Here is a 72,089-nt window from a genome sequence, read left to right on the forward strand (position 1 = left end):
ACTGCTAAGAGCCATACTTTTGAAATCCTCGTTCTGGGTTCGTATGACCTGCAGCAGGGGCCTGTGCCCAGAGTTTCATCTTCAGTGTTTGGTTCGTGTTTTCAGGTTTCACATTCCAATGGGTTTCCTTACGACCTGCAGGAGGCACTTGCACCCATTAATGTTCCAGATGTCTTTTGCCTGGTCTTTCACCCCCGAAATCAGGAGGGGACCCCTTTGAGGAGAGGGTACTGTTACACTTATGCTCGCAGGCCAGCCGCGAGCAGGCATTTACCTTTGAGGCTGGAGCCGCAGGAGATCTCTCTTGCTGTTTCTGATGCGAAACGGAGGCCGCCAACTTCCTTCACTTCTCAGTGCAGCACGGAGCCGCTCTCATCGGGACCCTCTCGCGGCAGGGAGTGACGATGATGCCCTCTTCAGCCTCATGGCCAAAGGCCGCAGTCCCCGACTTCACTTGCGGCCAGGAGCCGCTCCCAGCTGTCCCTTGTGGCCTAGACGCCACTGCTCTAACTTCGGGCCTGGTTGTGACCTGCTCCGGCTTCTGCACTCACAGCAGCAGCATGGCTGCTCTCCACGGTGCTGAACTTCCTGCTTCCTGTTTCCTAAGACGCGGGCCATGCTTCCTTCACAGATTTAAAGGGCCCATGGCCGGATATGCCCCGGGCCCCACCCGGACTCCTCCCTGGGTGTTTCCTGATCTTCAGCCCTATATAGGGCCCAGCTTCCAGTCCTTAGTTGCCCTCACAAGGAGTTAGTTCCTCTCAAGGGCTTCTTGTCTTCGCTCCTGCTGGTATTTCCTGTTCTTCGTGGGATCCCTCACCGTTCTTCATGTTCCTGGTCTCTTCTGGTTATCCCTCGTCTTCCTGATGTTTCATGGTCTTCCTGATGTTCCTTCCTGATGCCTCATCTCTGCTTCTGCTTCCTGGACCTGTGTTTCTGATTGCTATCTCTTCTGGCATGCCATGTCGTGTCTCGTCACCTCGTGGCATAAGCCTGTCTTCTGGTCTGCAGCGCAAGTCTCCAGAGGGTCATCCTCACCTGAAGCCAAGTCTCGTCTTGGTCCCGTATCTCATGCCTGAAGCCAAGTCTCATCTTCGTCCCTTACCCTGAATCTCGTCTCGGCCCTCGGATGTTCTTGTGGCTGCTCCGTCCATGCCTAAGACTCTGACTGAATCTGCTCCATTCCAGCATGTTCCGTGACCAGCCATGGGTGGCTGTGTAGGGCGCGTCTCAGTGCAGGCTTCTACTGAATCTTTGCCATGTTCCGGCTTTATCTTCTACGTATTCGTCTGGAGTCTGCCTCGCACTCAAGAGTGGTCCGCGACCAGTCCCGTGGGTCCGCCCTGTGGTGGGCTGTGTAGGGCGCGCTGCGTCGCAACCTCAACCCTGTACTAGACTTTGTTCCTGAACCTTGATCTTGAGTCTTCGAGCTCAAGCCTCTCATCTGAGTCTTCACGTCTCAAGCTTCTCGTCTGTGACTTCACGTCTCCAAGCTCCTCGTCTCGAGCCTTCATGTTCCAGAACCTTCGTCTGCCCTCGTCTCCTGTCCGGCCTGCTGCCTTTGCCATTCCCAGCAGCAGGTCCGAAAGGGCTTGGAGTAGTCGGAGGACCACTCAGAGACCAACCTTGCATGGTTGGTCTCACTTAGGCTGTGCAGGTCGGCAGGGGCTTGGCTTCCTGGTCTCAGCCCAGGCTCGGACATGTCTCATCAGCTTTGGTTCTGCCTTGGAGTTCTCTGGGGTTGTGCCGAGGTCCAAGGGCACACAATCTCCTTGGAAATGGCACAGCTCTCCTAGCGCTCCTTAACAGATTGCGAAGGCCTTTGAGCTTTCCCATGCTCAAGGTCTCCATCTTCCCTAACAGATTGCGAAGGCCTCTGAGCTTTCCCATGCTCAAGGTCTCCATTTTCCCCAACAGTTATTTCTAGATCTGGTGCATGTTTACCATTTTCAAGAAGCATCAAGATAGTAATACAAGAACTTAGTAAAACATATAAGAATGACTCGGCCATGCTGGAGGAATTATAACCAAAAGTATTTTCACAGGTATGGAACTGACCACCAATGCAGAGATTTTGGCAGAAAGTTTTAGATTTTGTTGAACTCATAATAGGGCTTCAAATCCACAAGAAACCTAAAAAGGAATTGATTCAGAGAGAAGCAGGATAGGATCCAAGAAGAATATATGGAGTAGAATTGCATTGTTATTAGCAATATGGATTAACTGAAAAATTTCAAAGTAGTTCATAAGGATCTGTGTATGGAATGAACTGAATTACTGACTGTTACAGCAATGTATGAAGAAATGAAAGGAAACATTTAAAATAAGCCTGAAATTTTCAGAAAAGAATAGGGGAAGACTGGGGAAATGAAAGAAGTCCAGTTTCTAGAAGATAATTTAGAAGGTTATAGATAAGAATGATATGTAATCATTGTGTGCTATGGGGTAATGCCAAAACAGGACAATTCTGTCTCTCTTGAATATTGTGAAGCTGTTGAAAAGGATTTTTGACTGAGATGTTGGATGTTTACTTTTAATAAAAATATTTGATTGCAAAAAAAAAAAAAAAACAGAAAAAAAATAGGATAGAGACCGCTGGATGACTAAATCCTTAGAGGTTTTAAAGTCATTAGAGAAATGAAAAGCTGAATTGTTTTCTAAATTAACACACACAGAAGTCTTCACATGTCCCAGAAACCCGCCTTGGAAGGGAACCACTGGATGATAAGCTTTGAAGACAGTACAAGCTTTGGTGAGACAGCATGAAGTTGAAGGGCACAACTAGACTTCAGATTCTGCTGAAGAAGAGGAGGAGCAAATTCTTGAGAGAAATGGAACAATTTGATTCAAGAGGTTGAACAAGTTTTTGCTTCAAAAAGGAACAGGAAACGCAGTAGGGAACTGTGGATACTCAAGTATTATCTTGAACTGAATGGCAAGTTCTTTGAAGACACAAAGCAGAAAGAGTACTCTTTTTAGGGCAATAGGGAAAGTACTAGCCCTCCCTCTGTTACCGACATCCCATGTTATCTTGCACAATTACTTTGAGAACAATTTTCAAACTGATTTACGTGAGTAAAAAAACAAACTTTTGGGGGATAATTTTCAAAAGGATTTACAAGCATAAACTGAGTTTACGTGTACTGCACTTTTGCCATATGTGGGCTTTTGAAAATTGCTTCAACATATGCCATTGAATTGTCCATAGGATTTGCTCGCATAAGTGCACTTTACATGCATAAATGGCTTTTGAAAACTGCTGCAATAATACGTTATGTTACTTTGAAAATTACCTCCTAAATGTGCATTAATAGAGCATCTGAAAATTGCCATCCTTCATTGTGGCTAAAACTCCATGTCCTTTCCCACAGAGTGTGTCCTTTTAGCCACACTGAGAGGGGGAGTCCCTGGGAAAGGAAAAAAACCTGCACACTCGCCCATATTCATGTGTTTGGCCTTGCGTAGTTCTACCCCAGTATTTTATAACCCACGTGTATCGTTTATGCATAAGTTATAACATATGTGTAATGCTACCCTGCAACTTTGCGGAGCATTTAAAAACATTCATGATAGCCAGATAAGATCTTACTTAGCCAGATAAGTAGCACTTTTTAAGTGATATCTGTCATTTTAATTGTGAATGTATAATTGTTTCCTGGGAGAAAGACCGCATTGGAGGTGACAGTTATAACTTTTTATAAATAAATAATAAACAGGACATGATGAAAACAGGCTTCCAAAATAATCTATGTGGTTTCTCATTTTGTATAACAAAGTATTACTATTATGGACACAGGAGTAAGAGGCCTACTGAAGGGAAGAGTACAGTTCAGGCAGTGAAAAATCAGAAGATGTCATTTAAAGCAATCTGGAGTACAACAGCACAGTCGTCATCACTTTTTTTTTGCATGGCTTGAAGTAGCAAATGATTACTGATTTTAAATAGTCTTTTGTTTTTTAAAAACACCTGATGTTGGCTATAGAAAATGCAATTCAGAGTCCCTGACAGCGCTCGTTGGTAATTGTTGTGTGGGTGATGTATATTGTGAGCACTACATGCCGCTTCCCAGCTTACAAATAAGCTGCCGAGTGTTTAATACAGCATTTCAATGCATTAAAGCTCCCTGGGTTGGAGGCAGGGCCAGTGCGTCCATTAGGTGAACTAGGCGGTCACCTATGGTGCCGACCCTTAGGGGGCTTCGAAGAGCAGCCATGTGATGCCGCGAGTGGAATACTGCTCATGGAAAAGAGGAGTAGAGATTCATTGGGCCGCGAGCAATGCACGCTGCTTGTGGCCCTGAAAAGTGCGCGAACAAGGTAGCAGTCAGGGGCAAGGCGAGGGTGGCACAAGTCGACTGGGGGGGCGGTCATAAGGCAGAAGTTGCCTAGGGTGCCTACTACCCTTGCACCGGCCCTGGGTGGGGGAGGGCAGGGAAAGCAACCATATATCGTGAGCGACGGTACATAGCAGGACCCATTAGCTCTCTATGTTGAGCCTTCAGAAGTAAAAAATCAGAATGGATTTACATAGACCAATAAGGCTTCATTTAAGGGTTTCAATAATCATAGTTGATTTATGAATGTAACTATATCTGTGAATGTAACTATATCTGTGAAATGTCCCAAATTGCTGAGAAGAAAAATTCACTATGAAGTAGAAGACTCATATGCATACTGCTCCCAGCATCCCCCGGGAGGAGTCCAGAGCTCACTGCAAGCGATCCAGGAATAGAATTTCACAACCCCAGCTTCCAGAGGCCACCAATTCCACAGCCCCAGCTTCCAGAGGCCCCGCACCCTTTGCGGAAGCGTGTGCTTAATGGTGTGCGAATCTCAAACCCTTCAATTAACTAAGTGATGATAAATTTATTGGTGGTTAAAGAGGATTGGTAAGTATAGCTTTTGTAAATCTTTGGACTTATAAAAGTTTGGTGAGAGGTGAAATAGAGAGTTTGTGTGTGTGAGGTAATAAGCAAGCCAGAGATAGTTAATTCTAGTGTCTGTCTTTCCCACCCACTCAGCCCTTGGTTTTTAGGCAAGAGACACTTTCTCATTAAAAATAATCAGGGTCTTATCTAAATCATACTATTGTACCAGCCCTTATTGAAAGTTTTTGGGTTTTTTTTTTGCCCTACATGTGCGAGGCAGAAGCCTCTGCACGGACGCCCATGGGGAGTCCTTCAGCCCCTACCCATTCCTACCGAGCCCTGGACCCACCTGTCCACTGATTTTATTGTGGATCTACCTGTCTCCGAAGGCAAGACCGTAATCTAGGTCACAGTCAACAGATTCTCGAAGATGGCCCATTTTGTACCACTTGCTAAGTTACCCTCGGCGCCAAAGCTGGCAGGTCTTTTCACGCAACATGTCTTCCGCCTGCATGGGCTTCCTCTGCATATAGCCTCCGATTGGGGCCCTCAGTTTACGGCAAAATATGGAAAGTCCTCTGCAGGAAGTTTGGGGTGCAACTCAATCTGACCACAGCATTCCACCTCCAAGGCAATGGCCAGGCTGAACGTACTAACAGGTCCCTTAAGACCTTCCTTCGGGCCTTCGTGGGAGACCTCCAAAATGATTGGAATTTTCGTACAACCGCCATAAACACTCGGCTACCAAACTATCTCCATTCTAGGTGGTCTACGGGAAGACCCTTCGGCCTCCTCTGCCAATACCTCTGATGGTGCCATCGCCCGCAGTGCAGCTCACAGCCCAACAACTGTGCAACCTCTGGAGCTCTACCCAAGAAAAACTCCGGTTGGCATCTGCCATGGTGAAGAAGTACGCCGATAAACTACGGCGCCCAGCCCCAGTCCTTCTCCCGGGGAGCAAAGTCTGGCTGAGCACTAGGAATATCCGATTACAGGTTCCGTCCATGCACCTGGCCCCCAGGTATATTGGCCCATTTATGGTGGCGTAGCGAGTAGGGGCTGTATCCTATTGGCTACGACTACCATCCACTTTACGGATTCACAACATGTTCCAAGTGTCCTTGCTTAAGCCTGTGGTGCTCTCCACCTTTTATGACAAACCTCCGGAACCCACCGCCACTGAAGCTGAGACTGATGGCACCTATACGGTGAAGGATGTTCTGGACGTGCGATTCCACCGTCGCCGGTGGGAATACCTCCTCTCATGGGAGAGGTACGGCCCGGAGGAGAATTCCTGGGAGCTTTCGTCCAATATCCTGGATAAAAACCTCCTTCGTCAGTTCCATATGGATCACCCAAGTAAACCCAAGCCTCCAGGGAGGGGGAATAAGCCGGGGGGTACTGTTACAGTCCTGGGCCGTGCCCCAGGACCTGCACTTCCACTTACCGCGCGGCCAGTCCGGCCGCAGGAACGCCTTCCCCCTGGCCTCCAGGGCCAAAGATGCGGCCCTCCACGGCATTCTCCCTGCAAGGGAGATGCCGACGTCGATCCGCGGCTTGCCCCGCCCCCTAGGCACACGCGCGCACTAGGGCCTTCTCTTAAAGGGGCCAGCGCGGGAAAACCGGGGAACACCCCCTCATGATGTCAGATGCTGCCGGGCCATTTAAACCCGGCAGCTGCAGTAGCATCTCGCCTTGCAACGAGGTTCCTCAGTCTGTCTGAGTCTCTAGTTGCTGCTGAAGTCCCCGGATTGCTTCTTCTGTCTTCTGGATTCCGACCCAGCTTACCGAATTCCTTGAAGAGCACAACACCCTTCACCCGGCTCAATTTGGCTTTAGTAAAGCCCGTAACACTGAAAGCCTCCTTCTTACCCTTTCTGACACTATACTCAAGGGATTGGACCATGGTCAATCATACATACTGGCCCTACTTGATATATCTGCTGCCTTTGACACCGTCAATCATACCATTCTCCTCACTCGTCTAGCAGAAATCGGTGTCACAGGTTCTGCGCTGCAATGGTTCTCTTCTTATGTCGACAACAGAAATTACACCGTAAAAATAGCCAATTGCGAATCATCCCACATTCCCCTCTCTCAGGGTGTCCCGCAGGGCTCCTCCCTCTCTTCCACGCTCTTCAATATCTATCTCCTCCCCTTCTGCTATCTCCTCTCTGAGCTTGGCCTAAAGTTCTTCATGTATGCTGACGACGTTCAAATCCTCATCCCGCTTCAAGAATCCCTCCCCAAAACATTACAGTTTTGGGATTCCTGCCTTACTTCAATTAACACCCTCCTCTCAAACCTACATCTCGCTTTAAATGTAACAAAAACGGAGCTCCTCACAATCACCAATCCCCCAGCTCGCTCGCTCCCTGCCTTAAGCAACACCAACCCTCCACCTGATACATTCACCTGCAATGTGAGAGATCTCGGTGTCTATCTTGACCAACATTTAAATTTCAAATCTCACATCCACAATACCATAAAAACAGGCTTCTTCAAATTGCACATCCTAAAGAAACTTAAACCCCTGCTATATACCCAAGACCTCCGCACAGTCCTACAGGCAACTATTTTAACTAAACTGGACTATTGCAATTCTTTATTGCTGGGCCTCCCTCTCTCCACTATCAAACCCCTCCAACTTTTACAGAATGCCATGGCCAGAATCCTAACAAACGCACGTAAATCGGATCAGATTACCCCTATCCTAAAAGACCTCCACTGGTTACCCATAACCTCACGCATAAAATACAAAATACTCACCATCCTCCACAATTTATTGTACAATCAAAATCACACTTGGCTCGAGAATGCACCTCTTTTCCGATCATCTATCCACCCCTCCAGATCCAACCTTGCTGGTACCCTATACACCCCCTCCCTAAAAACTGCTCACCACACCTAACCAGAGAATGGGCTTTCTCTATTGCCGGTCCTTCCCTATGGAACACCCTGCCCACGGCCCTCCATCTAGAACCTAACCTGTCTAAATTTTAAAAAGGGCTCAAAACCTGGCTCTTTACATTAGCATACCCAGACATTGACCAAACTTAGCTTGCACTCTAACCCCACAGCCCACCCTTTCCCCTCTCCTCCTCTCTGCCTCTCCTTTTCTCCCCCCTTTCTTCACCCCAAGCAAAGACTCCAAAATATAGTGTTTCTCCCCCCTAAGCAATGACGCCTAAATTCTGTTATTAGTTTTCCCTCACCCTCCTTTAAGCCTACCCTACCATTCCCCCCCCCCCCCCACCTCTCCCTGTCACTGCCATCACTGGTCTGGTACCTACCAGCCCACCTGTACATATATTGTCTATTGTTAATTTTAATTTTTTTCAAATGTTCCTATCAAATTTCTCTCTTTTCCCTATACTTCCTATTGCTGTCCTCTCTCCTCTTTCATTACTGCTCTCCCTTCCCTGTTTATTGTATTTCTCTCTCTTGTAATTTTGTTACAATGTAAACCGGCATGATGTTCTGACGAATGTCGGTATATAAAAATCAACAAATAAATAAATAAATAAATAAATAAATAAAATCCTGACTTGTCTTCAGCTTCCGCCCTTTGGTTTTGGGACTCGGCTCCGTCCCACGACTTCGTCTCCAGCTTCCGTTCCTGGCTTGGTATTGTCTTCTGACCTCTGGCTCCTGACCCGGCTCTGTCCCATGACTCCGTCTTCTGCTTTCATCCCTGGCTTTGGTTTGGATCTCTGACTTCTGGCTTCTGACCCGGCTTTGCTCTTGGACTCCGACTTTGGCTTCTTCATCTCCTCAGGTATCCGGTACTCGTTAGCCCAGAGGACTCTCCTAAGTCCCAGCGGCTCGGGCTCTCACGGGCTCCTCCAGGGGGAGCCACAGGCTTCCGAGGGTGAAGACTCTTTAGCTACCTGGGCCCAGCTGTCCTTCGTCCATCTCTTCGGCCGCAGCCTGGATCCTTGGTCACATAGGATCCCACCTAAGACCAAGAGGTCAGGGTCACTGCAGGCTCCTCCTGGGGGGACCTCAGACTTCCAGCGGTGAAGCCTCATCCGAGTCTCTTCCGTACCGCCTCCCGGCTGTGATGCTCACTGTGGTCCTCCACAGCTTACCATCCACTCTCTCAGCCGGCCCAAGGGGCCACGATCGTATAAACACTAGCTGATTAATTAGTAAATTCACCTGTAAATTTAAAGTACTCTAATTCCAACTCCCTTAGTATCCTAAACTTAACTAGGAATTCAATAAAACTAAGATGAAGGCAGCAGTCCAGCAGCAAGAGGGGGGGGGGGGGGGGGCTTTCCAGTCTTTTGCATTGAGTGTCACATGTATGAATTTTTTACCTGCCGGTGAGAGATTGTATGTGTACACTCGGTGCACAGAGCTCCTGGCTCTCAGGGAACGAGTCCGATCTCTGGAGGCTAGAGTAGCAGACGCAGACAGAGAGGAACATTGATGAGACCTTCAGGGACATAGTAGCCAAGTCCCAAATCCAGTCTGGCAGCCCCAGTGCTGCCATGGATCAGAAAGGTCTCCCAGTAGGAAAACAGCACCCTGGTGTAGCAGGAAGTGATCCTGTAGCAAGGACCTGCCCTCCAGGTGATGTATTGTCCTCTCACACTGAGGGCAAGTCTCCCAGGGCTACTGCCCAGGAGGGAAGGGTTAGGCCGGCCAACATAGCTAGTGATTCAATTATTAGAAATGTAGATAGCAGGGTACCTGGTGGACGTGAGGACCGCCTGGTGACTTGCCTGCCTGGTGCGAAGGTGGCAGTCCTCACGCGTCACCGAGATAGGATTATAGACAGTGCTGGGGAGGAGCCAGCTGTCATGGTACACGTGGGCACCAACAACATAGGAAAATGTGGGAGAGTGGTTCTGGAAGCCAAATTTATGATTTTAGGTAGAAAGCTGAAATCCAGAACCTCCAGATTGGTATTCTCTGAAATTCTTTTTGTTCCACGTGCAGGTCCCCAGAGGCAGGCAAAGCTCCAGAGTTTCAAGAGACGATGAGACGAAGAGTGGATGAGGCGATGGTGCAGAGAAGAGGGATTCAGTTTTGTAAGGAACTGGGGAAACGTTTGGGGAAGGGGGAGACTTTTCCAATATTAGGGATGTGAATCGTTTTTTGACGATTTAAAATATCGTCCGATATATTTTAAATCATCAAAAAGCCGCGATACAATAACAATTCCCCTGATTTATCGTCAAAAAATCGTAAATCGGGGGAAGGGGGAGGGGGAAGGCGGGAAAACCGGCACACTAAAACAACCCTAAAACCCACCCCGACCCTTTAAAATAAATCCCCCACCCTCCCGAACCCCCCCAAAATGCCTTAAATTACCTGGGGTCCAGAGGAAGGGTCCCGGTGTGATCTTTTACTCTCGGACCTCCGTGCGTTGTAGAATGTTGACAAGTGTTACACATAGGGAAAAATAACTCTTGCTTTAGTTACATGATGTTAGGTTCCATATTAGGAACTACCACCCAGGAAAAAGATCTAGGCATCATAGTGGATAATTCTTTAAAATTGGCGGCTCAGTGTGCTGCAGCAGTCAAAAAAGCAAACAGAATGTTAGGAATTATTAGGAAGGGAATGGTTAATAAAACGGAAAATGTCATAATGCCTCTGCATCGCTCCATGGTGAGACTGCACCTTGAATACTGTGTACAATTCTGGTTGCCACATCTCAAAAAAGATATAGTTGTGATGAAGAAGGTACAGAGAAGGGCAACCAAAATTATATGAGGAAAGGCTTGGAAAAGAGACGGCTGAGGGAGGATATGATAGAGGTCTTTAAGATCATGAGAGATCTTGAACAAGTAGATGTAAATCAGTTATTTACACTTTCGGATAATAGGCCTAGGGGGCATTCCATGAAGTTAGCAAGTAGCACATTTAAGACTAATCGGAGAAAATTCTTTTTCACTCAACACCCAATTAAGCTCTGGAATTTGTTGCCAGAGGATGTGGTTAGCTAGGTTCAAAAAAGGTTTGGATAAGTTCTTGGAGGAGAAGTCCATTAACTGCTATTATAGAAACATAGAAACATAGAAATGACGGCAGAAGAAGACCAAATGGCCCATCTAGTCTGCCCAGCAAGCTTCACACATTTTTTTCTCTCATACTTATCATTTTCTCTTAACTCTTGGTTCTATTTCCCTTCCACCCCCACCATTAATGTAGAGAGCAGTGATGGAGCTGCATCCAAGTGAAATACCTAGCTTGATTAGTTAGGGGTAGTAGGGGTAGTAACTGCTGCAATAAGCAAGCTACACCCATGTTTATTCCCTTTACCCAGACTATGTCATACAGCCCCTATTGGTTGTTTTTCTTCTCTCCTGCCGTTGAAGCGGAGAGCCATGCTGGTTATGCATTGAAAGTGAAGTATCAGGCCCTTTTGGTTTAGGGTAGTAACCGCCGTAACAAGCCAGCTACTCCCTGCTCTGTGAGTGCGAATCCTTTTTTTTTTTTCTTCTCCCCTGCAGTTGAAGCTATTCTGGATATGCGTGAAGCCTCAGCTTTTCTTATTCCCCTGCTGTTGAAGCAGAGAGCTATGCTGGAAATGCTTGATGTATCAGCCTCTCCCATGCCATGAAGCAGAGAGCCATGCTGGATATGCATCGAAAGCGAAGTATCAGGCACATTTGGTTTGGGGTAGTAACCGCCGTAATAAGCCAGCTACTCCCCGCTTTGTGAGTGCGAACCCTCTTTTCTTCTCCCCTGCCGTTGAAGCAGAGAACTATGCTGTATATGCTTGGAAAGTGAAGTATTAGGCTTATTTGGTTTGGGGTAGTAACCGCCGTAACAAGCCAGCTACTCCCCTCTTTGTGATATCAAATCCTTTTTTCCACATTTCCTCTTGCCATTGAAGCTTAGAGCGATGTTGGAGTCACAGTAAGCATCTGTATGTTTATTTAATAAGGGTATTGTCTCCGGGCAGTAGCCATCGTTCTGGTGAGCCACCCACTCTACATTGGCGGTCTCTTGACTTTATGGATCCACAGTGTTTATCCCACGCCCCTTTGAAGTCCCTCACAGTTCTGGTCTTCACCACTTCCTCCGGAAGGGCATTCCAGGCATCCACCACCCTCTCCGTGAAGAAATACTTCCTGACATTGGTTCTGAATCTTCCTCCCTGGAGCTTCAAATCGTGACCCCTGGTTCTGCTGATTTTCTTCCTACGGAAAAGGTTTGTCGTTGTCTTTGGATCATTAAAACCTTTCAAGTATCTGAAAGTCTGTATCATATCACCTCTGCTCCTCCTCTCCTCCAGGGTGTACATATTTAGATTCTTCAATCTCTCCTCGTAAGTCATCCGATGAAGATACTCCACCTTCCTGGTCGCCCTTCTCTGTACCGCTTCCATCTTGTCTTTGTCTTTTTGAAGATACGGTCTCCAGAACTGAACACAGTACTCCAGGTGAGGCCTCACCAAGGACCTGTACAGGGGAATAATCACTTCCCTTTTCTTACTCGATATTCCTCTCTCTATGCAGCCCAGCATTCTTCTGGCTTTTGCTATCGCCTTGTCGCATTGTTTCGCAGACTTCATATCATTAGATACTATCACCCCAAGGTCCCTCTCCTGCTCCGTGCACATCAGCCTTCCCCCCCCCATCGAATACATTTCATTCGGATTTCCACTCCCCATATGCATGACTTTGCATTTCTTTGCATTGAATCTCAGCTGCCATGTCTTCGACCACTCTTCCAGTTTCCTTAGATCCCGTCTCATTCTCTCCACTCCTTCCGGCGTGTCCACTCTGTTGCAGATCTTAGTGTCATCCGCAAAAAGACAAACCTTACCTTCAATCCCGTCCGCAATGTCGCTCACAAAGATATTGAACAGGACCGGTCCCAACACCGATCCTTGCGGTACACCACTTATAACCGCTCTCTCCTCAGAGAAGGTTCCATTTACCATCACACATTGTCTTCTGTCCGTCAACCAATTTGCAATCCAGGTCACCACATCGGCACTCACTCCCAAGCTTCTTGTTTTATTCACCAGTCTCCTGTGCGGAACCGTATCAAAAGCTTTGCTGAAATCCAAGTATATGATATCGAGTGCTCTTCCTTGATCCAATTCCTTGGTTACCCAGTCAAAAAAGTCAATCAGATTTGTCTGACAGGATCTTCCCCTGGTGAATCCATGTTGCCTCTGGTCCATCGATTCTCCGGACTGTAGATTGTTCACTATTCTCTCTTTCAGCAGTGACTCCATTACTTTTCCCACCACCGAAGTGAGGCTAACTGGTCTGTAGTTTCCAGCCTCCTCCCTGTTGCCACTCTTGTGAAGCGGGACCACCACCGCTCTTCTCCAATCACTCGGCACCACTCCCGTTTCTAGGGATCTATTGAACAGGTCACACAGTGGAGCCGCCAGAACATCTCTGAGCTCCCTCAATATCCTTGGATGAATACCATCAGGCCCCATGGCTTTGTCCACTTTCAGGTTCTTTAGCTCTTCCCACACTTTTTCTACTGTGAAAGGATTTTCATCTATTCCCTCCAGTTTCTTGTTGTGTAGAGATGGTCCTTCTCCAGGGTCTTCTTTAGTGAACACAGAGCTGAAGTATTCGTTTAATATTTCTGCCATTTCTTCGTCACTCTCCACACATTGATCATTACCACCTTTCAATTTTGCTATACCACTTTGGACCTTTCTCTTTTCGCTGATGTATCTGAAAAATGTTTTGTCACCATTTTTTATCTCCTTGGCAATCCTCTCTTCCGCTTGACTTTTTGCCAACTTGATTAATTTCTTTGTCTCCCTCAGTTGATTCAAATATGCTTCTTTGTGCTCCTCCCTTTGGGATCTTTTATATATCTTGAATGCTGTTCTTTTAGCTTTAATTTTGTCAGCCACCTCCTTTGAGAACCAGATAGGTTTCAGTTTCCTTTTGCTTTTCTTTACATTTCTAACATATAGAGCAGTTGCCTTGGTGATTGCTCCTTTTAGATTGGTCCACTGCTGATCCACATCTCTCTCGTTCTCCCATCCTTTTAGTTCTTCCTCCAGGTACTTACCCATTTCCTCAAAGTCTGTGTTTTTGAACTGTAAAACTCGGGTCTTTGTGGTTCTTTTCCCTATTCTTTTATTGATATTAAACCATACCGTTTGATGGTCACTATATATTAATCAAGTTTACTTAGGGAATAGCCACTGCTATTAATTGCATCAGTAGCATGGGATCTTCTTGGTGTTTGGGTACTTGCCAGGTTCTTGTGGCTTGTTGGAAACAGGATGCTGGGCTTGATGGACCCTTGGTCTGACCCAGCATGACAATTTATTATGTTCTTATGTTCTTAAAGTGTTCAGATCTAAATTAATTCCTTCATTCTTGTAACTCCATTTTTATTCATCCAGGTCAAAACCATAGGTGCCAAAATAACAGCATAATGCGTCAGGCACCGAACAATGCAAAACGAAATACCAGGAGAGAAAAACTATTTTTAATTTCAAAAGTCAACAAAATTAGTTGTGCAATGATTTGACTTTCCACGCAATCCTCAAAGTTTGAATAGCAACCAAACAAAATGCTAATGAGCACTTAATTTAGGTGAAATATTAAGGTCAGTGCCATCACATTGCTTACCAGAGAATGTCTTATTGCACATTCATTAGTCAATCACTGCAATGACTGTGGCAGAAATTAGTAGAAATTCATATTCAGATGCCCCTGCGTTCAAACCTTTCTGTAGCTTTACAGTGGAAGAAATCTTGGGGTTAGTGTTCCTCTCTTTATATAATTTTTATCATCTGTTGGTCTCCTACATCCTATCTGTCATTTATTTTCAAACAACTGAGCTTGTATTTCCAACCTATTGTCCATTCCTTGTCAGTTATTATCCTATAGCATGGAGCCTGGGAAAGAATACTATTCTACACATGGACACAAGTAGCTCTTAGAAATATAGGGGTACGTTTTCTGTAAGATACCTAGTGTTAGGGAATACTAGGAGAGCAATCCCATCTTAAGGAGATTGTGTGCCCTTAGGCCTCGGCACGATCTCAGAAGACTCCAGAGTAGCACCGAGGTAGGCGAGGCGTGTCCAAGCATGGGTGAAGACTGAAGATCAAACCCTCTACTGGACCTGCATGCTTCTGGAAGGCCAACAAAACAATGTTGGTTATTGAATGGTCCTCCAACCATTCCCTGCCCTTTCGGACCTGCTGCTGGGTAAGGGCAAGAAGAAGCAGGCCGGACAGAGGATGAGGGCAGACGGAGACCTTGGAACATAGAAGGCTCAAGACATAGACGAGAAGACTCTGGATGTGGAAGAGGAACTCTAAAGACTCTGGACGTGGACGAGGAACTTGTAAGGTTCAGACATTGGCACTGTCTTTCAGGGCGCCCTATACAGTCCACGACAGGGCAGACCCAATGGGCTGGTCACGGACCACCCTGTCCCACTGCTCGCCTTACACAACCCATGAAGGCTGGTCACAGACCACGCGGAGAGCGGGACAAGCACAGGAAGGGAACCCAGCCACAACGAGACTCCAATGACGAGAACAGGAACCAACGAGACGGATTTACCCAACAGGATGTCATCTGGAGGAGTTGAGGAGCTGGAAGGACAAGAGACTTGAAGGAACTCTGAGCACTTGAGACTCAGACGAGGACTAGAAACTCAGGACTCAGAACAAGCGAAGGAGGAGCGGAACCTCGAAACATCAGAAAGTGGAACATCAGGAAGCAGAACATCAGGAAGCCTGGACTAGGAACCTCGGAACATGAAGCCATGGAACATCAGGAAGCCACGAAGACTCAGGAATCAAGACAGGACATGGAGCTCCAACAAAGAACGAAGACCTGACGGAGCGCTGGAAGATGAGACTTCCAGGGATGAAGAGCTCCGATGCAAGGCAAGGCAGGAGTGCTGGAGAATCCCTTTTATAGGGCTAGCAGGAAGACGCCCAGGAAGACATCATCAGGTGGGGCCCGGGGCATATCTGGCCACAGGCCCTTTAAATGCTGTGAAGAGGCATGGCCAAGCGCCTAGAGGCAGGCTGAAGCAGGAAGATACTGTTGGCGGCATCTGTGCCGCAAGGGATCATTCAGAGGCGGCCCTGGGCCGCAGGACAGACCTCAGACAGGCACTAACGGCTCACTGATGCTGAAGACGGAAGCAGGAAGACTCGCGGCTGTCCTGCCGCTGAAGAGCAGCTGACTGGTGGCTCCCTGCCATGAGTGATGGCCCCAAGGGCAGCGGTCCAGATTGCGATGGCACGGTGGCAGCGGCGATCTGCTGGCTGCTTGGGAAGAGCATGGGTGGCATGACCAAGGCCTCAAAGGCCAGCTCCATGCCGTGGAAGTCAGCGGCCTCAGCCGCGTAGGAGAAGGCAGTGCAGATAGGTAAGAGGCCTGCTCGCGTGGGGGGGCGACCCCGCGTGCAGGAACTGCAACACCTAGGGATCTTCATTTTTGATTGTTATCGTTCTTAATTTTTCCCCAGGAATTTATCAGGATTTATAATGACAAGAACAAAACCAGGAGACAAATTGGTTTAAAAAATGAATCATTATTTTTCCAGGTAAATTGAGTTTATTTTGGTGGACAGAAACCAGGATAATAAAACAATATTATCAGATTCTCCCACCCAACCACTCAGCATCATCCCCATCTGTACCTTTATCCCCTGACTAACATACCTCTCTTTTCCCGCCCCAGTGAGAATCTTCCTCCCCCTCCCCTCCCCTCCAACATTTACCCTCCGCACACACTGTAACAGCAATCATCCTTACCAGTGGTGGCTCCAGGCTTCTTCTCTCACCATCGACAGCAGCCTACTGAGGGTCTGGGGAACAGGACCTGCTTGAAATGCATTCATGGCACCAGCAGCAGGCACCTTGGCTACTTGGGATGAGGAGGAAAGACATTGCATGGGTGGCACTGGAGAATGAGTGCTTTCATTGGTGGAGGGTGGGACTTGAAACACAGCATGGGCTTTGGCCCATTGTGGCTTCCAGCAGTGGCTGGAGGCCTTGAAAATGCTGCATCTGCAACTCTGAAGCAGTTTTCTAATCATTCTAAAATTAGGGTGAATATAATTTTAAACCAAATGTCACCTTTGGATAAATCTGGGAATTTATGGGTAAAAATTATTTAAACTGAAAACAAAGGACTCTAAAATACCCAACTGCAAAGTCTGCACAGAGCAAGGACATCGTTTGACACAAGATCCTCTCCCGCCATGTACATTGAGTTTACATATCAGGCAGTTATGCAGGTAAATGTATGCATGTATGCATGTACAGCTAATGCACACCCTCTGGAATGCCTCTTTTCTTATGTGGACAAGTTTGTGCATGCTTTCCTGGAAGAACCAACAATCCTGCCCCCAAGAGACCAGATAGGTCCTTAGAACTAGAAAAGGGGTTGCAGGGAACAAAGTTATTCCCATCATTGTTGCAGAGCATGGATACAGAGATCAAAACAACTGAATATCTAATTGGATTTGACTGGATTATGTTTATCTGATTTTTTATATGAACTATATGGGATTAGAGCAAAAGATGGAACTATTTTTGGACTTACTGTACAAAGTGGGGCGGATTTTAAAAGCCATGCGCACGTAAATCCTTCCGGATTTACGCGCGCAGGGCCCTCACGCGCCGGCGCGCCTATTTTGCATAGGCAGCCGGCGTGCGTAAAGCCCCGGGACGTGCATAAGTCCCGGGGCTTTCGAAAAGGGGTGGGAGGGGGCGTGTCCGGGGCGTTCCCGAAACGACGTGGCGTTTTGGGGGCGTGCCACGGCGTTTCGGGGGTGGGCCCGGGGGCGTGGTCGAGGCCTTCGGACCAGCCCCCGGGACCGGAGGACGGAGCGGGGCTGCCGGCCGACGCACGCAAAGTTAGGGGGGGGGATTTAGATAGGGCCAGGGGGGTGGGTTAGGTAGGGAAAGGGAGGGGAAGGTGGGGGGAGGGCGAAGGAAAGTTCCCTCCGAGGCCGCGCCGAAATCGGAGCGACCTCGGAGGGAACAGGCAGTGTGCGCTGGGCTCGGCGCGTGCAAGTTGCACAAATGTGCACCCCCTTGCGCGTGCCGACCCCGGATTTTATAAGGTACGCGCGGCTACGCGTACCTTATAAAATCCAGCGTACTTTTGTTCGCACCTGGTGCGCGAACAAAAGTACGCGATCGCGCAAGTATTTAAAATCTACCCCAGTATGTGTTATAAGTCCTGCTTGAGTAAAACTTGTATCTAAGTTGAATCATTGTGGTAAAGATATTATTCCTGTATTTCAATAAAGTTAAGTTGGACTAAGTTTTTGTATACTCAGGCAGAGAACCTGACAGCTAGAGTTGTAAACTGTTGGATTCGTGGACCCTTAAGCCAGCTGAGACAGATGATAACGCACCGTCGGAAGACCCACAGTGGATGTCGAAGCTGGGAGGCGGCACAGGGCAAGAGACCGGAGGGATCTTCACCACTGGAAGTCCCCCCAGTAGGAGCCCGTGAGGACCCGAGCCGCTTGGACTTACATGCGGTCTCCTGTGGGTCGGTGTCTGAAGAGGAGTTCCAGAGGATAGAGAAGAGTAGAGCTGGAGCCAGGAGGCCAACTGGAACCACTACTGGAAGCCCGCGGTCCCCCCGAGAGGAGCCCATGAGGACCCGAGCCGCCTGGACTTAGGTGAGGCCTCCTGGATGAAAGCCGGAGTCAGGAACCAATGGATGAGAGCTGAAGTCGGAAGCCAGTGGACAAAAGCCGGGGTCAGAAGCCAGTGGACAAAACCCGGAGTCAGAAGCCAGTGGACGAAAGCCGGAGTCAGAAGCCAGAGGACAAAAGCCGGGGTCAGAAACCAGTGGATGAAAGCTGGAGTCAGAAGCCAGTGGACGAAAGCCGGGATCAGAAGCCAGTGGACAAAAGCCGGGGTCAGAAGCCAGTGGACGAAAGCCGGAGTCAGAAGCCAGTGGACGAAAGCCGGGGTCAGAAGCCAGTGGACAAAAGCCGGGGTCAGAAGCCAGTGGACGAAAGCCGGAGTCAGAAGCCAGTGGACAAAAGCCGGGGTCAGAAGCCAGTGGACGAAAGCCGGGATCAGAAGCCAGTGGACGAAAGCCGGGGTCAGAAGCCAGTGGATGAAAGTCGGAGTCCGAAGCAGCAACTAGCAACTCTTGGGAAGAGTGAACCTCGTTGCAAGGCCAGGCATAGGGCTAGATGCAGGATTTAAATAACCCTGCAGCATCTGACATCATCTCTGGGCTGTCCTCCATTTTCCCACGTTGGCCCCTTTAAATACTGAGCCCCTGCGTGCGCGTGTGCCTAGGGGTGGAGCCAGGCATGGAGGATCGGTGGCGTCTCCCTCTAGGAGGGTGCGCCGCGGCAGGATCCAGGCCGGGCCTTGCCGGCCGGAGATACGTTCCAGCGGCCCGAGCCACCCTGAGGTAGGTGGAGGGACCGAGGCAAGGCCTGGGACCGTAACAGTAAACAGGCTGATCTGTACAGTTTACTTCAGCCATCCTGGAAACCCAAAGGAGTTGTATCATCACTCTCTGTCCACTGGCTTGTATTTTCCCCTTTTTGGACTTTTAAACTTCCATATGACTGAGCAAACACTCAAGGCCCCTACCTCATGCATTCTCCCTGTTACCACCCTCATTTTATCTGCCCTTACTACTGCATTCTCTGTCTGTAGCAGGTACAATCAGTTTCATTGTGGAGGAGGTTCATAAGAGGGATTTGGTAACTGAAAAACTAAAATTAATCTGCCTTGCTAGCATGGCTTAGCACCTTGCATCAGGCTGCATAACAATGACAAAAATAGAATTTACACCTGGTCTCATCTATGTTGTATATTTCTGTCTTCTTTCTAGGGAATGCTACTTTTTTTTTTTTTTTATACCTAACAGAGATGATTACATGAAATTTAATTTATTTTGCTGTAAGGGCTCAAACCCAAATTTGTTAACCAGATTCTTCTTTGCTTTATCCCCTGTAGTTTTAAGATTAAGAACATAAGAACATGCAATATTGGATCAGACCAAGGGTCCATCAAGCCCAGCATCCTGTTTCCAACAGTGGCCAATCCAGGCCATAAGAACCTGGCAAGTACCAAAAACTAAGTCTATTCCATGCTCTTATTAGTAATAGCAGTAGCTATATTCTAAGTCAATTAATAGCAGGTAATGGACATCTCCTCCAAGAACTTATCCAATCCTTTTTTAAACTCAGCTATACTAACTGCACTAACCACATCCTCTGGCAACAAATTCCAGAGTTTAATTGTGCGTTGAGTAAAAAAGAACTTTCTCCTATTAGTTTTAAATGAGCCACATACTAACTTCATGGAGTGCCCCCTAGTCCTTCTATTATCCGAAAGAGTAAATAACCAATTCACATTTACCCATTCTAGACCTCTCATGATTTTAAACATCTCTATCATATCCCCCCTCAGTCGTCTCTTCTCCAAGCTGAAAAGTCCTAACCTCTTTAGTCTTTCCTCATAGGGGAGCTGTTCTATCCCTTTTATCAAATTGGTCGCCCTTCTCTGTACCTTCTACTTTGCAAAAATATATTTTTTGAGATGCGGTGACCAGAATTGTACACGGTATTCAAGGTGCGGTCTCACCATGGAGCGATACAGAGGCATTATGACATTTTCCGTTTTATTCATCATTCCCTTTCTAATAATTTGCAACATTCTGTTTGCTTTTTTGACTGCCGCAGCACACTGAACCAATTATTTCAATGTGTTATCCACTATGGCACCTAGATCTCTTTCTTGGGTGGTAGCTCCTGATATGGAACCTAACATTGTGTAACTATAGCATGGGTTATTTTTTCCTATATGCATCACCTTGCACTTTTCCACATTAAATTTCATCTGCCATTTGGATGCCCAATTTTCCAGTCTCAGAAGGTCTTCCTGCAATTTATCACAATCTGCTTGTGATTTAACTACTCTGAATAATTTTGTATCATCTGCAAATTTGATTACCTCACTTGTCGTATTTCTTTCCATTTATTTATTATTTATTTATTTATTTTTAATTTTTATATTCCGATGTTCCTGTAAAGAATACATATCGCACCGGTTTACAAGGAACTGAACAGTCACCTCCAGGGCGGAAATACATTAAAAACAGTCGCCTCAAGGCAGAATACATTAACACAAGTATACAGGAAAACTATTAAAAGAGAACTTTCATAAACTCAATTAAATGTAACTGTGAACCATAAATCAGGAACCATAAATCAGGAACATATGTACAGAGGTAGGTATATCGTCTGTCGCTTCACCAGATTTTAGCTCTCAGGGAAAGCTTGAGTGAATAGCCAAGTCTTTAGCTTCTTTTTGAATGTCGGAAGGCATGGTTCTTGGCGGAGGTCCGGTGGGAGCAGGTTCCAAAGCTGGGGACCTGCAGTGGACAGAGCTCGTTTCCTCAATGAGGTTTTTGTTGGCTGGGTGTGAAGCATGTTCTGGTATGCACTTCTGATCGGTCTATTGGAGACGTGTTGCTGTAGTTGGAAGGATAGGTTGAGGGGGGAGATGTTGTGAAGAGCCTTGTGAATCATCATGAGGGATTTAAATTGTATCCTAAATTTTATGGGCAGCCAGTGAAGATTTTGGAGGATAGGGGTGATGTGATCCCATTTTTTGGTGTTAGTGAGAATTCTGGCTGTCGTGTTCTGGACCATCTGAAGTGGTTTGATGGTGTTGGCTGGCAGGCCCAGGAGGAGTGAGTTGCAATAGTCCAGTTTAGGGAGAATGATAGATTGTAGTACCAAGCGGAAGTCTTGGAAGTGTAGAAGAGATTTTAATTTTTTTAAGACTTGCAATTTGAAGAAGCAGTCTTTGGTAGTATTGTTTATGAACTTGGTGAAGTTGAGTTGGTTGTCCAGAAGTACACCAAGATCTCTTACTTGTGGTGTGTGGTCGATTGATGTGAAGGAGAGTTGGGTGGAACTAGTTCGGTTGAATAGAGAGCACTTGTCTGGAGCTATTATGAGGATTTCAGTTTTGCTAGTATTTAGCACGAGGTTGAGTCTTGTTAGCATGTTTTTGATTTCCGAAAGGCAGCTGTTCCAGTAAGACCACGTTTTGTGGAGGGATTCCATTATCGGGATGAGGATCTGAATGTCATCCGCATATAGGAAGTGTGTTAGCTTGAGGTTAGATAGTAGATGGCAGAGTGGAAGGAGATAAATATTGAATAGTGTTGGTGAAAGGGATGATCCTTGAGGTACCCCCAGCTTTGATCTGATAGGGAGTGATTCTTTGTTGTTAATCCTGACCTTGTATTGTCTGTTTTCAAGGAAAGATTTGAACCAGTTGAGCGCTGAACCTGTTATACCAATATCTGCTAGACGCTGAATGAGGCAGGTATGGTTCACAGTGTCGAATGCTGAGGAGAGGTCCAGTAAGACGAGAAGGAAAGGTTGACCATTTTCCAGGTTGATGAGGATGTTATCAGAAAGCGAGGCTAGTAGAGATTCAGTGTTCAGTGACTTTCGAAATCCGAATTGATTGGAGGTTAGAATGACATTCTCTTCTAGGAATTTGGATAGTTGTCTGTTTACTACCTTCTCCATGATTTTTGCAATCATTGGGAGGTTGGCAATTGGTCTGAAGTTAGCTGGGTCAGTGGGTGGAAGGTTAGGTTTTTTAAGGAGAGGGTTGAGAATAGCAAGCTTGAGTTGGTCAGGGACTTGACCTTGGGAGAGCGAGCAGTTTATGATGTCTGCTATCGGTTTAGCGATGATGTTAGGAATGGAGAACAGTAGATTGGATGGGATGTGGTCAAGTGGGTGGGATGAGGGCTTCATCTTCCTAAGGATGTTTTCAATTTCTAAGGCGGACGTCTGCTCAAGGGAAGCCATCGAAGCTGTAGTTGCTTTATATTGCATGTGGGTTGGGTGAGAGTGTTGTGTGCTGGTAGTGGGAGGGTAGTTCGGTTGAGGAGAGGGCACCTTGAGAGGAGCGAGGAGGGTGTCTATTTTTTTCTCAAAGTAGACCGCCAGTTCGTTGGCTTTGTTGGATGCTTGTGTGTCTGGTATAAGAGGGGTAGTTGGTTTAGTGAGGGCTGACACATAGGAAAACAGAGCTCTAGAGTCGAAGATAAAGTGGTGGATCTTTTTTGAGAAGAATTCTTTCTTGGTTATATTGATGATGTTTCTGTAAGAGTTTAGGCAAGATTTATAAGCCAAGAGGGTAATAGTGGACGGGTTTTTTCGCCACCTGTGTTCCTTACATCTTAGCTCTTGTTTGAGCGACTTCAACTCCGGCGTGAACCAGGGTTTCCTGTTGTCCTTTTCAGGATGGAGCAATTTCGTGGTCATGGGGCATACTTGATCAGCCACCCTATTGGTGATGTTGATCCATGAGGTAGTGGCAGTGTTGACGTCTGAGAGGTTTAGTTGAGCTAGTTCTTTGGATAAATGAGAGCTGAGGATTTCTCCAGTACAGGGTTTTCTGATGGCGACTGAGGTTGCATGTGTAGTTTGGGGAGGGTGTTCCATGATCTCTAGAGCCGTGGAGATGATTCGGTGGTCCGTCCAAGGGACCTGTAGGCATGATGGATTGTTAACGGACGATATTCCTTCATTTAAGAAAATGAGGTCTAACGTGTGACCTGCCTTGTGGGTGGGTTCGTTGACAATTTGCCTGAACCCCATGTGGCCGAGGGAGGAGAGTAGGGTTTCGCAGTTGGTGGAGCGAGGTAGGACGTCCACGTGCAGGTTGAAGTCTCCCATGAGGATCGCTGGTTTTCCTGCATTAAGATGTTTGGCGGCTAGTTCAATGATGGGGGATGGGTCTGCCTCGAGAATTCCTGGGTGAGCGTAAATCAATCCGATTAGAAGGTATTTTGATTTGAAGAGGGCAAATTCGAGGTTGGCTGTTGTAATTGTGGCTTGTAGGGTCAGGCCTAATCCTTTTTTGGCAGCTAGGAGCAGCCCTCCTCCTCTTTTTTTGATCCTGGGAATAGAGAGTAGGTCATAAGCCTGGGTAGGTAGCTGATTTAGAAGTACTGTATCTCTAGTTTTTAACCAGGTTTCTGTGATAGCAGAGATGTCTGGTTTAGTATCGTTTAGGAGGTCGTTGAGGATGTGTGATTTTTTAGAGATGGACTAAGCATTGAATAAAGTCAGTGAGAAAAGTGCCAGGCCTAGTAGTTGTGTGCAAGGCGTTATAGAGATGGGGATGATCCTCTGTTGTCGGTTGTGTGAATGTGGGTAGGGCTTAGGGAGTCTCCTCAGACGGTTGTAGAAGATAGGAATGTTGAAGGATCGCATGTTGGCTACTGGAACTACGGGCAGTGCTGGTAGATCGAGTGGGGCTCGAAAGGGAGGAGCCTGTGGCTATGATAGCTGGTGGATCTCTGAGGCTTCTCAGAATGCTTGAACTACCAGGTTGTGGTAGAAGAGGGCAGAATAAGCAATAATGGAGGCGAAGCAAAAGTTGAGCCTTACTAGAGGCAGAGTCTCCACTTGGGTCTGCACGAAGGGACGAGTAGCACTGTTGTGGTGGGGTAGTGTAGCGAAAGGAGGGCCTTTCATCTGAATCCTCACAAAGGCTCACAAAGGAGCGCACTAAGGGGCAGGCCCCTTAGGTTGCGCTCCTTCGGGTGCGTGACGCCTGGTGCGCGACGCCCCAGGGAGCGTCTGCAATTTAAGGGCCTGAAAACAGTGCTGGGCTAGACGGCTGGGTTGGGGGTGGGAGCAGTATCACTTACCACGTGGTCCTGCTGCTTCTCTTTATTTTGCAGGTTTCTAAGCCCTCTTGTCCCTTTTTTTCTCTTAATTTCCCGGTTCACTGTTCACTGCTGGCTCACAGAAGGGAGGGGTGAGCGGGCTCTTGCCCCGACTGAGCTGTGCCGACCGCACGAGCCCCTGCAGTGGAGGAGGACAGAGACTGAGAAAGGATCCTGGCAGAAAGAGGGACGCCCAGGGAAGCGTCTGTAATTTAAACGCCTGAAAACAGTGCTGGGCTGGGGGTCGTATTTCTTTCCAGATCATTTATAAATATATTAAAAAGTACGGGTCCCAATACAGATCCCTGAGGCATTCCATTGTTCAACTGACTCCTTCACAGGCTTTCTGCTTTGGATATATTTTAAAAAGAATTTACTGTGAGTTTTTGCCTCTATGGCCAACTTCTTTTCAAATTCTCTCTTAGCCTGTCTTATCAATGTCTTACATTTAACTTGCCAATGTTTATGCATTATCCTATTTTCTTCTGTTGGATCCTTCTTCCAATTTTTGAATGAAGATCTTTTGGCTAAAAAAGCTTCTTTCACCTCCCCTTTTAACCATGCAGGTGATCATTTTGCCTTCTTTCCACCTTTCTTAATGTGTGGAATACATCTGGACTGTGCTTCTAGGATGGTATTTTTTAACAATGACCACACCTCTTGCATACTTTTTACCTTTGTAGCTGCTCCTTTCAGTTTTTTTCTATTTTTCTATTTTTCTCATTTTATCAAAGTTTCCCTTTTGAAAGTTTAGCACAAGAGCCATGGATTTACTTACTGTCCCCCTTCAAGTCATTAATTCAAAGTTGATCATTTTATGATCACTATTGCCAAGCGGCCCCACCACCGTAACCTTTCTCACCAAATCCTGTGCTCCACTGAGAATTAGATCTAAAATTGCTCCCTCTCTTGTCAGTTCCTGAACCAATTGCTCCATAAAACAGTCATTTATTCCATCCAGGAACTTTATCTCTCTAGAATGTCCTGATGATACATTTACCCAGTCAATATTGGGGTAATTGAAATCTCCCATTATTACCGCCCTACCAATTTGGTTAGTTTCCCTAATTTCTCTTAGCATTTCACTGTCCGTCACCTTCTTGACCAGGTGGACAGTAGTATACTCCTATCACTATAGTCTTCCCCAACACACAAGGGATTTCTACCCATAAAGATTTGATTGTGCATTTAGTCTCATGCAGGATGTTTATCCTGTTGGACTCTATGCCATCCCGGACATAAAGCATCACAGCGCCTCCTGGGTGCTCCTCTCTGTCATTACAATATAATTTGTACCCCGGTATAGCACTGTCCCATTGGTTATCCTCCTTCCACCATGTCTCTGAGATGCCAATTAAGTCTATGTCATCATTCACTGCTATACATTCTAATTCTCCCATCTTCTTAGACTTCTGGCATTAGCATACAAACATTTCAAAGTTTGTTTTTTGTTTGTATTTTCATTCTGCTTTTTAATCAATAGGGATAAGTTAGAATTTTTTAGCTCAGGTGAGTTTTCAGTTACAGGCATTTGTACTACTTTTCTTAATATTGGAAGCTCACTGTTGGGATGCCCTAATTCTAATGCATCAGTATCCTTTGAAGATACCTCCCTCTGAACCATGCGCTGCTGTCGGCTTTCCCCTTGGTTCTAGTTTAAAAGTTGCTCTATCTCCTTTTTAAAGGTTAGCGCCAGCAGTCTGGTTCCACCCTGGTTAAGGTGGAGTCCATCCCTTCGGAAGAGACTCCCCCTTCCCCAAAAGGTTCCCCAGTTGCTTACAAAACTGAATCCCTCTTTTTTCACCATTTGTCTCATCCATGCATTGAGACTCCGGAGCTCTGCCTGCTTCTGGGGACCTGCGCGTGGAACAGGGATCATTTCAGAGAATGCTACCCTGGAGGTTCTGGATTTAAGCTTTCTAAGAGCCTAAATTTGACTTCCAGAACCTCCCTCCCACATTTTCCTAGGTCGTTGATGCCCACATGTACCACGACAGCCAGCTCCTCCCCAGCACTGTCTAAAATCCTATCTAGGTGACGCGTGAGGTCTGTCACCTTCGCACCAGGTAGGCATATTACCAGGCGATCCTCATGCCCACCAGCCATCCAGCTGTCTACATTCCTAATAATCGAATCACCAACTATGATGGCCGACCTAACCCTTCCCTCCTGGGCAGTAGGCCTTGGAGACACATCCTTGTTGCTAAAGTACAATGCACCACCTGGAGAGCAGATCCTTGCAACAGGATGTTTCCTGCTGCACCAGGTTGATGCTCTCTGATCATGAGACCTTCTTCCTCCAAGGCAGCACCAGGGCTGCCAGTCTGAAGTTGGGACTTGGCTACTATGTCCCTTAAGGTCTCATCTATATACCTCTCTGTCTGCCTCAGCTCCTCCAGGTCTGCCACTCTAGCCTCCAGAGATCGGACTCATTCTCTGAGAGACAGGAGCTCTTTGCATTGCATGCACATGTACAATTTCTTACCAGTGGGTAAAAACTCATACATGTGATACTCGATGCAAAAGACTGGGAAGCCCCCCTCTTGCTGCTGGACTGCTGCCTTCATCTCAAATGTGTTCAGTTTCTAGTTAAGTTTTAGGTTGCTGTGGGAGTAGGAATGTGTCTAATTAACGTCCTTTAAATGTATTAGTGAATTCACTATGGGGCGGATTTTCAAAGGGTTTCGAGCGTAACCCCGAAAACCTGCTCCTGCGCTCGCTGAGCCTATTTTGCATAGGCCCGGCAACGCATGCAAGCCCCGGGACACGCGCATGTCCCGGGGCTTGAAATAATGGGCGGGGAGTGGGCGGGCCGTGGGTGGGACCGAGGCCTCCGGCACAGCGGTCATGCCGGCGCGCGCAACCTATGTCTGCACGGAGACAGGCGCAACTTCGTCATCAAAGGTCCGGGGGGGGGGGTGTTATATAGGGCTGGGGGCAGGCTAGGTAGGGGAAGGGAGGGGAAGGTGGGGGGGTGGAAGGAAAGTTCCCTCTGAGGCTGCTCCGAGGCCCCTCCAATTTTGGAGGGGCCTCGGAGGGAAAAGGGAAAGCCATTGGGGCTCCCCTAGGACTCAGCATGCACAAGTGTGCACCCCCTTGCACACGCCGACCTTGGATTAGGCACACAAATCTACGCCCGCGCATAGGTTTAAAAATCTGGCCCTATACGTCTGGTAGTGGCCTACAGGGAAATGATCAAACTCTCAATAAGGTGGGGGTTTTTTGTGAAAGTGCCACCTGCCTATAAATTAAAGGATGAGCTATGAGTGGGTGGGTGAGGGGTGGGAGGGTTGGGAAATACAGTCTAACTTCAGTTAGTCAGCAAGAGTGACTCACTGCTCTCTTGATTAACAAATGTTGGTACCTAATCAAACCAAATCACACTACCTTAACACCTTTCCAAGGTGAGTGCTGAACTTTTCAAACTTTTTACTTAGGTATACACTGCTCCTAGCTTATTTCTAGCTTCTGGCAACTTTTTTTTTTTTAATATACAAACACTCTAACTTCTGCTTATTAGCTGCCTTACAGACTATTTAAAAATACAGTCTAACTTCAGTTTATTCCCTGCATTACTGACTATTAAAAGCACAAACACACTAAATAATATTCCCAAATAGTCAACTTCATCCCAATACTTTAAAAACATTTTCTCAAGCAAAAACTTACTGATTCCTTTCAGCCACCAGCAAGGTGATCCTTTCCTCTCAGTGCTCCCACTGGATTGTCTTTCCTCATAGGGGAGCTGTTCATGATATTACAACTAACTCAGAATCAATAGGTATGACTGAAATGTTCGATGAAGGTAAAAAAGGAAGTTGGTGAAACATTAAAGAAAAACAATGAAAATCCTTTATCTAATGTAGAAAATAAGTTTATTTACAGTCCAGCTTACTGGGCCAAGAAAACAAAAATGGATTTTTCAAGGTTAAGAACTCATGAATATCAATGACAAACACTTATACTAGGAAACTTTTAAGTGACAAAGGACCCTGTGAAATAGCATTTATTGTAAATGCTAGAAAACCACGGTGAAAAGCAGTACGTAGGATATAAACAAAACTGCCCATCTCCCTTCAGATATTATTTAGTTATTTATTTATTTACATTCGAAGCAGATTACATTCGGGTACTGTAGGGGCTTCCCACAAGTAGCTATTTGGTGTCTCTCTGACTAACCCCATTTTGTTATGCTTCAATGCGCATATCATTCAGGGCATTCAGTTAATTTAGGAATATAAAATAAGGTGTCTTCCACAATTCCCATCTAAGAACTTTAAGCGTACAGAAACACATTGTTACCAGGTGAAATTAAGGATGGAATTTTTGTTGCCTAGCACCTGGGCCTCCCTACAGATGGAGAATTAATGACTGAAATCCCCTGAATGTTTGGATGCTAATTTCAGCGAGTGGCAGGAATGAGTGAAAATCTAGCCATAACATGAGGGGAAAGAAATAACAAGGAGAGGTGAGCTCAAATCTCAGGTTGAGAGACTGGTAATTGCAACACAAGATAGTGGCTAATGGACAAAGTAACTTCTGCAGCTAGTTATGTATCCATGGTCCCTTTTGCCCGGCAGGGACCATGGATACATAACTAACTGCAGAAGTTACATTCAGGAACAATAAGTTCATGCTCCCAAGGGGCTTACAGACTACAGAGATTTGTCCAAGGGAAGTCAGCATAAGAAGCACGGCTCAAATCCTGATCTCCTGGTTCTCAATCCACTAACAATTAGGCTCCCTGCCCTCCCTTTACTAGAAAATCTGTAGATCAGGTATCATTCTCAGGTTCTTTATAAGATCTATGCAAAAGGAATATCTGCAAGCAGAGTATCTGATATTTATTTTTCTGATATCTGATCTCTTAGCCACAATATGTTTTAACTGCATTGTTGATAGAGGGGCATAGACCTTATCAGGGTTGATTTAAACAGGGCAGTAGGCATTAGGTTGGCTGAAACTGATTACTGGAAAGCTATGAGCACAAATGCTCGTAGTTTGGGCAATAAAATCCCAAACCTGCAAGCCCTATTGGTGGAGGCAGACTTGAACATTTTTGCTGTTTCGGAGATATGGTTCATGGAATCTCAGGATTGGGATATGGCCATACTGGGCTATAACTTGTTAAGGAAGGACAGAGAGGACAGAAAACGAGGAGGAGTTGCTATGTCAAAAACAATATCCAGGCAACTGAACCGCAAGAAATAGGGGGTAGAGAAGAAGCATTATGGGCAGTCCTAAAAAAAGAGGATCGTGCATCCATTTTTACTGGAGTGGTTTACAGGCCTCCAACTCAAATGGAAGAACTAGACGGAGAGCTGATTGAAGACATCCAACAAGTAGGAAGGAAGGGAGATGTGTTGATTGTTGGAGATTTTAATCTGCCGGACGTAGACTGGAGGATCCCTTCTGCAGAATCTAACAGAAGTAGAGAGATAGTGGATGCCCTGCAAGGTAATGGTAATGGAACCCACAAGGGAGGGATTTATTCTTGACAATGCTCACAAATGGGGATAGGGTCTCAAATGTCCGGGTGGTGGCCCCCCTTAGCACCAGTGATCATCAAACAGTATGGTTTGATATTGCAAATAGGAACAGAAAAGTCACATGAAGATCCGAGTTCTAAACTTCAAAAATACGGACTTTCTGAAATGGCAAAATTCCAGGAGATGGAACTTGAAGATTGGGAGAAAATAGGAGAGATGGAACAATTATGGGCCAAACTAAAAGGAACAATTACAAAGGCAACTAATCTTTATGTTAGAAAATAAAAGCAAGAGAAATAAGAAACCTATTTAGTTCTCAAAGGAGGTAGCTGATAAAATTAAAATAAAAAGTACAGCATTTGAGAAATATAAAGAATCCCAAAAAGAGGAACACAGGGAAGAATATGTGGTTAAACTGAGAGAGATGAAGAAAGTGACAGAAAAGCAAAAAATGGAACAAAGAGGTGACAAAATGTTTTTCAGATATATCAGAGAAAGGAGAAAGCTCCAAAGTGGTACAGTGAAACAATGGTGAAATGAGTGGAGGAGTAGCCTAGTGGTTAGATCAATGTGTGGAAAGAGACAAAGAAAAGGCGTAAATATTAAACAAATACTTCAGTTTGGTGTTCACTAAGGAAGACCGTGGAGAAAGACCATTGCTGGTTAACAAGGCTGTGAAATGGAGAGAATTTGAAAAAACACCATTTATGGAAGAGAATGTATGGGAAGAGCTAGGAAAACTGAAAGTGGACAAAGCCATGGGGTCTGATGAGATTCATCCTAGGATACTGAGGGAGCTCAGAGATGTGCTGGTGGGTCCGCTGAGTGAACTGTTCAAAAGATCCCTGGAAATGGGAGTGGTGCCAAGCAACTGGAGAAAAGCAGCGGTGGTCCTGTTTCACAAGAGTAGGAGCAGAGAGGAGGCTGGAAATGACAGGCCGGTTAGCCTCATCTTGGTGGTGGGAAAATTAATGGAGACTCTGCTGAAGAAAGGATAGTGAACTACCTACAATCTGGTGGGTTGCTCAATCCGAGACAGCATGGATTCTTCAGGGGAAGGACCTGTTAGACGAAGCTGATTTCTTTGATTGGGTGACTAGAGAATTGGGTCAGGAAAGAGTGCTCAATGTGATTTACTTGCATTTTAGTAAAGCCTTTGATATGGTCCTGCATAGAAGACTCATGAACAAAATGAGAAGCTTGGGAGTGAGTGCCAAGGTAGTGGCATGGATTACAAACTGGTTGACAGCGAGTGATGGCAAATGGAACCTACTCTGAAGAGAGAACGGTGTTAAGTGGAGTGCTGCAAGGTTCGAAGTTGGGACTGGTTCTGTTCAACTTCTTTGTGAGCGACATTACAGAAGGTTTAGAAGGTAAAATGTTCTATTTGCAGATGATACTAAGATCTGCAACAGAGTGGACACGCCGGAAGGAGTGGAGAGAATGAGAAGTGATTTAAGGAAGCTTGGTCAAAGATATGGCAACTGGGATTTAATGCAAGAAGTGTAGAGTCATGCTTCTGGGATGTGGTAATCTGAAAGAACTATATGTAATGGGGGGTGAAGCACTGCTGTGCAAAGAACAGGAGAGGGACCTTGGGTTGATAGTGTCTAGTGATCTAAAGATGGCGAAGCAATGTGAAAAGGCGATAGCTAAAGCCAGAAGAATGCTGGGCTGCATAGAGAGAGGAATATCGAGTAAGAAAATGGAAGTGATAATCCCTTTGTACAGATCCATGGTGAGACCTCACCTGGAGTACTGTGTTCCGTTCTGGAGACCATATCTCAAAAGGGACAGAGACAGGATGGAGGTGGTCCAGAGAAGAGCAACCAAAATGGTGGGGGGGGGGGGGTCTCCATCAAATGACTTATGAAGAGAGGTTGAAGGACCTAAATATGTACACCCTGGAGGAGAGGAGGAGCAGAGGAGATATGATACAAACCTTCAGATATTTGAAAGGTTTTAATGATGCACGATCAACAACAAACCTTTTCCGCTGGAAAGAAACGAATAGAACTAGGGTTCATGAAATGAAACTATGGGGAAGATGACTTAGAACTAATGTCAGGAAATATTTTTATGGAGAGGGTGGTGGATGCCTGGAATGCCCTTGTAGAGGAGTTGGTGAAGACAAAAACGATGAAAGATTTAAAAAGGGCATGGGGAAGGGGAATGTAGTAAGAGGCATGGGGGTAACTTGCTGGTGTGGTGAATACTACCCTGAACAAATAAGCCTTATACTGTTTATGCAACTCCATCATTGCTTGCTGCTTCAATGGCAGGGGTAAAGAGGAAAAGAGGAATTAGATTCAGACAACGCCAGCAAGGACATTGAACTGTACAGTCTGGGAAAACAAATAAGCATGGGGGTAACTTGCTTAATGCAGCGGTTACTACCCTTAACCAAAAAGCCTGATACTACACTTCTGATGCAACCCTAACATTGCTCTCTGCTTCAACAGCAGGGGGTGAAAGGAAATTGGACTCAAACAGAAATCAACAAGAGCCCTGACCTTGGCGGTCTGAGTAACTGATAAGTATGGGAAACTGATAACTATGGGAGTTTGCTGGGCAGACTGGATGGGCCATTAGGTCCTTTTCTGCCGTCATGTCTATGTTTCTATGATTCTATATGTTTCTATGTCCGTATGTGTAAAATTAGGTACACGAAACTAACAAAGAGGTTGGACATAGATGATATAATACAAGGCAAGTGATTGTAAATTCTTACATTCTGGCACAAATGTGCAAGTCCAAGTAGAGCACATGTAGACGGCTCATTTCAAGGTATTGAGGTATAGATTGTATGTCCTCTGTTTCAAAATGCAATTGACTCTATAAAGACTGGAAATGGTATTACAAAAGCTATCACTTCTTAAGGATGGAGAGCCTATCACCCTGCCACTACTTTGGAAATGAACAATCATTTACTAGCACTGATATTGGCAAGCCCATGCTCCCATTACTCGTTATAAGTTTCAGAAACTAATTAAAAGGCAGAGATTCCTAGCTGATACTGAATGTTAGTGAGCTACTTGGCTAATATATCATTAAATCAGCAGATTTGGACTTCTAAAATACTTTTTTATGCATGGCTGTGCAACTGCAGTACTCAGTAGAAAACACTACCATATGTCTGCTTGCACTGCCATTACAGTCCTAGATTTGAGCAGTCTCCTTAGAAGTTATAAATTAAACTAACTCCGATTAACATTCATTTTTTCCCATTTCATTTTTCCTTTTCTGGGCTGGGTGTAGACAACTGCAAAATATCCAAGAAAATAAGATTTGATTAATTCACTGTTTGCTATGCAAGACTATCTTGCACTTATGGAAATACCTATCTCTGCCTGGCCTGAAGCAGCAATAACACCATAAGAACCTGTACCTGTGATTTAGAGGAAGAAAATTGAAAATCCTTAAAGAAACATGAGCCTTACTTATGTCAGTTATACTTACTTGAATTGAGCACTTGCATTTCTTGCATAAGATGCATTTATTTTGCTGCTATATAAGGTACAATTATGTTTAATTTAGAGGTAAAATTATCTGCATCCTGTTTCTTGCACCCTGTTTCTTATATTGGGATATACGTTTCTGTCTCTGTTTTATCTGCAAACCATTGTCTTACCTAGTTTTTGGCTTTTAGTTATATCTGTATTTTTCCCTGTTAAGGATGGTCATATTAAAAACATTTTAAAGAGATTTTACAAAACACACCATCTAAACTGTTTCTGTTAAACCAAAAGTCACCATACCTGCACCAGACTTAGTGCATCAGCCTCTCAGTACCCAGGCTCATTCCATACAAGATGACTAGAAAACATGTTATTTTATGTGTATGTTTATATTCTGTTGGCAAATGTACATGTAAACCAACAAATAAAGAGTGCAATAAAAAATCACTGGTAGCACAAAAGATTGCACTACTGTCCAAAACTCATCCGTTTTTAAGACATATCATAAATGCCTGAGAAGACACAATTTATAAAAATCTGCCCCCAGAATATGATGAATTTGAGGTTGAAATGATAGTTGAGAATTGAATATGAATCCCAAATTTGGAAATATAGTGTTGCGGGTTGAGGTGGACCCTTGGGCCGACCTGGTAGAACCAGGGGTTCCGTAGTGGACAGGCCAGGAGGCGGAACCAAAGCTGAAGCACCGGAGACGCCTTCGCCCTGGAGATCCTAGATCCCCCCAGGAGGAGCCTGTAGGGATCTGGACCGCTGGGACTTAGATCACAGCGAGACGAGACGAGAAGAGGATAAGAGGGTCGAGGCAGGCGGCAGGCAAGGCACGTCAGGAGCAAACCGGAGTCAGGAGCCAGGAGTACACCAAAAGAGAGGAACAGCCAGAGCTGGAGCCGAGGCAGGAACCGTAGAGACGGATGGTAGGCTCAACAGGACTGGACAGCTGGGGCAGCCGGAACAGACAGCAGGATCAGCAGGACTGGACAGCAAGATCAGCAAGAACGGACAGTAGGATCAGCAGGAACGGACAGCAGGATCAGCAGGAATGGACAGCAGGATCAAGGACAGCAACTAGACACTCCAAGGAGAGACCTCGTTGCAAGGCGATGTTCGGGAGTCAGACACTGGCTTAAGTACTCTGCCGGCGTCTGACGTCATCCAGGGGGCTGTCCAGCACTTCTGGATGCTGGACCTTTAAATCCTCTGCCTTCGTGCGCACGTAGCAGTGTGGGGGCGGAGCCGGCATCGGGCCTCGGCGGCGTCTCCCTCGTGGAGACGCCGCAGCCATGCAGCCTAGCAGGCCTGAGACCCGGCAATTTCGGCCGCGAACCAGAGTGGAGGTAAGTGGCCACGGTCCCGATCGCAAGAGAGGCAACCGGGGCCGCAACAGTACCCCCTCCCTTACGCCCCCTCTTCAAAGGGCCTGGTTTACCGGGATGGTCCAGATGGAACTGTCGTGTAAGAGGGATTTATCTAAGATGTTGCAAGCAGGTTCCCAAGTGTTGTCTTCATCTCCTCAACCCTACCAGGATAACAGGTACTCCCATCGACAATTGAAGAAGCGCACATCAAGGACCTCGCGCACTTGGTATGTGGGGTCCTCAGCCGTAGGAGTCATTGCTGCCTCTGGCGGTTTGTGGTGAAACCGAGAGAGAATCACTGGTTTAAGGAGGGAAACATGGAAGACATTGTGAATACGTAATGTGGAAGGCAATCATAGTCGATAAGACACCAACCCAATTCGCTCTGCCACCCGAAACGGGCCACAGAACGTGGGTGCTAATCTTTTAGAAGGTAGTCTCAGATGGATGTTCTTCGTGCTGAGCCAGACGCGGTCTCCCGGAAGGAACACTGGAGCTGGTCGACGGTGCCGGTCAGCAAACCTCTTTGCAGCCCTGCCAGCAGAAGTGAGTTTGCTTTGTATGGAATTCCAAAGTCCTTGAAGTTGCTGAGCTGATAACTGTGCTGCAGGTGAGGAAGCCGGTATAAAGGCAGAGGTGGCTTAAGTTGTTTCCCATAAACAGTCTGAAAAGGGGACCTGCCGGTCACAGAATGGATCTGGTTATAGGAGAACTTAGCCCAGGGAAGTAATTCCACCCAATTGTCTTGCTTCTCATTCACAAATGCTCGGAAGAATGTCTTCAGAGTGCGATTCATACGCTCCGTTTGGCCATTGCTCTGAGGATGAAATGCCGTGGAAAAGCTGAGCTGTACCCCAAAGCTTCTACATAAGGCCTTCCAATACCGGGCCGTAAACTGTGGCCCCCGATCCAACACTATGTCTTGTGGAAGTCCGTGAATACGGAAGATGTGTTGCGCAAACAGTAGTGCTAGTTCTGGAGCGGATGGCAGTTTGGGTAATGGCACAATGTGGGCCATTTTAGAGAAGCAATCTACCGTGACCCAAATCACAGTCTTCCCTAGAGATGCCGGTAGATCCACCACAAAGTCTGTGGCTATATGGGTCCAGGGCTCCGTGGTAACTGGAAGTGGCTGTAATAGGCCCCAGGGGAGCCCGACTTTCGATTTCTATCTAGCACATGTGGGACAGGAACTCACATAGGTTCGAACATCCCGTCTTAAGTTGGGCCACCAGTAGTAACGATTCAGTAACTCTAATGTACTGTCTTGTCCAGCATGCCCGCCGGTCAGGGAATAATGGGCCCAGCTTAGCACTTTCTTTCGTAGGCATTTAGGAACTACAGTCCTTTCTTGGGACTCGACAGTAACAGCTGCCAAACGAACCTTGGCGGGGTCTAGGATGTATTGAGGGTTCTCCTCCTCCTCCTCCAAGACCGAGGTCTGAGATAAAGCATCAGCCCGGACGTTTTTTGAAGCTGGACGATAGCGAAGAGTGAAGTCAAAACTGTTAAAAAAGAGCGACCATCTGGCTTGTCTAGGATTCAATCGCTGAGCATGAGACAGGAACTCGAGGTTCTTGTCGTCTGTGTAAACCGTAACTGGGTGGATTGCCCCTTCCAGCCACTGCCTCCACGCCTCGAAAGCCAACTTGATTGCCAGGAGCTCCTTATCACCTATGCTGTAATTGCATTCGGCGGGCGAGAACTTCTTTGAGTAATAAGAGCATGGGAGCAATTGACCTGATTTCGAATGCTGGCTGAGTATGGCTCCTACTGCGAGACTAGAGGCATCAACCTCTACAACAAAGGGGCGCTGAGGATCAGGGTGGTACAGGCAAGTGTCCGTCAGAAAGGCTTGTTTTAAATCCTCGAAGGCCCGACAGGCTGCTTCCGGCCACACCTTAGCGCCCGCTCCTTTGCGGGTCAATGCAGTAAGGGGTGCCACTCTACGTGAATAGTGAGGAATGAAATGTCTGTAAAAGTTGGCAAATCCCAGGAACCGCTGTAATGCCTTTAATCCCGTGGGGCGAGGCCATTTGGTGATTGCCGATACTTTTTCTGGATCCATCTGAAATCTGGTAGATGACACTATGTATCCCAGGAACGAGAGTGATTCGCACTCCAACATACACTTTTCGAGTTTCGCGTATAAATGATTATCCTTCAGGACTTGCAGCACTTGTTTGACATGCTGTCGGTGGGATTCCAGATCTTTAGAGTAGATTAGGACCTCGTCCAGATATACTATGACGTACGAATTCAGCATCTCCTTCAGTACTTCGTTCATGAGATTCTGGAAGACTGCCGGGGCATTGCACAACCCGAAGGGCATTACCAGGTATTCATAAAGCCCGTCTCTGGTGTTAAAGGCAGTCTTCCATTCATCTCCCGGGCGGATGCGAACTAAATTATAAGCCCCCCCGTAGGTCGAGTTTCTTAAAGAGTTTGGCTCCCTGTAGTCTATCTAGGAGCTCGGGGATCAACGGAAGCTGGTAGCGGTCCCGTTTGGTGATGGCATTTAAGCCTTGGTAATCGATGCACGGTCTAAGTGACCAATCCTTTTTTCCCATGAAGAAAAAGCCTGCTCCAGCAGGCGACCGAGAGGGGCGGATGAACCCTTTAGCAAGATTCTCCGTGATATACTCTGACATGGCACGAGTCTCTGGTAGAGATAGTGGGTACACCCTGCCAAGAGGAGGAGTGGTTCCAGGTAGCAGGTCTATAGCACAGTCAAAGGGTCGGTGTTGTGGAAGAATCTCTGCTTTCTTTTTAGAAAATACCTCTGCGAAGTCTCTGTACGGTGCGGGAGGTAGTACCGAGGTGCTTAACACGGATATCCTGGGTGGTCTTGGAAACTTGATGCAGTGAGAAAGGCAAAAGGGGCTCCACTGCGCCAGTTGTAGAGTGTTCCACTTAATCACTGGAGAATGTTGCTGCAGCCATGGCAGGCCCAGCACCACTGGGTACACTGCTTTCTCCAGCACCAAGAAGGATATTTCTTCGGAGTGCAGTACTCCTGTCTGGAGCATTAGTGGTTTTGTGGATTCAGAGATGCTTCCAGGAAGCATAGTGCCTCGAATAGACGTGACATGTAGCGGAGGGCTCCATGGTACGGTAGGCAGACATAATTGCTGTACCAAATCTGCTATGATGAAGTTCCCCTCCGCTCCCGAGTCTATGAAAGCCAAGGTGTGAAAATACCCTCCAGGGTATTCTATTGACACAGGGACTGTACATTGAGGAGCAGAGCCTGCGCAGCCTAGGAATAGTTCCCCCGTACCTCCTAGGCTCTGGCGTTTTCCGGATGTTCCTTGCACTGTGCTAGGAAATGACCTTTACCGCCACAGTAAAGGCATAACCCCAGTATGCGACGTCTCCTCCTCTCCTCAGCAGTCAACATGGTACGACCTATCTGCATAGGCTCCTCTGAGGAGGAAACTGCATGGGGCGCTCTTGGAACGCTGGATGGTGCCATGGGTCTAGAAAACGCTGGAGCTAGAGATATGGGACAGCATGGCGGACGCCCCTCTTTAGCCCGCTGCTGAAGCCGTCGGTCAATCCGGCTGGCCATGTCGATAAGATCATTAAGGTCATCTGGGATGTCCCTGACGGCCAATTCATCTTTGATATGGCCTGCCAGGCCCTCCAGAAAGACTCCACTTAATCGTCGCGCCAACCTACTTCCATGGCAAGGGTGCGAAATTCGCTGGCAAAGTCTGCCAGAGTTCGGGATCCCTGTCTTAACTGTAACAGCTCTGACGTTGCCGTGGACAGACATGCGGGTTCGTCGAAGACTTGCTGGAAGTTGAGGACAAATTGCTGGAGGTTCTGCAGTAAGGGATCCTGGAGTTCCCACATCGGTGAGGCCCAATCTAACGCCCTCCCATCAAGCAGTGAAAAGATGTAGGCTACTTTCATCGAGTCAGATGGGAATTGGGCTGGAAGCAAGGAGAACCGGACATAACATTGGTTTAAAAAACCTCGGCAAGCCTTGGCATTACCGGCATACCGTGTTGGAGCTGGAAGCTGAGTGCAGGCCACTACATTCATGGCAGGAGCTGGAGGTGGCACTGGAGGTGGTTCTGGTGGAGCTGCATCCAGCCAATTGGCCAGGCGCTCGACGGTGGCAGCCAGGACATTGAGGCAGTGTTGCTGCTGCTGCAGTCATTGAGCCATCCCGGGAATGGCTTACAGACCGGGCATATCCGCCGGGTCCATGGCCTTGCAAACTGTTGCGGGTTGAGGTGGACCCTTGGGCCGACCTGGTGGAACTGGGGGTTCCGTAGTAGACAGGCCGGGAGGCGGAACCAAAGCTGAAGCACCGGAGACGCCTTCGCCCTGGAGATCCTAGATCCCCCCAGGAGGAGCCGTAGGGATCTGGACCGCTGGGACAGGAGATCACAGCAGATGAGAGGAGGAAGTGGGACTCTCCGGTTCCCCTCCCATTTGAGGACAGCTCTGGTACACCCCAGGAGTCTGGACTGATTCGGGTACGTACAAGGAAAAGAAAATTAGGTCTTACCTCTGATAATTTTCGTTCCTGTAGTACCATGGATCAGTCCAGAGTCCCGCCCATTTGTTCTGCAAGGAGAATCCACACTGATTGTCTTTTTCTCTTATTCTAAACTCAGTATCTGTATGTCCTGCCATCGGTGGCTCGAGTTCTGTTTCCAGTGGGGAGTTAGTGATCCGGTTGCTGTTGTTCGGTTACTGTACATAGTTAATTTGGTGTTTTATTTGGGATCCATTTTGCTTTGACATTAAGTAATACTGCCAGACTGTAGGTGGCCCCAGCCTAGATAAGGCGGAGTTTTGTTTGTGAACTTCTGTCTCCATCTGCTAGAGGGGGGGCAAAACCCAGGAGTCTGGACTGATCCGTGGTACTACAGGAACGAAAATTATCAGAGGTCAATTTTCTTGTGTTGCATATAAGGAAAAATAACCCTTGCTGTAGTTACACGATGTTAGTTTCCATATTAGGAGCTACCACCCAGGAAAAAGATCTAGGCATCATTGTGGATAACACTTTAAAATCGTCGGCTGAGTATGCTGCAGCAGTCAGGAAAGAGAATGGAATGTTGGGGATTGATGGGAGGGGAGTGGTGAATGGAACGGAGAGTGTCATGAGCCTCTGTGTCGCTCCATGGTAAAACCGCACCTGGAATACTGTGTAGAATTCTGGTCGCCACATCTCAAAAAAGATATAGTTGCGATGGAGAAGGTACAAAGAAGAGCAACCAAAATGAAAAAGGGGATGGAACAGCTCCCCTATGAGGAAAGGCTGAAAAGGTTAGGGCTGTTCAGCTTGGAGAAGAGATGGCTGAGGGGGGATATGATAGAGGTTTTTAAGATCATGAGAGGTCTTGAACGAGTAGATGTGACTAGGGGGCATTCCTTGAAGTTAGCAAGTAGCACATTTAAGACTAATCGGAGAAAATTCTTTTTCACTTAATGCACAATAAAGCTCTGGAATTTGTTGCCAGAGGATGTGGTTAGTGCACTTAGTGTAGCTGGGTTCAAAAAAGGTTTGGATAAGTTCTTGGAGGGGGGTCCATTAACGGCTATTAATCAAATTTACTTAGGGAATAGCCACTGCTATTAATTGCATCAGTGGCAAGGGATCTTCTTAGTGTTTGTGGCCTGGTTTGGCCTCTGTTGGAAACAGGATGCTGGGCTTGATGGACCCTTGGTCTGACCCAGCATGGCATGTTCTTATGTTCTTATTCACCCTGGAAGTCCTAGATCCCCCCAGGAGGAGCCCGTAGGGATCTGAACCGCTGGGACTTAGATCACAGAGAGATGAGACGAGAAGAGGATCCGAGGGTCGAGGCAGGCGGCAGGCAAGGCACGTCAGGAGCAAACCGGAGTCAGGAGCCAGGAGTACACCAAGAGAGAGGAACAGCCGGACCTGGAGCCGAGGCAGGAACCCTAGAGACGGATGGTAGGCTCAGCAGGACTGGACAGCTGGGGCAGCCGGAACGGACAGCAGGAACAGCAGGAATGGACAACAGGATCAAGGACGGCAACTAGACACTCCAAGGAGAGACCTCGTTGCAAGGCGATGTTCAAGAGTCAGACACCGGCTTAAGTACTCTGCTGGCATCTGATGTCATCCAGGGGCTGTCCAGCACTTCCGGGTGCTGGACCTTTAAGTACTCTGCCTTCGCGCGCGTAGCAGTGTGGGGGCGGAGCCGGCATCGGGCCTTGGCGGTGTCTCCCTCGTGGAGAAGCCGCAGCCATGCGGCCTAGCAGGCCTGAGACCTGGCAATTTTGACCACGAACTGCAGTGGAGGTAAGCAGCCATGGCCCTGATCGAGAGAGAGGCAACCGGAGCCGCAACATATAGGTTTAAAACATATTTCCTTTCCGAAAGTGGTAAGGGAACTGATATTATATTTCTGCAAATAATCTGAGTCCTTCAAAACACAAATGATTTCAGTTTTTTCAACATTTAACTTAAGATGATTTTTGAACATCCAATTATTGATGATTTTATGCATCTCTACAATCAACATCAAAGTTATTTGTGGGGAAACATCCACAGGGAAGTACAGTTGTATGTCATCTGCATACATTGTAAACATAATTGAATGCTGATCTAATCTAGTACACAATGAACACATATATATACGTTGTATAAGGCAGCAGACAACACCCTCCCCTGTAGAACCTCAGATGGAACTATAAATCAAATGGAAGAAGACTCCCCAATCATGACTTCTTGTTCTTTTTTTGTGAAGATAGGATTCAAAGCAATTATATACTGTCCCCCCACCCCAAGACTCTTTAAATGGTCTGTTAAAATAACATGGGAAACAGTATTGAATGTCGATGATACATTAAGGAATACACCAATGACAGCCCTACATTAATCAAATTCACATAGGGCCTGATTTTAAAAAGATTTACTTGCTTCTACTTGAGTAAATGCATTTTATTCGAGTAAGTGGGCTTTTGAAAATTGCTACAATATATGCCATTGAATTGTCCATAGGATTTACGTAAGTTTATGAGTTTACTTGAGTAAATGACTTTTGAAAATCAATACAATAGTATGTTACATTTACATACGTTAACTCCTTTGAAAATTCACCCTATAATAAATAGTTCATGACAGAGACCAACAAGGTGTCAGTACTATGTTTCTGCCTGAAACCACATTGAAATTAGTGAAGAATATTGTTTTTATTCAAAAAATCCACAAACTGACAATACACTAAATTCTCCAATATTTTCCCTAATGTGCTGAGATTAGAGATCGGTCAAAAACAAGAGAGAGATTCTCTAAGACACTGTTTAGGGACTGGATGAATGATAGCTCTTTTTAATTAGTTGGGAACAGATTCTTCCAATAATGAACAATTATACATAAGAACTAAAATATCTAAAAAATCATCCCTAAGTTTATAAACTATAGAGGGGGGATAGGGATCCAGAGGGCAAAGGGAAGTCTTAAGCTGAACAAATAATTTTCTACTTCTGATTTGCCTACTTCTTGAAATGTTTCCTATAATATGGGAGCCTGTACCAATGAAGCAGAACTTGCCACTAACTCATTGTACATTTTTTCAGAACTAGGTGAATACAAGGTAGTCTGCAGATTTAGGGACAGATTTTAAAAAGGTTACGTGCGTAAATCCAGAGGCGCACCGGGCCTATTTTAAAAAGGCCTGGTGGCGTGCGTGTAAAGTCCTGGGACGCTGTGCTTGGGATCGCATGCCGGCAGTCATCCAGCACGTGCAACTTACTTCAGCCCCAGGGACTGTGGCCCAAGAGGAGCTCAGATTACATAGGGATAGAGGGAAGATTAGAAACCACATTTAATGTATGCATAGTTCACCATTTATGGTTCATTAACAGAACTCTCTTTACACCCCTCATTCTGATTCTCCCCTCCATGCAGACAATATTGTTCTGTCAAGTCACAAATCAAAACATAAAAAGCAATGGCAAAATAAAACAAGAAAATGAATCTTACTTCTTCAGGCATGAGCATGATTTCAAGGCACCATCTTTAGGAAGGCGTATTCCTAATTACTTTAGATTTCACTAAATAAAAACTGGCACTAAGACTTCATAGTTATTTAGAAGATTGCTTATTGTGGTAAAGAGAAGTTTCAACTCCCAGAATACAACCCCATAATCTTCCTCTTAAATGTCTGCGCTGTACAGGTTAATGATAAGTGGTATCTCTCATAAAGCTATCGCACAGAGAAGACCCCTAAAACAGCACAGTCTCATGCTCTATGGTATCACTTTATATTTATTTCCTGCCTTATCTTCTTTCCAGCTTGTTGCAAGCTTCCAAGTTCTCTTACCCTGTTGATTGTAACTTCGACTCATTCCTACCTATTGTTTACCTTTCGTTTACTTGAATTGTTACCCCAGTTATATTCTTGTTAATTGTAAACCGATCCGATATGGTTATTTACTATGAAGGTCGGTATATAAAACTGTTAAATAAATTAAGAAATATCCATCAAGCTAAATTTGCAGCTGCGCCGATTAAACATATCAAACACGTGACCACAAGAGACCGCGCTTTCTCCATAGCGGGAATCAACCTATGGAACAAGATGCCCACTGACTTGCGTCTGGAACCCTGCCATAAGAAATTCAAACAAGGCCTCAAAACGTGGTTATTTGAACTAGCTTTCACACAATGATATCCAATTAAACTGAAATGCCATTCAATTTGCAACCCCCTCTTTATCCCCTGCTCCTTGTCCCTCCTACCCACTATCCCTCCCTAAATTCTTCCCCTCCCATTTGCCCGCTCTTTCCCCGATTATGATATTTTAATTGATTTTATATAATAGAATTATCCTCTGTTCAATCTAGAACTTGTATTCCCTCTCAGCACCGTTATTGTATTATATGCTCTACGGTTTTAGTGTTGGTTCGTAAATATTTTTAGTTACTTCAATTTTATTTTTGTATGTTAAACACTAATGGATGGTCCACGGTCTGTACAGCCTGTTTTTCCGTCAATCCCGTTATTTGTAATTAATTCTAATTAATACTTATTAATAATGTCAATTGTAAAGCCTGTTGCTAAGTTATTGTTAAATGTAAACCGCGGTGATGTATATCCTTACGTACTGCAGTATATAAAAATCTCTAAATAAATAAATAAATAAATAAATAAACTTTCTATTCACAGAGCTGAATAAATGCTAGATCCACAGGCTGAACTTTTTCTTGTGAACAGATCACTTTTGAGCTACTCTTTTCTAAGTTGTTTGTTTATGAATGATAAGGCAACCCCTATGTCAGTTGCTCTTTAGATATACATTGTATTCTCTATGATCAGAAGAGACATCTGTTATTCATGCATTGCAAAGTAATGGACTCTCCAGGGAAATGTCAATAAACCTTATATCTGCAGTAATAAACAGGATTATGTGCCTTGTTTATGCCATTGCCAGAGTATGTCCATTTGCTAGCAAATGATGTTAGGAAGAGACATATTTGAAGAGCTGGATAGCCTGATGAAAGTTGAGTCAAAGTTGGTATAAATCAAGCCTAGCTTAGGAGGTGTCTAGACATGGAGCTGTGGCATTGGAGCAATACAGCAGGGCTAGATATAGAGCACAAACAGTGGAGCAGACTGAATGTTACATAGGAATGAGTCCAGAGGATGTATCCCAACAGTCTATTGTACCAGCAAAGGTGTGTCTCTGTTGCTCTCATTACATACTATCAACAATGGGACTTTCCAAGAGTACATTTACCTATCTGGCAACCAGAGGGGTAAATGTCCCCTAGCCTTTCCCAGAATCTATCTCCCATGGCTTCTTTGCAGCTTCCTGAGCTCTGCTTTCTAGGGGTCCCCTGACATCCATACATATACATTTTGTTGAATGAATTTTTTTTAAACAAATGTTAATTATTTGTAAATATAGAAACAGAAATGACGGCAGAAGAAGACCAAAACGGCCCATCCAGTAAATGTAACTATTTAAGCATGGTGGGGAGAGGAGAGTTACCTTGCTGGGAACTGAAACATCAACAGCTATAGGGTAAAACCAACAGAGACTGTGGTCTTGGAGATATGACCAGTCAGAGATGATCTGTGACCTTAATGGCATGTCAGAGAGATTGCCTGAAGCCTTGGTGATATCTGACAGGATGGAGATACTTTGTGACCTCAGCAATATGTGACATGTCAGAGATGGTGCCTGATTTTAGTGATGTGACTGATCAGAGATGGTCGTAGAATCAATGAATTCCCAGTCCAGTGCTGTGCATACAAGTATTGAAAAAAAATAAAATAAAAAAGTTGTTTGCTACAGAATATGACTTAAAATTAAGAGTATTCATAATATAACAACAAATACTTATTATTTAAAGATAGATAATATAAATTGCACAGAAGAGAAATTTCAAATATGAACAACAAGTGACTCGATTATTTACAGTTTAATAGTCAGTTATTGCTTATATGCTAGTCAAATTAATATTACAATAGTGGGATAAAAAGTTTATAAAATATTATAGGGAATCCAAATCAAAATATCAATAATACAAAACCCAATAAAATACATGGGAAATACAGATTTAAATTGGGTTTAGAAATGCAAAGCTATCCTCTGCAGCCCCATAAAACATGGAAAGTTTTAGTCTCCTATGCCAAAGGTCCAGATAAGTCCAAATTTCAAATGGTTTGTTGATCTTGTAAGCATGCAATATGAAACTCATCTGAAAACGTGCCCGATTTCTTTACAGCAAGCTTTTCACTACTTCAGATTTTGCAAAATGACAAAACAACAAAGTCTATAACATATTATTTTTCTAGTGAAATGTTTATATCTGCCTTCAGAAGCAAAACACCAAACTGAATATAGACAATGAGTGTATGTTTCTGTGTCACTATATCATTATTCCTTGGCCTTCATGTTTGACTCATTTGCTTCAAGAACCTCAAACTGAGGTCAAAGAATAATGTGCTAATTCCATGTGCTGAAAAAGATAACTCTTTCTAACCTTTGATCAGAGCACTGTCATGACTGCCTTTGCTGCAGGTCTGTATCCTGCAATCTCAGTGTCGCTTTGTTCTTTGTCATTTGGAAAATGCTTCTGAAAAGGTTTTCCCATGGATAACCTGAATGAAATCTTTCAGATTTTCAGAGCCATCTACACCAGGGGACAGAGATCAGCTCTTATTATATAATTTTCTAGGGAATTGCTTTTATGGTCTTTCACAGATGCCAGGCAGAAAAATATTTCAGAGCAATCTGTGTTAAGGGTTGTTTTACAGTTCAGAAATGTTAAGTCACCTTTTTTGTTGTTGTGGTTCCAAATGTTATGAAGACTTATGGTTATAATAATAATACTCAGCTATCACATGTTTGTTCTACTCAAAAATATACTTAATATCATGTACTATTTAGTAAATTGTATATTACCTTTTTCTCACAGTCAACCATGGGTGTCTAATTTTTATTAACACCCTCAGATTAATAAGGGTGTATGCATGATAAGGTTTTTGAGATACCAAGAAATTAGTAATCTCAGTTTTGCAAATTATTAGAGATAGGCCAATTCACACTATCAATTAGAGCCTTCCTTCAAATAAATAGCAGAGTCAGCAAAACATCCAAATCACATCTTGGGTCACTAGTTGGGAGATAGCAGCTGACAAATTTGGTTCTTATTTCTTGAATGGTCAAGATGCCACTTAGTGAGACTGAGGGCCATTTTGACCCTTTGCTTTGTATTCTCTGCATATCTATTGTAAATAAATTCAAATTAGTCACATAAAAACAGCCAAAAAATGACTGGAGAAACACAAACAGTAATACACAAATCATACACAATATTTTGTGACTCAGGAAATATGACATGTAATCCACTTTGAATGAGGGGTAAAAGTGAAATGTCAAAGAATCTCTCTGTAAAAGTGGGGGATTTCAGTCCCTGGAACACAAGTTCTCAATCAGCTCATCCCTAATAGCTATTGTACCCCTTGATGACAACTCTATATAATGACCCATTTTTAGAGCAAGACTTCTGTATCTTCCATGGCTGGATTTAGGATGCTAGTTGTATGCATTCCATTTAATTTCAGTAGATGTAAAAGACAAAACTTTCATGGACTGATGAAAGCTACTCAGACAGCTAAATAATTAAAAAAATGGAGTTAAGACAACTGAAAAAAGTAAGTTTTGATCTTAACAACAATGTTCTCTAATAGGGGTATGCACACATTTTTTGGTTTGATTTTTCATTTCCTCTGTACGATTAAGTATTTTATACCATATTTGAGATGTACTGTAATGAAGTTTTGTCATCTTACTTCATATATAAATGTGACAATGTTTTATTTACTGATTTGATGTTAATTTAAATTTTTGTTGAGTTTTAGTTTTTGTTAAATGTTTATTGTAATGTTGTGTATGTAATTATGTACATCGCTTAGGCCAATTGTGTAAAGCGATTAATAAATTTTTAAAAACAAACAACAAAAAACAAAAAAAATGATGCTGGCCTGAGCCACTCATCAATTTGTATTTTTGCTTTGGTTTTTATTTTCTTTTATAGTGGAATACTCCATTTTTAAAACAAAATTAATGAAAACAAATGAAATAAGAACACAAGAAATGCAATGCTGGGTCAGATCAAGATCACTGAGACCAGCATCCTGTCTCTGTCAGTGGCCAATTCAGGTACCAATTACAAATTTGTTTTTTTTATTAAAACAGAATGAAACAAAATGGGACATTTTAAAATATCCCATTTTGTTTCATATGAATGCACATCCCTATTATCTAACAGCAGCAAGATAAGTGAGTGCAAAAACTAGAAAATTCACAATTATATCAGGTGCATAACCGAGGCCTGGTCATTTTCCAGTTTCTGATGCAGATTAGTAGAGAAGCTGCTTCCTTTTGATCCAGCGAATTTTTCATGAACTTAAGGAATCTTCCATGGTATCTCTATAATTTTTGACATCTTTATAGTAATATTGAGATATGATATCGAACTATCACTAGTATAAATCAAACATTCATTTAGGAGCACATTTCCCTAATGTAAATCAAATGATACTATTTAGCAATCCAGTCCATGAAGCCCTATCAAAATATAAATCAATCTGACAGTAAATTCAAAGTTGGATGCAGATCGCTCACACAGTATAAATCATGTCATTAAATGCAAATCCACCCAACGTCTGCAGATATTGACTAGCTGGGAATAGAAGAATTCTAGGTAGAACTAGCAAGATTCATAGGAACATTACAAAAACGTAGCATAAAATGCGGCTCATTAAATATACTTGGTGTTCATGAATCCTAGGGGAAATGTGATACAACTGCCTGCTGATGCCTAACCTCTTGTAACGAGCCTCACTGTTAGGGGTGTGCATAGATATTTTTCTGTTTCATCTTGTTTTTTATTTCCTTGTTTGCTTCATATCTTTTCATTAATTTTTCATGATGCTGAACAGGCGGGTGCCACAGCTAATTTTGCCATGCAAAAGGAAAAATATAATAGTGTCGGTCTCAGCCCAACGGTGCCATTTTTAATTGCAATACCTGTGAGGCAGGAGTGTCCAGGGACTGTAACTGTGTTTTGAAGAGCATCAACTTGGTAAGAAGATTCAGGGGTAGAGGAAGAAATCAGGAGGGTGGCCCGGAATGCTTTTGGCGGCATGTATTTTTAAAACAAGACAAATTAAAATAAACAAAATGCCATTTGTTTTCTTTTGTTACTTTTAAATAAATTGAAAAGAAACAGGAAATTTTGTTAAAATTTCCAATTTTGTTTCAAAGAAATGCACATCTTTAATCACTAAGCACAACATTCTCATTAGATCTACATACAGCAAAACAAATTTAAATTAATTAACAAAATATATTCTGGAGATTTTAGCCAATTGATTACACAATAAATAAATATTTGAATGCCAGTTTGAATAGTTTAGGGGTAGTGGGGTTTTCTAGTGGAATATAGTTACCTAACCAGTTGCTGGTACTCCTTCACAAGTGATTAGCGTGAACAGCATCAGTCTTACCTTTTACATAATTCTTCTAAAAATTAGTTTAGCATAAAATAGAACACCAAAGGATACTTATATTAAGAACAATTTTTAAAAGATCAAGTTGGGCAACTAAAAGGTTACTGGTTAGACCCCTCTAGGGTAAAACTGTATACCCAGTGTGGCTAAATGTAGTTATCTGGGACTTATGCAGTGGCTAGATTTAATCACATCAATTATGGATCATTCTAGGGGTGGGAAAACGTATGTGTAGATTTGATTTCAAATCTAAATGCATATTTTCAAGGGTACAACAGAAATGGTGCCAGCCTCAGGGCCAGCTAGCATCATTTTGAAATACTGACCTGATAATGCAGACGTAACCAGAGTTTGTTCCTGCTCTATTTGGACTTTAAAGAACAATGACAGGGTTTGAGGCATCTCAGGGGGAGGGGAGGACCTGAGAAGGGTGGGGACAGAGCTGAGAGGCCTTTCATTTTTTTAATTTTGAGGTATTGGGGGGAGGGAGGGTTGAAAGTTGGAGGGGAATCCCAATTAATATTTTTTTTTCATATTGTTTCATTTCAAATAAAACAAAATAAACCACAAAGAAAACAAAAACAAGTAAAAAAGGAACAAAAGCCAAAAAGAAAAAATATAAGTACACGCCCCTAGTAAAAAGAAAAAAATATGTGCAAGCCCCTAGCACAACAACCATCTTTGGAAGACCCCCTGAAATACCTCTTTCGTACAGGAGTTTGTGCATGGTATAAAAGCACATACACAGGAGGAGGTGGAGAGAGAAGCCATTATTCGAATTGCATCTTACCTACTGGGATCAGTGAAGGGTGAGGAGGGAGCTCCCGGCCCTAAACGAGTAACCAGGGAGCCTATTTCCTATATCTGACGTCATTGGGACTGCGACTTCTGCACGCATAAAAACTGAACCCCTGGCGGCGCTCCGTCGAGGAGGTGGACAGAGAAGCCATTATTCGAATTGCATCTTACCTACTGGGATCAGTGAAGGGTGAGGAGGGAGCTCCCGGCCCTAAACGAGTAACCAGGGAGCCTATTTCCTATATCTGACGTCATTGGGACTGCGACTTCTGCACGCATAAAAACTGAACCCCTGGCGGTGCTCCGTCGACGCCGGCGCTCCGCCCAAGCCGCGCGCGCCTAAGGGGCGCGCGGCTTTGTCCCGAACTGTGAGTAGAAAAGTTTACTTATGTTTGCTCTCTTGTCCACTAACCTCCACCCAGGAAAGATATAAGTGTGTATCTAAGAGACCTGGTGAAATAAGTAATCTGTGGGTTAATTATTTACTTAAAATATGCCTCATACAAAACGTAAGGCGAAGGTTAGGGAGATCACATCTTCTTCTCCCATACCAGACCCGTTACAATCACTGACACAGATTTCAACTTTTTTCACCCCTACAACAGGAGTTAACCTGGGAGAATTAGCTGCTGAAGGATTAGGAGCAGAGCGAGCTCCAACCTTCCTAGCTGAAACAACTCTAAGCCCAGGTGCCCCGTCTACTCCGCCACCTCCCCAGTTTATATCGCAAGATGTTGTGCAAACTCAAACAAATTCTAACGAAGTAGGAGAAAGGAGATCGGTTGCAACGGGGGGAACAGAAGCTGGATTATTAAGGGATTCAATAATACCTGAAAAACCAGTCGAAATTACTCTAGATTCTGTGTGGCAAGCAATGAAGGCAATGGAGCAAGCGATCCTCGATTTAACAAAAGTTACTAAAGAGTCCAATGCCCGCTTTCAGAATATTGAGACAGCTATAATCAAAGCCGAGGAGAAATTTGGAAATATGGAGAAGAGATTGACCAACTGTGAAAGTTGGCAACAAAGACTTACCAGGATGGAAATAGTATATGATAAAAAAATAGAGGTTTTAGAAAATACTTCTAAATATTTAAACCTCAGGTTTATAAATTTTCCCAGACACCATTTGATTTCACCTCAAGATATGTTATGGGAATATATACAGCATATACTGAAAATGTCAATACAGTCTTTGCCTCCCATATCAAAACTATATTATACTCCTTCAAAATTAAATAAAGATGAAGTATTAAGATCAGTAGGAGAAGAATCTTTAAATTTAACAGCAGTCATTGAAGCTACTTTAGATACGGTAATTTCTACTAGGGCCACACTTAATGTCACTTTTATTAATGCCATGGATAGAGATACAATTTTTAGATTTTTTATGAGAAATCGGTTAACACTATTTCATGGTGAAAAAGTGTGGCTATATCCAGATTTATCTAGGCAAACACAAGAAAAAAGGAAAAAATTCCTAGTGTTAAGACCAGAAGTGGCAAAGTTAGGAGGTAAAATGACATTAAAATATCCCTGTAAATGTGAGATCATGTGGCAAAATAAGAAATACATGTTTTTTGAAGTATCACAACTACAGAGTTTTCTAGTTTCTAACCCCCAAGAAGGTGTAACCGAGATTGTCGAGGCTGTTGAAAAGTGACTGTTGTATATCTCTTAGTTTCAATTGTTTTCAGAAGGGACTGTATTGTCTTTTCCTTCTGTTTTCCTTTTACATCGCTCCATTTTTGTTAAATCTTTTCCTGGATATTACTTTAAACATTTTTTTTGAGACGGATAGATGAATTACAGTGTAAAGTATTTGTATTATTGTATTGTATTACATTTCGTCTGGTTATAACTTGTAATAAATGAAAATGCAATAAATAAAAAATTAAAAAAAAAGCACATACACACAACTTTAAGAACATAAGAACATAAGAAAATGCCATACTAGGTCAGACCAAGGGTCCATCAAGCCCAGCATCCTGTTTCCAACAGTGGCCAAACCAGGCCACAAGAACCTGGCAAGTACCCAAAAACTAAGTCTATTCCATGTTACCATTGCTAATGGCAGTGGCTATTCTCTAAGTGAACTTAATAGCAGGTAATGGACTTCTCCTCCAAGAACTTATCCAATCCTTTTTTAAACACAGCTATACTAACTGCACTAACCACATCCTCTGGCAACAAATTCCAGAGTTTAATTGTGCATTGAGTAAAAAAGAACTTTCTCCAATTAGTTTTAAATGTGCCCCATGCTAACTTCATGGAGTGCCCCCTAGTCTTTCTACTATCCGAAAGAGTAAATAACCGATTCACATCTACCCGTTCTAGACCTCTCATGATTTTAAACACCTCTATCAAATCCCCCCTCAGCCGTCTCTTCTCCAAGCTGAAAAGTCCTAACCTCTTTAGTCTTTCCTCATAGGGGAGTTGTTCCATTCCCCTTATCATTTTGGTAGCCCTTCTCTGTACCTTCTCCATTGCAATTATATCTTTTTTGAGATGCAGCGACCAGAAAGGTGCGGTCTCAACATGGAGAGATACAGAGACATTATAACATTTTCCATTTTATTCACCATTCCCTTTCTAATAATTCCCAACATTCTGTTTGCTTTTTTGACTGCTGCAGCACACTGAACTGATGATTTCAATGTGTTATCCACTATGACACCTAGATCTCTTTCTTGGATTGTAGCACCTAATATGGAACCCAACATTGTGTAATTATAGCATGGGTTATTTTTCCCTATATGCATCACCGTGCACTTGTCCACATTAAATTTCATCTGCCATTTGGATGCCCAATTTTCCAGTCTCACAAGGTCTTCCTGCAATTTATCACAATCTGCTTGTGATTTAACTACTCTGAACAATTTTGTGTCATCTGCAAATTTGATTATCTCACTCGTCGTATTTCTTTCCAGATCATTTATAAATATATTGAAAAGTAAGGGTCCCAATACAGATCCCTGAGGCACTCCACTGTCCATTCCCTTCCACTAAGAAAATTGTCCATTTAATCCTACTCTCTGTTTCCTGTCTTTTAGCCAGTTTGCAATCCACGAAAGGACATCGCCACCTATCCCATGATTTTTTACTTTTCCTAGAAGCCTCTCATGAGGAACTTTGTCAACACCTTCTGAAAATCCAAGTATACTATATCTACCGGTTCACCTTTATCCACATGTTTATTAACTCCTTCAAAAAAGTGAAGCAGATTTGTGAGGCAAGACTTGCCCTGGCTAAAGCCATGCTGACTTTGGGCCTCATTTTCCAATATCGCAGTGGTAACGCATTGTTACCGCGTGCAATAAAAAACGGGGGCGTGCCCCATGCAAATAGGTGTTTTTTCGTGCTTCGCGAAACTTTCGCCGCACGCGCTAACGTCGCGTGCGGCGATCCTGTTTCGCGTGCGGCGAAGCTGGTTCGCGTGCGGCGAAACAAATATCGCAGTACGCGAAGAAAAGTACAAAATATTATTGTGGTACGCGCCGTTACCGCGGTACGCGATACAAAATGAAACCAAGTACCGCGTCCCGCGATAATGTGTCTGGTATAAGAACTGACTTCCTGCCCCTCCTCCTTTGAGGGTTTGGAAGGAGTTTTGGAGAGAGAGGTAGGTGCTGGTGGTTTAGAGTTGTTAGGAGGTTAGAGATTTGATTACTGAGTGCGGTGTCCTGTGTTTTTGTTCTCATTTGTTTCCCTTTACCTGTGTCTTTTGTAATCTGTGTTGGAGTGCAAGTGTGTCAGTCAACTGTTTGTCTATCTGTGTGGAGGAGGAGGAGGAGGAGGAGGAGGAGTGTGTTGTTGGTGGTGGTGGTGGTGAGGAGGAGGATGAGGAGAGAGGAGTGTGTTGGTGGTGGTGTTGGTGGTGGTGAGGAGGAGGAGGAGAGAGTGTGTTGGTGGTGGTGGTGGTGTTGGTGGTGGTGAGGAGGAGGAGAGAGGAGTGTGTTGTTGTTGGTGTTGATGGCGGTGAGGAGGAGGAGGATGGAGCGTGAGAGGAGTGGTAGGAGAGGAGAGAAGAGGGGTGTTGAGAGTAGGGGGAGGGGGATGGAGAGGGGGAGGGAGGAGGAGGAGGAAGGGGGACGTAGGGGAATGAGGAGTAGGAGCAGGGTCAGGGACAGGGGTAGTGGGAGAGATAGGCAGGAGGGAAGAGATAGGAGGGAGGGGGAGGGGGATGGGGTGAGGCAGGAGAGGATGGTGGGAAGAGGTAGGGCTAGACAGGCAGGGCAGAGGGGAAGGGAGTGGGAAGTGCAGGGTCAGGTGGGGGGGGGGAGGAAGGGAGTGGGGAACCTGGGGGGGTGGAGAGAGAGGATAGGGAGGAGAACCCTCCGGAAGTGGCACCCCAACCAGGCAGCCAGGCCAGGGTCAGGCAGCGTGCTGTCAGGTTCAGCCAGGAGGACAATGACATGCTCATCCAGGGGGTCCTGCGCCACTATGCGCGGCTGTTTGGTAACCTGTCAGTGAGGACCAGCAAGGCAGCAAAGGCCGAGATCTGGTCCAGCATAGCTGGCCACATACAGCGGCAGAGCGACATCCATCACACCGGGGAGCAGGTGGCCCCCCCCTACCGCGACATAAAGGCCCAGCTGAAGACACGGATCGCAGACAGGAACCAGTACCTGAGGGACACAGGAGGACGGTCCCCATGCCCCATCCGGTTCACACCCATGGAGCAGCAACTGATGGAGCGTCTGGGACCAGATGTCTTCGAGGGATTGCATCCCCACCTGGATGCATCCCACCTCGAAGAGGGTAAGTTGCCCTCTGGGCCCCCCCCCACCCTGTGAACGGTCGTAACACAATGTTTAGGGCAGGTTTCAGTTTCTGTTACCCATGTGCTCTGCAGAACTGTAGTGGCCCCCCTCCCCCAGTCAGCAAGGGGCAGGCAGCAGGGTGCAAGGCATGCTGGCAACAGGTCACTGTCTACGTTAGGCCTGGCCTGTGCACAGGCCAGGCCCTAACTGACACAGTGAGCTGGGCCCAGAAGCCTGGCCTGTGCACAGGCCAAGCTTCTGGGCCCAGCCCCCCTCCCCCAGTCAGCAAGGGGCAGGCAGCAGGGTGCAAGGCATGCTGGCAACAGGTCACTGTCTACATTAGGGCCTGGCCTCAGGCCTCAGCCCCACCACCCATGCCATGAGGAATGTCTCAAAGGACCCAACTGTACTGTATATGCAGAATGACATGTTGGTTTTACATTAGCTGCCCCTGTGTGACATCAAAGTAATATAACAGAACAGCTGTGTTACTGATGCAGTATATCCTCTTTCTCCCCAATCTTCCTACAGAGCCATCTGGTCCCAGGCAGCAGCCCTCTGATGACAGCTGGGAGGGCCCAGGCACAAGCAGGGATCCACCAGGGCTCAGGCGGCCACCCATAGTGACGAGGCCATTCTATATTGACGCGGAAACACAGTGGTCAGAGGAGGAGGAGGAGGTGGTGCAGGCCGCAATGCCACCCCCAGGCAGCCCCTATACCCTGACCGAGGCCTTTGAGGAGTTTGAGTGGGGCCACCCCCACACTCCTCTGTGGGCAGCCATCCCGGGGAGCTCAGTGGGTACCCCACCCATCCCGGACACACCAGTGATGTCCCCAGTCAGCCCTGCACTGGAAGCTGGGCCAGCAATGGTCATGGGACATCCCCCTGGCCCGGAGGAACCGCCAGCAGCGCCACTTGTCCAACCACAGCTGGAACCAGTGGCTGACGCAACGGTGCAACAGGTGGTGCTGGAGTTACGTGCCCTGAGGCGAGCATGGAGGCAGCAGAGGCGAGACCTCCACCTAATGACGGCAGCGGTCACAAATGTAGGGAACAGCCTCTCTGGATCAATAGGCACGCTCAACACCATCATGATGCAGATTCTGCAGCGGCTGCCGGACGTACAGGCCTCCTCATCGGCAACCTCAACGCCCCAGCCAAGTCCCTCAGTGTCCCGAGGCCACAGGGGCCGTCCACCTAAGAAGCTGCCACCACCCAGTGGACCATCTGGACGTGGCAAGGGGCCCTGAGGGGACCAACATGCCCATAAATGGGGTATGGGCAGGTACACCCAACCAACACTGTGATGCACACCCCCACAGAGGGGCAGTGCCGTCGAGATGGAAGGGGATGTCCTGCTGGCTGCTCCCTACAGAGGGGCAGTGCCGTCGAGATGGAAGAGGATGTCCTGCTGGCTGCTCCCTACAGAGGGGCAGCGCCGTCAAGATGGAAGGGGATGTCCTGCTGGCTGCTCCCTACAGAGGGTCAGTGCCGTCGAGATGGAAGAGGATGTCCTGCTGGCTGCTCCCTACAGAGGGGCAGTGCCGTCGAGATGGAAGGGGATGTCCTGCTGGCTGCGCCCTACAGAGGGGCAGTGCCGTCGAGATGGAAGAGGATGTCCTGCTGGCTGCTCCCTACAGAGGGGCAGTGCCGTCGAGATGGAAGGGGATGTCCTGCTGGCTGCTCCCTACAGAGGGGCAGTGCCGTCGAGATGGAAGAGGATGTCCTGCTGGCTGCTCCCTACAGAGGGGCAGTGCCGTCGAGATGGAAGAGGATGTCCTGCTGGCTGCTCCCTACAGAGGGGCAGTGCCGTCGAGATGGAAGAGGATGTCCTGCTGGCTGCTCCCTACAGAGGGGCAGTGCCGTCGAGATGGAAGGGGATGTCCTGCTGGCTGCTCCCTACAGAGGGGCAGTGCCGTCGAGATGGAAGGGGATGTCCTGCTGGCTGCTCCCTACAGAGGGGCAGTGCCGTCGAGATGGAGGGGGAAGCACCATGCAAAGCTCCCACCCACCTGCTCACCTGGCCCACCGCCATCCGCTGTGCCACTCTGCTGTCTGCCACCGCCATCCGCTGTGCCACTCTGCTGTCTCCCACCTTCTGTTTCAAGGGCTGCACATTCTGGCAGTGTGCTGTAGGATGACCGGTCTGCTGACGGCATGTTAATGCTGGTTGTGTGGTGCAATCTGTGCCTCATGTCTCCAAACGCCATGTGCTGCTGTGTCCTCCTGGGCCTCCCCCTGCTGCTGCTGCTGCTGCTGCTGTGTCCTCCTGGGCCTCCTCCTGCTGCTGCTGCTGCTGTTTCCTCCTGGGCCTCCGCCTGCTGCTGCTGCTGTGTCCTCCTGGGCCTCCCACTGCTGCTGCTGCTGCTGCTGCTGTGTCCTCCTGGGCCTCCCCCTGCTGCTGCTGCTGCTGCTGTGTCCTCTTGGGCCGCTTCCTGCTGCTGCTGCTGCTGTTTCCTCCTGGGCCTCCGCCTGCTGCTGCTGCTGTGTCCTCCTGGGCCTCCGCCTGCTGCTGCTGCTGCTGCTGCTGTGTCCTCTTGGGCCGCCTGCTGCTGCTGCTGCTGCTGTGTCCTCCTGGGCCTCCGCCTGCTGCTGCTGCTGCTGCTGCGTCCTCCGCCTGCTGCTGCTGCTGTCTGGTCCTGACCCTTCACTGCTGTAGCCTGAACCTTCATGTGTTTGCCTGCTGCCTACATGCTGAACCGCTGGGTATCTTGTCTGCTGGCTGGCCTGTCAGGCTGTCCTCTTTCAGTGCACTCTTTCAACATGGACTGCCTGGGGCCTGGACTTTCACTCTGCTGGCTGGCCTGGCAGGCTGTCCTCTTTCAGTGCACTCTTTCAACATGGACTGCCTGGGGCCTGGACTTTCACTCTGCTGGCTGGCCTGTCAGGCTGTCCTCTTTCAGTGCACTCTTTCAACATGGACTGCCTGGGGCCTGGACTTTCACTCTGCTGGCTGGCCTGTCAGGCTGTCCTCTTTCAGTGCACTCTTTCAACATGGACTGCCTGGGGCCTGGACTTTCACTCTGCTGGCTGGCCTGTCAGGCTGTCCTCTTTCAGTGCACTCTTTCAACATGGACTGCCTGGGGCCTGGACTTTCACTCTGCTGGCTGGCCTGTCAGGCTGTCCTCTTTCAGTGCACTCTTTCAACATGGACTGCCTGGGGCCTGGACTTTCACTCTGCTGGCTGGCCTGTCAGGCTGTCCTCTTTCAGTGCACTCTTTCAACATGGACTGCCTGGGGCCTGGACTTTCACTCTGCTGGCTGGCCTGTCAGGCTGTCCTCTTTCAGTGCACTCTTTCAACATGGACTGCCTGGGGCCTATGCCTGTCTACTCATTGTATACTGACCAGCGGTAATCTATGTATTACAGTATCCAAGCTATTGGGGTGCCACTTCCTGTTCCTAGGTAATCATGCTTTGCCAGTACTGATAACACCCACTACCTGCATATGTGTAAATACTGCTGATGGTGGAGTGATGTAGTCCGGAATTGGATCACTTTGAATCCATTAGCTATCTAGTACTTGCAGATAATGAATACCTAGGTACATCAATTGTATGCTGTTACTGCTCACATAATACTTGACTATACCCTGCTGAATGTTGTCAGGAATAAATATCCTGTTTAACCTGCCACCTATTGTGTCGTTGTTATGTTCCTAATGTGCTGTTGGTGTCCCCCCGCCACACCTTGCATGCTGTATCCCTCATTGCAGCAATACAGAGTGTCCAAACTGTCCCCTGGCTGAGGGTCACTATTGCTACATGTGCACCTGTCTGCCACATACCTTACAGAGTAAAACATAGGGCAGTACCAGACATGTCCCTGACAGTAGAAGAGGTATTGTTCCTCAGTACAGGGAATGCACAGTAATGGAGTCTGCTGATGTATGCCAGCACTCCTGATCTGTGAGGAAAGGGGAAGAGGTGGGCAGCTGTGTCTTGCAATAGCACTGCTCATGTCATGCACTGATGTCGGTGAGGAGGCCAGACATGGATATCTGACCAGGGTTCAGTATGGTACCTATCTGTGCATGACCCACACCATGTAAGTAAGGCGAACGGATGCTAAGGTACTAGCCAACGTTGCTTCCTAGATGGTCTCTCACCTATGCAGGTAACTGGATGATAGCATCCAGCACTGCTGGGTGACTGACCGAGAGGTTGGCATGCACGACATCCATGATAGTGGTAGCGCATGCACACTCTTAATTTCCAGGCACCATTGGCATACAATACTGTGTAGGCCTTTCCAGCTGTACATGCTAAGCATGTACCGTGTGCAATCCCATATATCGTTGTGCATCCCCACCATGGCAGCTTGGTTGTGTGCCAGGAACGCCATCCTATGGGCACGCTTTTAGCATTAAGGTTGTGGGCCCCTGACAAGTGTGGGAGGGGAAAGGTAATGTTGCTATCTGCATGCTGTGTATTACAGCAGTTGCACAGACTGTCAGCAGCCAGCTAAGTGGGCTGTTAGTTGTACAGAGAGGGGACAATATTAATGGCAACATGTCATACCTGTGTACAGGGTGCAAGCAGTGTAAGGCATGGTTAACAGCCCTTAAGTGTGTTTAGCGGGTGTCCATGTGCACACTGATGTGGTGACTGCTGTTGTGCAGTCACTGTTACTCACCCATGTAGGATTTTGTGGGTCTGAAAGGTGCAGATATCGCAACAAGGGGTCCCCATCCATAGTAGCACACATCCCTCTGGTGCCATCTCCTAGCTGTGGGGTGTGCATGGCTCCTCCATTACCTGTTCCAATGGTGGACATGGCCCACCATCTGATGGCCCACACTGTGTGGTCCAGAGTCCTACAGTGTCTTCACATATGTAAGGTCACTACACACACATATGCCAGCCACTCACCAAGGTGGACTGTCCTTGGTGATAGGGCATGTTGATTGGCTAACCAGTACAGGGCAGTCACAGGTATCGGTCAGTTGTGACAGATATTTGTTAGACATAACTGTCCCTCAACAGTACAACAATCATTCACATGCTGCAGAACCCCAGTGGACTTTCCTTCCTACAGGTGTGCAGTTGCGACAGTTACAGGTAAACAATGTTGCTCACATATCATTTTCAGCAGACATTTTACACAGACTGTGTGACCTGTGTCACCATCATGTTATGTAGCCACCTCACACCCATTGTGCTACAAACCCTGTCGTGAAGCTCCTGTACCTGCAAGCCTTTTTTGAGGGACATCATGTGGATGGGACGCCTACCCTCCCAATGTACCAATATGGGTGCATCTATGTCACGCGGAGGGACATGTAGGTCCATGTGTGGCCCTTATTCCCTATATGCCTGCACACAGCGCAGTTAGCAGTACTGGTAACACCACTGTGCACCAGCTCCTGTGCACTACATACTTGGGAAGCAAGGTAAAGGGGTCTCCTACACATATGGCCTGTCAGGCAGTGCCACAGGTCATTCAGCATGTGGAAACAGTAATGTTCTGCTGATAATGATGTGTGTGCCACATTGGTTAGCTGTCACCGTCTGACTGACCTGCACACCTGTAGGGAGGGAGGTACACTGGGGTTCTGCAGCATGTGAATGATTGTTGTCCTGTTCTAATTCAGTAGATTATAATGAAGATCTGTATCACTGGGTCTCACACACTTCTGTATTCATGGCATTACTAAGGACCCTGTTGGTGCACCCATGGAGGACACAATCCATGAATGATGGTTTTCCACTGTACGTGGACATCAGGAAGCTGTCACCTGTCGAACGCTTGCCATACATGGTGTACGGTGTTGCCTCCATGTCCATGGCACTGTGTGGCCTGTGTATGCACTGAGGCAGAGGCCAAGTGCAACACTGAACACTGTGATGGTATTTGTCAACACCCTTAGGCACATCTTGCTTCACTGACACATTCCACCTCATTAAGAACAGGTAGCCATGTCAGAACATACAGCATGTACCGTGCAGCCTGTTTAACGTCTGCATACCCAGCTAGTGGAAACCAGGACCATACAACTGTGGTGCAGCAGGTAGCACAATTGTTAAGGATGCACATTTGCTTGGCCAAGTGTGAGGTATTTGAACACTGTGACCAGCCATGGCAGGGGCTGATGGCACCGTTGGCCCTCCTTATATCCCCTTGTGGAAGACATCGCTGGGTGCAGCCAGGTCGCGTGCTGCCAGACGGGTGCACCCTCATAAGGAACAGTACCTGTAGGCTCCAGGTGTACATCTGCATGGGATCATGCTTGAGGGCCAAAGCAAGAGTGGATGGTGGTGAGGGGGGGGGGGTGTAATGCAGAGCCTAGGTACCACCTGTACCCCGAGATGCCATCCTGGTATGGGGTGCTGCAGTGGGCAGCACCATCATTGTCAGATAGTGGCAACACAGCAACCTGTCCCAGTCACACAAGCTGGGTGGGATGGGTTTGCATATCTTGTGGCCAGACTGGGGGGGGAGGCATGGTTATGGTCAGAGCGCAGACCAAACCTCAGCCCAATCGGTCACCTTCCTGCCCTGTGTACCATTATACCGTACAGTATGAGGGCGACAGGCCACTGTATCCTACATACTTTATGAGCCACACATGCTTCCAGTATGAGGAATCCTTTATTTATTGTAATTATTTATTTCAGTTTGTTATATCCCAACATTCCTGACAATAGTCCCATCATGCTGGTTCACATGAAACAGGAGTGCAAAATAAGCTTACACTTGAACAATAGTGCAGAAAAAGCTGTTACATGTAACAGCAGAAAATAGAATTTGGAGTAAGAAGGCAACATATGAAAAGGAAAACAAGATAAGTATATATGATTACATTGTAAGAGGTAGCTAATAGTCATATTTATGGTGAGGTGTGTTGACTGTTAGGAGTTAAATAATATTGGAGTTATGGACAAGCCTGCATGAACAGCCAGGTCTTGAGTCTCCATAGCTGATAGAGTCAGCCATTAGTTTCTCACCCTGCCTGACACGCTGTCCTCCCCATCTCATGCCAACAGTCAGGCCATCACCTTTGTAGCCAAAAATGCGTAAGGTGGCTGGGTAGCCCCAGCCCACAGCTCCGTGCAGCCAGCACTGCTGACACTTTCTTCAGGTGAGATGTCATGACAGGAGTATGTCCGACCTGCATTAAATGGTGGCTGTGTGTCCCAACAGGGGCCATCTATATCATGAGGGGTCTGACAGCATGTGTGTGTGCTGCTTCCAGGAGCATGCATGGCCAGGTAGCTCTTCCTTGCTGCTGAGGTGCACTGTGTTGCTCAGTAACTCCATCAGATAATGTGTGCCATATCTGGAATGACACAGGTGTGTGGTACACCTTGGATGGCAGAAGTGCACTGCACAGCAACCCAGAGTATGTAGCAAGTGCTTAGCCCAATGGCTCAGAATAGGTATCACACATACAGCACCTCAGCAGAGGCTTGAGGCAGCGCTTCCCCACCCTATTATGGCCTACATCCTCTGTGGCAGGCCAGCACCCCACACAGTTGTTGGGTGGACACACGTAGCAGGTGAAGCACGTATGTATTTATTTATTTAACGCTTTTCTATACCGATCTTCATGGTTGGATGACCATATCAGACCGGTTTACATCGATCAGGGTAATAGTAACAATAGTAACAAAAAACAGTACAAATAGTAAATAATAGTAAAAAACCAGAAGAATAAAGGTACATTTAACAAGGTTGGTACACTTGGAGCTGTATATTGTTGGAAGGAAAAAGGCATAGGAACACAGTAAACCAGAAGTGTAAACAATATGATAAAGGGTCGTAGCAGACTGAAGGGAGCTCTGCACACTAACCTATTTCCTAACCCATCGGTGGGCAAACAGGCCGTCTGGGGCAGGGGTCTGCCCCATGCCAACCTTAAAAGTGTGTCTGTATAAGGTGTTGGCGAACCTGGCTGCCCCTGAGTGTGTTGTCATGCCGTCGTGCACGCGCACATGGGGGATCAGGTCTGAGGTCTGGAGCTATAGCCACAGGTATTCCATGGCGAAGAGCCACATTATGGAACACACAGCAAAGCAGGATTATTTGAGCAACCTTGGGGGGGGCTTACAGTAGCGCTCCCCCACTCTTATCCAAACATCGGAAGCGGCTCTTCAAAAGGCCGATGGTACGTTCGATGACCATGCGGGTTGCATTTAAGGACCGATTATAGGCCAGCTGTTGTGCTGTGGCAGGCTGGGGGATCGGGGTCATCAGCCAGGGCCTGCATCCATAGGCTGCGTCTGCTGTAGCAATGACATAGGGAACAGATTACACATACTTATGTTTCTGTCCCATGGGTGTATGTGCTCAATACATGCAGTTGAACCGGATGGCACGAGGCAGCCCATTCCTGTTTCCCTACACCTTATGTGTGTGGTGTCAGGATTGCTTTGGCACACAGCTGGTGTGTGGCTATTAGGCGTTATAGCACGTGAAGGGCCCCTAAACAGTGAGATGTATGTCAGCTCTGTGTATGCGGTTGGTGCATTACACCACTGTCCTGACATCCCTGTGTTTAAATCATATGCAGTATGCACTCCAGTCATTGTGTACTGACATATGTGCTCAGGTACACCTTCTCTGTCGGTATGCCTACCCAACAACATACATGGTGTCAACTGGCTGCCCCTCAATGTGCACAACTGAGTAGAGATGTTCATGCAAGGTCTCAGGAACGTCAGGGGCTCACTAACACCTGTGGATGTGAGCTGCTCTTACATGACAAGTCTCAATTCATCTTGCACACTGCCAGTAGCCATGGCTACACCCAATATGTGTAGGCTGTCCACCTGTGCAGTGAGGTGAGCAAGCCATGCCACATACAAGGCGTACTGCATAGTTTGTGCTTGGCAGCCAATAGTACATGGTTGGGTGCCTGAGCCATTACACCACTTTCAGTAACACAATGTCCCACTCAGGTCTGTTGTGATGGGGACCTGTGACTCCATCACAACAGGCGTCTACATCACCTTTGTGTGCCATTACAGAGATGACCCTTGCAAATATGTTATATGTATGTTAACGTGGATCTTACCTACAAGCCAACCATCGCCATACAGGCCATCTTCGAATTTGCGAAACAGAGCTGATTGCCTGAGTACGAAGGCATCGTGCGCTGACCCCGGGAATCTGGACATCACCGAGAGGATACGCATTCCAGCATCACACACCACTTGCACGTTGAGGGAGTGGAACTGCTTCCTGTTGCGGTAGGCTGCCTCCATCTCACGGGGTGGAACGATGGCCACATGGGTGCAGTCAATAGCTCCAATGACATTCGGAAAGCGGGCAACGGCATGGAAACCACGCTTGAGGTCCATCAGGTCCTGTCTGTTGCGTGGGAATGCTATGTAGCGAGGCATGCGGTCCATAACAGCTGCAATAACCTGGTGCAGACACCGGGAAAAGGTGCTCTGTGACATGCCACCCACAACAGCTACCGTGGATTGAAAGGAGCCACTTGCTGTGAAATGCAGGGTGGCCAAGAGTTTGGTCAGGCCGGGAATGGCACGGGTCCTTCGGGTTCGGGCCTCAAGGGCACCTTGTATGTCTCCATATAGTTCCATGATGGCACGAGTGCTGAGGCGATATCTGCTGATGACTACATCCTCTGGCATTCCCAGCAATGAGGTTCGTGGCAGATAGATCCGATGCCTGTAACGATGGCGACGTCGACCAACATCCTGGCGTCTGCGTCTGCGTTGGGCCTGGTCAGCCATGGCGTGCACCTGCCCCATACACTGTGAATGTGTAGAGCAGATTCACCTACTAAGAACAGGCCTTTTTATTGGCCAGCTCTACATTTGTAGGTCTATGGGGATTGGTTTGGCAAATTTTCGTTCAACGCGCTATTAGCGCGCTGCGCGCTGTGCGCCGCGATAGACTGTATCGCATTTGAAAGGGTTGTAGTTATTGGCCGTGTTAGGAGCTGCGCTAACACCGCCGCGGGTTTCGCGCCACGCGATACCTCCGCGCTAACACCGCCGCGGGTTTCGCGCCACGCGATACGTCCTCCCTACTTTACATTTGCCCCGCCCCAACTCCGCCCCCTGAATACATTATTCCATATTTGCATTCGCGAACCGCGATATATGCTTGTTATTGCGGTTCGCGAATTTATCGCAGGCGGTACAGCCGTATCGCGCGCGGTAACTCTTTGGAAAATGAGGCCCTTTGTTCCATTAAACCATGTCTTTCTATATATTTTGATGTTTAGAACACTTTCCACTATTTTTCCTGGCACTGAAGTCAGGCTAACTGGTCTGTAGTTTCCCGGATCGACCCAGGAGCCCTTTTTAAATATTGGGGTTACATTTGCTATCCTCCAGTCTTCAGGTACAATGGATGATTTTAATGATAAGTTACAAATTTTTACTAATAGGTCTGAAATTTCATTTTTTAGTTCCTTCAGAACTCTGGGGTGTATACCATCCGGTCCAGGTGATTTACTACTCTTCAGTTTGTCAATCAGGCCTACCACATCTTCTAGGTTCACTGTGATTTGATTCAGTCTGTTGGATTCGTGGACCCTTGAGCCGATCGGGACCGAACGGTGTACTACTGCAAGGTAGCAGGAGTGGCCCCGACCGGGAGGCGGCAAGGACGGAGATGTGGCTGGCCCGAGGAGGATCCTGGGAAGCCCTTTGCGACCAAGGGCCTTGGCAAGGAAGCAGGGAACGGATGGAGCTGACACAGTGGTGAGGAAATCTTCGCCCTGGAAGCCGAGCCTCCCCCGAGAGGAGCTCGTAGGAGTTCGGCCGCTGGGACTTAGGAGATTCACCCTGGAAGCCGGAGTCCCCCCAGGAGGCGCCCGTAGGGACCCGGCCGCTGGGACTTAGGAGAGTCCGCGGGGGCACAGTCGGACGGAATCCAAGGTCGAGTGCCAGAGGGTTGTTGCTCACCAGTTCGGAGTCAAGTGCCAGAGGGTCGCCACTTGCCGGTCCAGAGTCAAGAGCCTGAGAGTCGTCGCTTGCCAGTCCAGAGTCAGAAGCCAGGGGATCACCGTGAGCCAAACCGGGGTCAGAAGCCAGAGAATCGTCGTAAGCCAGTCCAGAGTCGACAGCCAGGGAACGCCGTAAGCCAATCCGGGATCAGGAACCAAGAAGACCAAGAGGGCACGGGAACGCAGCAACTGGAAGCAGGGAATACCTGGGAACCTCGTTGCAAGGCAATATTCTGGTCAAGCTGCAAGGTTTAAATACCCTGAAGGCGTCTGACGTCAGGAGAGGAGGTGCTGAGCTATTTCCGCGCTGGCCCTTTAAGTCCAGGGCTCAGCCGCGCGCGCAGGCCTAGGGGGCGGAGCCAACCGCGGGAGGACGCCGGCGGCGAAGAGGAAGCCGGAGCATGCTGCCGGAGGGCCCTGCAGGCCTGCGCGGGGTCGGCCCGCGGGAAGGAAGCTGCGCCCGGGGTCCCGACGGAGGGAAGGTGACTGCGGACCCGCGGCAGGGTGAGTGCCGATCCCGGGGCGGGATCGCAACACAGTCCATCTGAATCATTACCCATGAAAACCTTCTCCATTACGGGTACCTCCCCAACATCCTCTTCAGTAAACACCGAAGCAAAGAAATCATTTATCTTTCTGCGATGGCCTTATCTTCTCTAAGTGCCCCTTTAACCCCTCGATCATCTAACGGTCCATCTGACTCCCTCACAGGCTTTCTGCTTCGGATATATTTTAAAAAGTTTTTACTGTGAGTTTTGCCTCTATGGCCAACTTCTTTTCAAATTCTCTCTTAGCCTGTCTTATCAATGTCTTACATTTAACTTGCCAATGTTTATGCTTTATCCTATTCTTCTGTTGGATCCTTCTTCCAATTTTTGAATGAAGATCTTTTGGCTAAAATAGCTTCTTTCACCTCCCCTTTTAACCATGCCGGTAATCATTTTGCCTTCTTTCCACCTTTCCACCTTAGGTGGCTGAAAATCCACATATGGCTAACTTAAGCAGGTTAACTACTTTTACTGGACTGTAAGTATAGGGATACAGGGACCTGTCTTATACAGGACACTTCCAGTTCCCCTCCCACTTCACTTCATAATCCTAAATTCAAGAAAAGACAATGTATTCTCCTCAGAATTAAACTTAACAGATTTGGCAGGATTTAACATTTAGAAGATAACAAAACCTGTCTCTAACATCCTGGCCACTAAGCACCAGTTTATCCTAGAGAAAGGTCTGTATCATGGGTGGTTTCAAACATGCCATAAACCTTAGCCTGCCTGTGGCCAGGATGATAGAGATATTAATACTTATGGCTTACTTATCCCTGGTACCAACTTCAGGCGATTTCCCTGCCTACCTGTGAAGCAAGCTCTGGCTGGAGGTCTGGAGAACGTGGGCAGGGGAGGAGGCTTGCATCCGGGTCTTGTGCTGGCAGAGCTGCCGGCTGTCTGGGGGCTTGCTTCCGGGTCTGGTACTGGCAAAGCTGCCGGGCTGCTCTCGGCTCCTCACCACCTCAGTCTCCATGCTACTATATGACCCCAGGCAGAGCGTCTCCTCTCTCTGGTATCCTGGCCACACCTAGTCTTCTCCCTCCTTGATAGCAGGGGTTGATGGGGCTGCTTTAGGTTCACTCTTTTTCTCCTTATTTGCCCCCTATCTTATACTTTCCAGCTGATAAATATGTATAAGCTCGTGCATAATCATGTGGTTGGAGGGTCTTTGCCACATTGCAGGTCTTTTCTATTCTCCCTTTTTCTTCAGGAGGAGGGGGGTGTCCTGCAACATCTGGACTGAGGCTGTATGCCAGCATCAGGATTTTTTCCATTTCAGAATGCTCCCCCTTCATCTAAGGGTGGGGTCCCTCTGATTTCTAGACTTTACTTGGCCAGTCCGTGACTTCTGCTTATGAGCTTAAGTTGCTACACTGTCCCTCTGCCTTGGTTTTATTTACACAGGAGCTTATAAACAGGCAGATCTTGATAAGTATCTTTCAGTTCTGGTTCTCATTTGGAAAAGTTTCTTTTCTTTAGTTGTGACAGTGTTTTTGGCCTGTCAGCATACTTGTTTGCATCCTTCTTTGGCTATTATGATTCAAATTAGGTGCCTTCAGTGGTTAAACAAGGGATATCTCCCTATATTTCCCCCTTCTTAAGTGGGATGAGCCAGCAATGGAGCTTATCTCTGCATAAGCCTACCTGTCAGGCTACTATGAAGGCCTCAGCTGTATGACATGTATGACCACAAATGATGACATCATTAAGATGAGGTAGGATTAATGCCACAATAATAATAATAGTCATAGTACTTATAAAGAATCATAATAGTAATAATAGGATGGGAGTAATGTAATAATGTAATAGAAAAACAGTGAATAAAATCAGTATAATAAAGAAAGGCAAAGTAGTAAAAGTATAATGAAGGAAAATAAATGGGGAATAGTAATAGGAAATATATAAAAGGATAATAAGAAATAAGGACATATTGTAGTTCTCACACAGTAGATGCTGTAGAAATATGAGGTAGGGACATCATCTCAGATGTGAAGTAGAGTATATGTGTGTTCAACCCTCCTTTCCCGTCTGGAAAGTGACATTGTGATCACTGATTATCCGGTACCTCATGCAGTTCCAGAGATGGTTGTTGTGGGATGTCTCCCAAGTACATAGCTTTATGGTGAGACCTTTCCTCTGTGTGCCTTATGAGGCCCTTACTATTTTAAAGAAGGTGATTGAAAATAGCAGGTGGGCCACGATCACTGTTAGGCCAGAATCAAGGACAAGCTAGCAGCCTGCGAGCTGCCGGAGTCATTAGACGTCTTAATTGACTTAACCGGGCTCATCGACAGATGCCTCCAAGAGCGTGCTCGGGAAGTCCAATTCCCGAGGAAATCTTCCACTGGCTTGATGCCCTCGGCGTTCAACTTCCCCAAAGATCGACTCGAGCTCCATGCAACTGGGTCAGGGTAAACTATCCCCTCAAGAACGCCTCAGACACCGGCAAGGCAGACGCTGCCTCTACTGCAGTGGTGCAGGGCATGACTTGGCGTCATGCTTGGTGCATCCGGGAAACTCCCGGGCCTAGGTCCTGAAGGAGGACTCTTACTAGGCCTTGCTTCACCAGCTCCTCCATTGACATTACCTGTTACCTTGAAGATGGAATCTCTCAACTTCCACACCTTGGTCCTGGTACACTCAGGGGCTGGGGGCAACTTTATTATGAAGGGTTTGGTGGAACATCTCCAAGTTCCCCTCCATTGCTCTCCAGTGCCGTTGGTTCTCTCATCTATCCAGGGTGAACTCTTACCGGGCAGAGTCACCCTTATTACCGCACCTATTCTAATCCACACTGGGGTGCTTCACGAAGAGTATCTAGCTTTCCATTTACTGGATCAGACCATACACCCCATTGTGCTAGGGCTCCCCTGGCTGCAAGCACACTCTCCCCAATTTGACTGGAAGACTTTGCAATTGATCTGCTGGGGTCCCGCCTGCCAAGACACCTGTCTCAAACTTGTCTCTCTCCAACGATGCTTGGCTGTGACTACCCTTTCAGTCGGTTTGCCGTCACAATATGCATCATTTGCAGACGTGTTCTCTAAGAAAGGGGCAAAGACCCTACCACCTCATCGGTCGTTTGACTGTGCAATCAATTTGCTACCTGGCACTGAGCCGTCCCAGGGATGTACCTACCCTCTCTCACCTACCGAGACCCAAGCCATGTCCAACTACATACGAGAAAACCTGGACAAAGGATTCATCCGGAGGTCCATCTCTCCAGCTGGAGCTGGGTTCTTCTTCGTGAGCAAAAAGGATGGAACACTCCGCCCCTGTATCGACTACCACGGCCTCAACGTTATAACAATCAAGGATCGCAATCGACTTCCATTAATTTCAGAGCTCTTCGACCAACTCCAGGGGGCGCAGTTCTTTACCAAGCTCGATCTTAGGGGAGCCTATAATTGATCCGTATTAAAGAAGGAGACGAGTGGAAGACGGCCTTCAACACCAGAGACAGGCACTATGAATACCTAGTTATGTCTTTCAGACTTTGTAATGCCCTGGCCGACTTTCAAAATCTAATGAATGAAATCTTACGAAATTTATTGTACCAGTCCATCGTCATTTACCTTGATGATATTTTGGTATTCTCTCTGTCTCTGCAGACTCACCACAGAGACGTCTCCTGGGTACTTCAACGTCTCCAGGAGAACCAGCTGTTCGCTAAACTCGAAAAATGCATCTTCAAGCAAGAAGCTCTTCCCTTCTTAGGGTATATCATCGCTAATCAGGGGTTCAGCATGGATCCTGAAAAACTCAAAGCCATCCAAGACTGGCCCCAGCCTTCCGGATTATGACCCCTACAGCGATTGTTTGGCTTCGCAAACTATTACGTTCATTTATCCTCAACTACGCCTCCCTGGTGGCTCCTCTGACTGCCTTGACCAACAAGGGAGCTGACCCCAATCATTGGCTGCCTGATGCGGTCTCTGCCTTTCTCGGCTTGAAGGAAGCATTTCTCCTTAAGCCCTGCTTCCATCACCCAGACTCTCGACATCCTTTTATTGTCAAGGTGGATGCTTCTACTGAAGGAGTTGGAGGTGCTCTCAGTCAATACTCCGTCAACAATACCCTCCATCCCTGTCTTTCCTCTCCCACCAATTCTCTGCAGCAAAATGCAACTACACCATTGGCGATAAAGAACTCCTCACCATCAAAATGGCCTTTGAAGAATGGCACCCCTGGTTGGAAGGGGCCCAGCACCAGATTACAGTCTATACTGACCATAAGAATCTAGAGTATCTGCAACCGGGCCCAATGTGTCAACCTACGGCAGGCCCGTTGGGCCTTGTTCTTCACGAGATTCGACTTCATCCTACAGTATTGTCCAGCCACTAAGAATGAAGGCAGACGCTCTCTCTTGAGCCTTCGACCTCACGGATCCATTGAAAACCCCTTCATCATCGACCCGACTCAGGTTCTGCTGGCCGCTACCACACCGATTCCCCCCACCCTCAGGAAGACCTTAGTTCCACCACATCTCTGGAATCAAGTGTTGACCTGGGCACACGATTCTCGCAGCGCAGGCCATCCGGTACAACATCGAACCCTGGTCGCGATCCGCCAGTTTAACTGGTGGCCAGGGATGGCCAAGGATACCCGGTCCTACATTGAATCATGCCATATGTGTGCCCAGCACAAAAATCCCACGGGTCCACCTTGGGGCCTACTCCAACCACTACCTATTCCCAGTGAACCGTGGGCACACATCTCGACCGACTTTACTGTTGACGCCGCCGTCCAAAGGCAACACTGCTATATAGGTCGTCATCAACTGTTTCTCAAAAATGGTCCACTTCCTGGCTTTGCCAGGATTACCTTCTACACCTCAGTTAGCCCAGCTGTTTATCCACCAAGTCTTCCGCCTTCACGGTCTGCCTAAGGTCATCCTATCAGACCGCGAAATTTTGGAAATCCCTTTTTCAGAAGTTCACTGTTATCCTGGAATTTACATCAGCCTACCATCCACAGACCAATGATCAAACAGAAAGAACTAACCAGATTCTCAAACAATTCCTGCAGGCGTATGTGAATAACAAACGGGATGACTGGGTGGATCTACTACCCTGGGCTGAATTCGCCCTCAACTCTCATCCATCTGCCGCCACCAGCTCTTCGCCCTTTCAGATACTATAGGGCAAGCAATCTCTCCCACCTCTGCCCGTCCCCGTGACCATCCCTTCACCGGCTGCACAACTGTCCGCCAGGGAACTGCACTGAACCTGGACTTTCACCCAACAAACCCTGCACAAAGCCAACTGGGCAGCCAAAACATTTTCGGACCTTCATCGAAGAACTGGCCCATTTCTTAGACCCAGCCAGAAGATGTGATTGAGTATGCAGTTTATCCGCCTGAAGCTCCCATCTATGCATCTCACTCCCCGCTTCATCAGTCCATTTCCGATTCTCCGCCGTTTAGGCTCTGTATCTTACCAACTTCAGCTCCCATCCTCCCTTAAAATCCACAACACCTTCCATGTGTCACCCTTAAAACTGGTGGTATTGACATGGCTGTCCAGAATTCTACCTGAACCGCAACCTCTGTCCTCCGAAGACGATTCCACCTATGAAGTCCAGGAAGTTTTAGACATTCGAAAATGCAAGAGGAAGTGGGAATACCTGCTGGCTTGGGAAGGTGTCAGACCTGAGGAAAATACTTGGGAGCCGATCACCAATATCCTGAACAAGAATCTCTTTGCTCAGTTCCACCTGACCCATCCATGCAAACCGAAACCCCCAGGGAGGCACCCTAAAAAGGAGGTACTGTTAGGTGTCCCGGCCACGGATGGCCGCGTCCGGCTCCTCCTACCTTCCCCTCCAGCGCCAGAAGCTCCGCCAGGACCCGCTCGGCCACGGGGAGGCCTCCTCATCACTCATGCTGAGCTCCATCTACCTTCGTGGCTTCCACCACCGGGCCTGCGCCACCCCCCCCCCCACCCCCCGCGGCAGGGGGTATGACCCCAGAGAGTCTCTTTGCGGCACGTCTGCAGGCCGTCACCTCCTGCAACCCTCTCCGGGCCTGGCCGAGAAGAGATCCAGGGGGGCCTCGGGGAAAGATTTCCCAGGCATCACCTGTTCTAAAAAAAAATGGCGCCGATGCCCCTTTGCCCTTACCATGCGACAGGGTATCCGTGCCATTGGCTGGCCCCTGTC

This window comes from Rhinatrema bivittatum, chromosome 15, assembly GCF_901001135.1.
Source record: "Rhinatrema bivittatum chromosome 15, aRhiBiv1.1, whole genome shotgun sequence".
NCBI classification, from domain to species: Eukaryota; Metazoa; Chordata; class Amphibia; order Gymnophiona; family Rhinatrematidae; genus Rhinatrema; species Rhinatrema bivittatum.